Genomic DNA, 72,089 nt, shown 5'->3' with positions numbered 1-72,089 from the left:
ATTCTGTAGTCACTATTGGCTAACAACAATTTATCAGTGCACTACTTATTAATTTCCCGCAATGTACTGTTTATTGATATTGCTTTTATTGTGGTACCTCACCTCAGCCATGAAGGGAGGACATGCACCTTCATCTAGAGCTAATGGCATTGCTGCCAATGCTGCAGGGAGGCTGAAGAGCAATGTGACTAATAAAACACAACCAATAAAAATATGAAAGAAAAAAATGTCCCTACTAGTAAGAAATGCATATTCCAAGTGCTTGCACAGCGCCTGGGGCTGTTAATCATCACTCCATGGGCACCCCTAAACAACTCTAAACAACAGTTAGAAAAGGATCAGATGGCTGTTTAGGGGACTCAGTAGAGTGGTATTTGTTTGACTGGCAGGTAGCCATGCTTGTAAGGTGCACTGTGAAAAACAACAGTGGCTGAAATACGAAGGCTCATATGCTGTCTTTAGGACTCTTTTCCACTTTGTGTGAGGAGATAAAGGTGGAGCTGGACTTAAGGGCACGAGCTCATTGCAGAGAGTGGTGGGGCCTGCTGAGCAGACCTCTGTAAAGGGCAAGCTGGAAGCAGTAGTTTCAAGTAGTTTACCCAGACTGGCTTCTCCTGGGGGGAAAAAATCTTTTTTTACCACTGATTAATAGTTCTTTCCTCCCTGTTTCTTGCCCACATTTGTCATGGAGGAAGCTTGCGAACATCCTTTCCTCCTCTCCAAGTGCATATGTAAACTCTCATCTCCAGTTCATTAATCACAAGAGCTTTTGTTTTGTTTCTCCTCCTCCCCTTTCTCTTCTAAATTCATGCCCCTGCCATTCTTTTCCCTTGACCACTCCTGCCGAGGGGCCATGCTGCCTGTGGTGGTGGCCCAGGAGCTGCTGTGTGCAAGGTGCCCTCTGGGTGCCCAGGGCAGCTCACCTCCTGAAGCTGGATGCTCTACCTGTCGTGGAAGCAGAGATCTGCTGTTGAGCTGGCTTTCCAGCCTGGCTCTATGGCACTCTAATGCTGTGGAGCTGACTTGGCCAGTATCTATCATTTTGCAGGAAGTAAAAAATTTCATGTAATCATCATCAGTCATTCATTATCAGCCCCTCTCAGCCTGTGCTGGGCAAAGCCTTCTCCTCTCCTTGTTTTCCTTATGCTGATTGCTGCAGTTAGTTATTTATATATTTATTTTTGCCAACTTTGCCACACTTGGAAGGCAAAGTTGGCCAGTGATAGTAGACCATGGTTTGCCAGGACCTGGTCTTCCTTGCCTTTCATAAAAAACTGATTTACTGCTGGTGATTTGCATTTATTGAGTTGCTTGGACAGGAAACTGTGGTATTTGCTGAGTTTTAGCAAGAGGCATGAAGGCACAGTGGTACAGGTTTCAGTAGGGACTAGCGATCTGAGCACATACCTGAAAACCCTGGCGGGATTCCACAGTCCAATCTGAAGTCCCTGCCAAGAGATGTGCTATCATCCATGCCGGCCTGATCCCACCTGTGCTGTAGGCATGACTTCAGTGGCAGTGGGGAAAAAAAAAAGCTTGTTTGACTTTACCTGAACTCAAATGAACAGCAAGAAGAGAGTGTTTCAAATGCTTCTGAGGGAGAACTGAATTTTTAAAAAGATCGGTGATTTCAATTCACATAAGGACCCAGGGGCTTGGAGACTCAGCCAAACTTTTCTGAATTACAAATACTGAGGAATTAAGCTTTTCTGAGACTTTTTCCTAACGCTTCCTGGTTTGAGGAGACTTTTTGGCAGCAGTTTCTCTCTGTTATTTCACAGGTCCAAAGCCACTGGGAGCTCTCATATAGGGAGACAAAGTAATTTTTAAATACTGTGTTTACTAGGTCTGTTCCAAGTGGGAATAAATAATGTATCGTATAAAATGATAACAGAAAATATCACTACCTTTGCATTAGGATTCTCAGTGTTGTTAGTGAAGGCAAGGCTCTAGACCCTGGCCCTTAGAAACCTTTCAGTGCCCATGGCTGTCTGAAAAAGCCTCACTGGCCTCCTCAGAATTGCAGCAGCTTTGTTGCCAAAACCTGGAAGCAGTAGAGTTTCCCGGTCACATAAGTTTCTACACACACACTCCTTGCCCTGAAGTATCTAAGTTTTTCCTGATGAGTATTCGTAAATCTATCTGGTATCTATTCACAAAGCTGTTGGGCTGCAGCAGAAGTCTTGAAGTAGGTTCTTTTTTTACTAACTTGTCTTAAGAATGACAGAGAAGACAGCTCTGACCAGCTTAGAGGAAAACTAGTAGTGAGTTTATGGGCATGTACCTTTGAGATTAGAGTGCTGAGAGCATGCATACTGGGAAATGGGTCTGTATTTGCAGGCAAGAAGTGTTTACTCTCCCTCTTCCCCTCTGTAGACAGCTGGGTCAAACTATTAAAGCTATCTCTGTAGCTATTTAGTATTCTTAGAGTTGCATCTAACCTGAATGATACTCATTTGAGGCATATTGACAAGACTTGTGAGAGCCCAACATCAGGAGAACACTTAACGCTCAAGACAAGGAAGCATAAGCCTGGCTTCCCTCTTTGTCACACAGAGAAAAACAGTAATGACAATGATAATAAGAGAGGGGACACATACTTTTTTCTACAATGTGTGCTTGGCTAGGAATAATGATGGAAATCGGGATGGATGACTTCTCACAAGCCAAAAATTCAACTAAAATGAGGTAGACCCATTCCTTTTTGTATCACAGGTGAAATTGGAATGGAAAAGGTGAAGTAAATACCTTACCCTCTCTGTCCCCTGAAGAATTGTTTTTATCAAAGTGAAATAGAACCTTTTGGCCATCATAACTATCCTCATAAAAATATTCCCTTTCAAATGAAGATAAATTTACCACTTTTGTGTTATAGTTTGCTTAGTTTGCTTTTAGTGGAAATATGTAAACATAGTACTTTGGTATTGGTACAACTGTTCTTTCCTGGCTTATTCTGGAAAGGAGCTTCCTGTGTTATGAAATTAGTGCAGAGACAATAGAGGTTTCTCAATTTTAACATACATGCTGAATTTACCTGAATGTGTGCATTCAAATCTGGGATTTGTATTTTCTGTTTAAATATTCTAGTACAAACACAAGCGTTACAGTCTCAGTAGTTTGACTAATTTCTTGTTTATGTGGTGTGGGTTTTATTTGATTTAGCATTCAGTACTACAAAAGAAAATAAAAGTGAAATAATCCAGAAGCCTAAGAGGAAGGATGCTTTGAAAAACAATACTCTCCAAATTGTTTACTTTCTATGAGCTTTCACTCTTGGGATTCACTCACAAATCTCCACCAAGTAAATCGGCTGCATGTGTATCTGTGTGCACATGTGCTGTGGATATATGGTAAAATGTGCCTGGCCATAGATTTTTGTTACAAACGGGAAAGTCAATCCATTGTTCCTAAGTTTCAAATGTAAATCCATTTATGGCTTTGTAATTTTGCAATTTTGCACGCTATTAACATGAGATCAGTTTGCAGTTTTTCAGCTCACATGTCCTTAAACCTCAAAGCAAACCCCAAAGATTTATGAATCCAGGTGAATCAAAGCTTCAGGAAAAGCTCTCACAGAACAGAGATTTGCACAATTCTTATCTTCTGCCAAATTATTCAAGCGGAGAGCAGCGAAAATCTTTTACATAATATTTGGGAAGTGAGGAAAAAGGGAATAGGAATATAAGCACAACACTTGGTAATATGCCTCTTCCCATTCCTATAAGAATTTTGTTTGATAGATTCCTCTGCAGTCTCCTCCATTAGGCTAATTTAAAGAGTCACCTCCATGTTGCATGTATAACTTGCTAAGCTTTTCAAATTACTCCCTTAAGAAAGAGGTGCTCTATGCTGCAGCTTATTAAACACACTTCTTCAATATGTCTCACTGCCAGACACATACCTGAAAAAGAAATCTGAGCACATATTGGATGTTTGAGGTTTAATTTTGGGGAATTTTATGGTTTAAAAATACTGGTATTGGTTTCTTTCTTTGTCTTCCCCCCCCACCCCACCCTGCTTCTAAAGTAGTTAGTCTTTATAGATTATAAAGCCAGAAGGGACCACTACGATCATCAAATCTGACCTCCTGCTTAACACAGGCCATAGGCTTCACTGAATTAATTCCTGTCTGAACTAGAGCATATCTTTTCGAAAGTCAACTTCTCACTTCCCAGCATATGAAAAGGTCTCCCATGACACCTATAGACCTTTCGTAATGGACAGATTCTTCCCATGATACAGACAAATTGAGTTTTTCCTGGGAGGTACTGCCCCACTCTGAGCTGATAAAGGAAGATCCAGGAACTACAGGTATGCTGTGATTACTTCTTTTGCACTCTGTGGTGTTCCAGGAGCTTGTGCATCTTCTGCTTTATGAGATATACTTGGCCTAGGGGAGCTAAGTGGAAGGATGAGGGAGAAGAGGAGGTGCATAATGGTATGGCCTCCAGCACTGTTATTTATGACAGTATCCTTCCAGCAATCTGTTCCTGCATAGGGTGAAGGCATGGTTTCAATTCTGCCCTTGAAACATGGATTAAGCAATGTTGCTAATACATATTTGTCCCTGCGGCTGTCAAACATTTCACTGATACTAGACTCTGTAGACAGCTTAATAGCTAGGTCTTCTGTCAATGTTACTGCAGCAGTGTCTCCTTTGCTTTAAGATGCTGTTCAGATTTATTCAAGCAATAGGTGTAGCATGGTGCTTGGTAAATAGCTGCACCTGACTGTGTACTTGTATCATCACTGCTTGCTGACATCCCAAGTGACCAGATGAAATGGATAGACTGTGGAAACCAAGTGCTTAGAAGAATCCGGTGAGTGAAAGTTGGAAAGATCATCTGTCTAGTCCTTATTTTATGTCTCCTAACAGAGTTACATGCACAATGCATTATTATTCTAGAAGTCTCTGAACAATAGCTACCGTCCACAGGAGCTGAAAATGTGTGTATCCAGCAATATGGGACAAATGGTTTTGGTATTGCTGTTGGCATGATGCTTTCTTCGCTTTTGTTGATGTAATCTAAGTGTTGCCAGTCTTCATATAACATTATTTTACATACGACCTCATTTAATTTATCTAGACATTGGAGAAAGAAATTACCTGTGAAAAATAAGGACCAAAAAGAGTTTACGTGTTCACACATGATAACAACATTTTGCTACCCATTCAAAAGCAAAATATAATTGAAGAATGCCATTTTTAAAGTCTGTAAAATTACAGTTCACCTGTATAATGGGACATGATGATGAATATTTGGCTTCTCAATGCTATTGCCACTAACTGATGGAGGAAAAATGGCTGGTGCTATCTCTACTTCATACTTGCTTGAATTCTCAACTTTGACTTTTCAGACTATCAAGCTTTTTCATGATAGTTTTCTGCTGGAGCAGAATTTTTCTCTTCATCTTTGGTGATTAAAAAGGTATCATGAATGCCTCCAAATCTCACTCCATCAGATAAAAATATTTTCATTATTTTTACTCCTCAGCACATTATTTCCTCTCCCTAATGTTTGCAGATAACTAACTGACCATGATTGGCAGGATACCATGTGTTAAGAGATCTGAGTCTGGGGCAGATCCTGGGTTAGAGGTCTGTGTTGTCAATGAGGGCACTTCCCACCCTGGGAAGCTCTGTGCCACTGCTGTGTTTAGAGCAGCAAACAACGTGGCCAGCTGTTGAAGCCTTGGCAAGATGTAAACACACAATCTTGTAAAACCTCACCTATCTGAAAGGAAGCAAATGACTGATCTTTTGGATTTCTTTTCACTTGCCTCGAGTTCCTCTTTTCCTCCAATAGTGATCACAGGGCTGGAATAAAATACTTCTGGACCTTGTTTAATACCATTTTCTGTGCAGAACTAGACTTGCCAGAGTTTTAGAATTCAACTTCTGTGATACCCACTACAGAACTTACAGTTATTATTGTACAGTAATTTCTTTGAAGTTTCTTCAGCGCCAGTGGTCATGTGCACAATCACACCTTGAAAAACACTTACTCTGTGTGACTTTGCTGTAGCTTCAGACTTTCTTTGCTAGCCTCCAGGGACATGAAGACCTTAGCTCTGACCTATATTTCTGCTAATTCCTCTACTGAGTCCCCCTTTGCTTATTCTGCTTTGCCAATAATACCTTTATGTCCTTTCCTTGCCTTTCTACCTACCTCTATGATCTATTGGTAACTGTTCAGTCTTCTCTAAAATTTCTGTTTTGCCTTGAGACAAATGGAAGAAAAATGCACTGTGATTAAACTTACGTGTAGTATGGAGAAATAACATTTTTATTTTCTCTCTCAACTCTAAGGTAACTATCTGGGGAGTGGGAGGGGATTTTGCATGCTTGGCATTTCTGTATCTTCTAGAACATAGAGCCTGAAGTAGGAGACAGTATCAAAATGTAAGTCAAAGAATATTTTTAGATTAACTCATTTTTTTTCTTGAGAAGTGTTGAAAAGTCAGTGTTCACGTTCAATGGTAGGAAAGTGAACAGTTGTGAGCTGATGGTTGAAATAAGTAATCTGGGAAGGGCATAGTCTTGTTAATGTCAAGAAGTGAAAAATGCAACTTTTGAAACGTTGATGAAATGAAATGGTCTTATTCAGCATGGGAAACCTGGTACTTTTGGTCATATCAGACATGAATTTCTTCTTGGTCTGGACTGTCCTCCTAAATAAACAATAGGGACAATATACTAACTCACATCTCCTCACTAGGAACTGCTGTTCGCTGTCTTGTACTGCTTAATATCCAAGTTGACACTGTTTTTTAACATTTAGTAGTCTGTGCTCACTGACCTTCATATCTTTGCCAGTCCCCTTGTGCGTATGTCCTGCTTTATTAGCCAGTCAACCTCCCATTTTCTCCTCTGCTTGGGATTTGGTAGGGTTAGTTCAATGCTCAGGGAAGAAAAACAAGCCATATGATCAGCTTGACCAATCCTAAAGGCTGACTGCTGAATTACAAGTAGCAAGTACTGGGAGTACTACTCACAGCAAGCAGTTTATGAGCAATTTGCAGACTGAAATTGGTTTGCACAAAACATTTATGGGACAGCTTCAAATAGAAAACGAACTTGTAAAAACTGCAGTTTGTTCATGGACTGCATTCACGAGTATGATAAATTATGCAGTACAAACTCTTTGCCCACTGTTAACTTCACCAAGGGAGACATAAGATGCTTCTCATGCCACTGGAGAGAGCTGAGGACCCATCACCCCTACTGTACAAGAATATTGTTTAAATGAAAGAACTCATGTGAAACGAAGCAAATGATAGAATAAACATTGCAGATGCAATTGAAGATGCATGCCAACTTATATGAATTAGAAATGAATGTTAATGTTCCTTAGATCAAGAAATTACCAGCTTGTACCCAATCCCCTTTAAGTTCTTAAATCTAAAAATACAATCTTTAACTTGTCAAAAATGGAATCTGCAGCTGTACTATGTCATCCAAAATATCTAATTCTTCTTTCTTTCACTAATCCTTCCTTCTTCTCTGGACTGACCCCCATAAAAACCTAACAGGGAAGCAAGCACAGTTCAATTGATGTGACATCTTTGTGACAGTCATGGTCTGTAGCTCTTTCATTTATGCAAATCCAGTTGCTCAAGGCAGGTATTCTGATGTGTCAGCTGTATGTAACGTGAGCACTTTGTAGCTCAAATAATTTGCTCACTTTGCTCTGATAATTGTCCTGCAGTTTCTAATGTCTGTGAAGCAGGTGGATCATGAGCTGCTCTTCCAGGTGACCTGGGTGAGGAGGATCAATGCTGAATGGTATTTCTTTTAGCTGAAGAAGTTGTTAGTGTTGAGTCACTGTGTAGTCTTTTAGGTTGAATTTCATAATTATGAAATAAGTTGAGAAGGAACTTTTGATCAGCTCCTTTAAAAATAATAATTACATGTTTTCTGACCTACAAATCTCAGTAAAGTCAAAAGCATTTCCTTTCTGCCTCTGAAGACAATATTTTGTCCACAGATTGTAACTTAAACTTATTTTTATCTGAAGTACTATGTTTCAAAGGCTGGTAAGAGATTTATTGTGATGTATTAAACCATCTGTTTCCAAGGACTGTGTTTAACATTCCACCATTAACCAATGCTTGTGGTGCTGTGATTCTCAAAGTTCCTTTGCCATTTTTACTTACTCGTAGGTAAGAAAGAGTTTTACCTGACTGGAAAAGCAGATATCCTGCTCAGTTCTTGAGCAGACTATATAGGAGGTCATTGCTACTTTTTTCCACTGATATTTTCCTTTTGTGTCCAGACTGCTAATAACCAGTGGAATCAATAAAAAATAAAATGCCAAGTAGTAGCTTTTCCAAAATGCAACAATGAATGAAGAAAAGACTTCTATGAAATATGCACTTCTTAGATAGCTAGCTAGAAGGCGGGCTTTCATAGAATCATAGAATCGACCAGGTTGGAAAAGGCCTCTGAAATCATCAAGTCCAAGTCTTGATCCAACACTGCTGTGGTTACTAGACCATGGCACTAAGTGCCACATCCAATGTCATTTTAAAAACCTCTAGGGATGAAGAATCCACCACTTCCCTGGACAACGCATTCCAATGTCTGATTATTCTCTCTGTAAAAAATTTCTTCCTAATATCCAACCTAAACCTCTCCTGGCACAGGTTAAGACCATGCCCTCTTGTCTTGCTGATAGTTGCCTGGGAAAAGAGACCGATCTCCTCTGGCTACAACCTCCTGTCAGGTAGCTGTAGAGAGTGATGAGGTCTCCCCTGAGCCTCCTCTTCTCCAGGCTGAACAACCCCAACTCCCTCAGCCTCTCCTCATAGGACTTGTGCTTGAGTCCCTTCACCAGCCTTGTTACTCTTCTCTGGACCTGCTCCAGCACCTCAATATCCTTCCTGAGCTGAGGGGTCCAGAACTGGACACAGTACTCCAGGTGTGGCCTCACCAATACCGAGTACAGGGGAAGAATCACTTCCCTTGTCCTGTTGGCCACACTGTTCCTGATACAGGCCAGGATGTCATTGGCCTTCTTGGCCACCTGGGCACACTGCTGGCTCATGTTCAGCTTCCTGTCAATCCACACTCCCAGGTCCCTTTCTGCCTGGCTGCTCTCCAGTCACTCTGTGCCCAGCATGTAGCGCTGCATGGGGTTGTTGTGGCCAAAGTGCAGGACTCGGCACTTGGCCTTGTTGAACCTCATCCCATTGGAATCAGACCACCTCTCCAGCTTGTCCAGGTCCCTCTGCAGAGCCCTCCTGCCTTCCAGCAGATCAACACACACCCCCAGCTTGGTGTCATCTTCAAATTTGCTAATGGTACACTCAATCCCCTCATCTAAATCAACAATAAAGATATTAAATAGAACTGGCCCTTACACTGATCCCTGGGGGACACCACTAGTGACCAGCAGCCAACTGGATGCAGCACCGTTCACCACCACTCTCTGAGCTCGGCCCTCCAGCCAGTTCCTAACCCAGCAAAGTGCCCCTGTCCAAGCCGTGGGCTGCCAGCTTTTTCAGGATAATGCTGTGGGAGACAGTGTCAAAGCCTTTGCTGAAGTCCAGAGAGACCACATCCACAGCCTTCCCCTCATCCACCAGACAAGTCACCTGATCATAAAAGTAGATCAGTTTGGTCAGACAGGACCTACCCTTCCTAAACCCATGCTGGCTGGGTCTAATGCCTTGTCCATCCTGTAGCTATTTTAGTCTATTTCAGTGAAACATATGGGGCAAAATGGTACAGGTCTCCTGGTGACCAAAGTTTAAATGGTGTGAACTCTTCTCCCATTCACAAAGAAAATAGCAGGTGTCAGGAAGGTTTTCTTTCTTTGCAAGCATTGCACCCAAACTTAGAGAGCTTTTGGAGGTTGTTCAGTGCTGGCACGGTTTCGTTATGATTGGAAGAAAATAAAATTTGGAGAAATAATAGTGTATTTGCCAAAAAAGGCAGGTTTGGCTCTACCTAACCTATTCACAAAATTTTCATGTTCCATTAGCTAGTGTGAACTGTTGACTTCTCCAAAACTACTATAAAAACATGGATATCAGGTTTTGTTTGTTCAGGGCTTTTTTTCTTCCTCCTGTAGTCAATATTTCTACTTTTGTGTTGATTTCCTTCAGAACTAGGGTGAGAGCTAATCGTTTGTTTAATCCATTCAAACTATAGCATTAATAAAGGGACTTAGTTTGTTCCTTGCTCTTAATGTTCCTAGCTGAAGGGATCATGGTAAAAGAAGTGTCTGCTGTCACGGCAACAACGGAGTGTGTACATGTTTATTTCTCCCACTGCTCGAGTCTATCCTATACACCTAGCACAAAAAAAAACCCCAAAACCCTAAACAGCAGCTCATCACATTCTCTTCCATTCTTATGGTTCCCAAATCCTGTATTGCATATCATCTTCAACATCCTGTGGATGCTTGAGGAAATGGAAATAAAAAGGCCCTTCTATCTCATCATGCCTGGTCCTTACTCATTGCAGGCCATCACATAATATAGGATTGCTTTTGCATTCTGAGGCATTCCTTTATAAAAGAATGACTGCAAAATATAGTGTTTGGTGATGCAGAATATCCATACCTCTTCAAGGGACTGGAGGAAAAAGTAGTTTCCTTTTTCCAGGAAGTCACCCCCAGCAGTACTTGTGTAAATCTGAAATTGGGCAATGTGTACATACCTTTAGGCATCAGAAGCTGGACTGATGTGAGATGGAGCTTAGCAGACCTCGTTGTTCTATACTGATTAGTATTCACTAGGACTTAGAGCACATGCTTGCTTGTTGAGGAGCCTTGTGAAGGCAGGGACCTACATTTTTTGGTGCCCAGTTTCCTGCTTGCATGGGTGTCACACAAAGCTATGACTCAGGAGGAATCTGTTGGAGAGATAGCAGAAACTGCCCTATAGCTGGAAGAGTGTGTCATGTAGGACATATTTCAACACATTTAATAGTGCCTCCTCAACCATATGACTGGAAAAAGAAGAAGCAGGCTGGCCCTACAGAAATCAAGATCCATGGTGCTCACCTAGACAGGAAACCTCCCTCATGGTGTCTATCCTGCTTGGTGGCACTTGTATCCTCCTTCAGAAAACAACTGACTGGTGTATGGTTGTCCAAAAGTGATTGTACAAATCAACTACATTTGAGTGATTTAGCCTGTTGGACCACCTGTGCTGAAAATGTGTCATAGACTTGGCTTGAAGTAGGTAGAGGGAGAAAGGAGTAGAGTAAGAAGAAGGTGTGGATTTTCTGGTTAGTGGGAGATTTGAGGACCACACTGCCACCAGGGACTGCGAAGACCATGTACTTGACCATCTGGCAGAGGCCATACTGGCCAGAAGTGCTCTCCAGAGCACTCTTGTGGCTCCAGGGAAGGTCTCCTCTTTCACCAAACTGGCTGAGACCACAGAGGGATAGGCACCCAGTAACTTTGCACCGTGACAAGACATCATAGACATGCTTCACACAAAGTGACATAGTCTAAATACAAGGAGATGAGGCATGTAGATCTTCTCTAGACCTCCCATGATCTTCAAAGAACACTTTGGTACCTAATGGTATGTAATAAAGACAGTTTAGAAATGAGAAAGGAGGTGGAGACCTTGGGAAATTAAAGAGGACACAGCAAACCAGGCAGGGTTAGGCTGCAGTGTGCTAGAAAAGCAGCAAGAGGGATGTATACTATAGAGGAACAAAGAAGGCACCTTCTAATTTTGCCTTTTGAGGACAAGATCAGGATCAGAGAGCTTTCACCTGCATTGTCTGCTCAGGCTATGTGGGAATCCAACTACTCCGAGAGGCTGGAATCATAAAACATATTTGTATTTGCCATTGCTCCAAATGCAGAGCAGTAGAAAAAGAAGTTTAGATAAAAATATGTTTACATTCATCTACTATGTGTTAGTTTCAGCTTAATCATGTTTCCAGCTGAAACACTGGAATTTCTTGATAAGATTTGAAACAAGGTTGAAAAATATGAGTGACCCCATTGTTCAAAAATGTCTGGAGATACACACTGAGGATACAAGCAGTGTATGGTGCTGATTATACTGGGATGAACCTCAGTGAGATTCTGGGCACAATTTCTCCAGTACCACATTTCTTTTTGAAATTTATTTCACATTGTTTATATTTTGGATTTTTTTAAAATCTATGTATATTGCACACAAGACTAGAAAAACTATAGAGGGGTAGAAGTAGACTAGCTGGGCACACATAACCAAATCAGTGCACCAAAAATTAGGAAACGTTCCTAGACTCCACCTGTTATAAATCAACAAAGGATGGAAAAAAGGAAAGAATAGTCTTTCAGAAATGTCTTTTGGGAAAGGTGATTAAATAATAGACACAATTCTGATGCCTGGAAAACATGGCTGGTCATGCACAACAGTGACTTGGGAGCGTATAAGCATATATTGGCTTGCATGGTTGGGAGGATATGTGCAGTAAAAGAATAAGAAAAATATAGCACCACCTCCAAAAAATCCTCCCAAAACCCTGCTATTTAAAAGTAGTGTTAATTACATGAATTGCGAGACATTTGGTTCCTTTTTCTCATCAGACTTTTGGTTCCTTTTTCTCATCAGACTTTTTATCTTTCAATGCCCAGAAAACCCCAAGTTTCAGGGTCCTATGTGTCCCCTTGATGTAAATAAAGGAATTATTCTTCAAGACTAGTTTCTTGTTTTGCGAGAGAATATATCACATTAAAAGGGGAACTTGAAGAGGTTTCTTTTTCTCCTTAATCTGTCTTTGCTTTCATAGGAAGGCAAAAAACTAGCCAACAGTGTCCTAGGAATGAGCAAGGAATCCTAGGAGCAACTCCAAGGATTCCCATGGTATTTCCCGGCAAATATATTGCCTGTGTAGCTGAATTAGCTCTGCTTGTGCTGCTTAGGAATTAGTGTCCTCTGATACAGTTTTTGAACACAAAAATTCAGGAGACCTACAAAAATCATATATGTTTGGGGTATAACCATGACTACCAATTAAAGAAACTATAGAAAATAGTTTGTTTTCTGTATTCTTTAGTTACATACAAAACAAATATTATACAGGCAACTATTATGGAATTCTTGGAAAGTGGACTCCAAGCATACAATCAAAGCAAAATTGGAACTATTTAATGAGTAAATATCAAATGCACCTTGAGTTTTCTGATTTTAATTTTTCATTTTGAATTGAGTGTTGTTTTGCTAATCTTGCTAGAAGTGTGGAATTCAGCTGCCTGCCGAGGTGCTTAGTAAAATCAGGCATAATTGTTTTCATTAGTGCAAGTTAAGATTTCTACATTTACTAGTACTGCAGATAGCAGTGGATCAAGGTTGTGTTATACTAGTCCTAAGGTTAGTTTTGCAGTGTAAAATATTTCATTTACAGGCTCTGGTTTAAAATGTAGAATTTCTGAGTGATGGAAACCTGGATTATACAGCATTGGTATAATATCTGGTATACTGTATTTTAGGGAATGAACCAGAAGCCTTGAGTGCTGACACAACCATTGAATAGATGATCTTATATTTACAGTATGGTATCTCATTTTTAATAGAATTTATCCAGCAAAATATTCCAAAAAAGGTGCTAATATCTGCCTTTCTGAAGGTTAGTGTTTAGAGAAAATCTGTCAGTTTAGCTTTCTGCTTCAGCTGGATTCTCAGGATGTGATTTTTGCTAGGTTACTTACCTAAATTCCTTCTTTTGCTGGCCTCCTCCTTGTTTTTATAATGCATATAACTTCTTGTTTCTTGAATGATTATTATTCAAAACATATGTTATTGTAATTCTGGAGAGAGATTATACAATAGTTACTTTGGTAATCCCTTTTTACTACTTTGACAAAAATTCATAACAGTTGTGCACTTGCAAAAAATCCCTAGTTGCTCTACTGTCTTCTTTTTTTTCCAAAGCACTGTATTTAGAAGTGCTACTCCTGTATGCCCTAGCCATATCCAAATAGAGCCCACTCCAACAAAAATCCTCATAACTGGGGAAATTCCAGTTTACAGATAGTAAATCTCATCTGTGATCCAGGGAAGGGGAGATATAAAAAAAGTTTTCAGAGTTGGAAATGTGTAAAAATAGAGATAAACTAAAGAAGGGAGAGAGAAGCACACTGAATATTATGGTGAGGTCCTGAGAATTCTCTGGTAAATGAAGCAATTCTCAAAACATTTACAAAACCAAGAATTTGTCAAGTGTTATGAAGCAGCAAGCAGCCAGCATCAGACAGAAAATATCCTTAGACAAAAGTACTGATGCTAGCCAAAAATCTGTGCAGGAGTTATTCATAAGGTTATTTTTTTTTTTTTTTGTTAGTGATTTGTGTGTAGACATGCAAGTTTCTTTTTATACACTGGAGGAAATGAAGCTTTTGAGTTTGTACCCAGAATGCTCCTTCACTGAAGTATACAAACGTCTTTCCAATTTGCAACCATACAAAAAATCATTTGAGAAACTTTCTGTGCTATTGGCAATGCTACTGGGTGAAAGACTTTATGTACCTTGTGGAGATATTTTACCTATATAGGACCTTTTCCAGAATGCGTCATGGTCTGCAATTGGATCCCTGGGAAATAACATCTACTGAGGTTTTTGTAGGCAAAACTACAGATGTACCTGTTTAGCCATTTATTGAACGCTATAACACTTCATCTTGTTTTATAAAAGATTTTGGTGCTAAAGCTTGCAGATAAAAGCAGATCACTCTATGCAAAAGGACTTTCAGTGTCACACATTTAACCTATTTTTGCTGTTCTGCTGCCTACCTGACACAATACAGGAGAAGGAAAGACAATGTAACAGATGCAAGCTTTAAATTTCTGTGCAGTGAAGAATTTCAGATCCCATCTTCCATGTATATCAAAATATAGTTGATCAATAAAAGTATGTCACTTTGGAAAAATCCCACCCTTTTACTACCAGTTTCCCTCTTGCTACTTTTGTATTGAAAAACATAAGCTTGTAACACATTAAAAAAAATCCCCTGAACTGATTCATTTGGAAGAGATCCAAGCAGTACATTTTTCTTCATTGTTGAAACTTTTGTCTTCATTTTTCTCTGAAAACAAATTTTGGCATAAGCCCATGTGAGTTTCCAATGCGTCTTACTTTGGATATTTCCTCTTGAATTTTCCTTTGAAAAATTATTCCATCAGAAGTATTTCCAACCAGTTGTAATTGTGGTACTCTCCATGTTTTAGAATGCTCAGTCTCCACATTCATCTTCAGGGAAATAGATACACCTTAAAAAAAATCATTAGTGTTAGTACTAATGTTATAATACTAATGTAATACTGTGTATTATTATAGTCAATTATATTGACTATAGTAATAACATAAATTAACATAAAATATAAAGGGGGATGCACAGAGTTTGCTGTTGTAATGATGTAGTAACATATGTGTATTCTTTCCAGTTTTCAGCTGAAAAAAAAAACAGAATACAAGTTACACATGACTCTCCTAAGAGCAACACAACCCACTTCAGGACATGACATCCTTGTTTCAAGTTCTCATGGACTTGTCTTGCGTTCTCTATTATGTCTGTTTTACTATGATAGAAAATAATTCTGTTTGTCTTCGATAACAGCTTCATGAACCAATGGACAAAGCGGAGAAAAATAGTTTTGAATCTGGTGACGTTGGGTGACATGTAAGCCCTTGGGTAGATGCATCATATGGACTGTATTTAGACTCACTCAAAATGGAGAAATACAAGGTTATTTTTTAAGCAACCTGAGTAGGATTGTGAAATTGAAATAGATTGACAAGTACTTGTAATTAGAACTATAAAGCTTTACATTTTACATCTATTTAGAAAATACTTACAAGAAGATTGTATTGGCATTTTGAAATTAGCAGAACTTTGATGACTTACAAGCTATAGTATGAAAAACAAAATATGCTTTAGAATTATAGAGTAAGACTCCAGGATGTGTTCACCCAGAAGATACCAAAATATGCCTTTTAACCTTTTCAGTATAGAGCTTGTCAGTCAACTTTTGGTATAATTTTTCCTTCTCGACTATTCTTAAAAGGGGGCAAGAAAGGCTTAAGCTGCATATTCAAGTTGACAGTGATAAAACATTTATTTCTTACCTTTCATGACACTATATAATAGACAGGCAGAAGACAGATTTTATGTTTTATGGAGTTTAATTTGCTCTGAAAAATGAAACAATATAAAATTATGTCTCGACTTATTCATACAAGGCAACTCTGAAATATCCTTTGTGATTTCTGGATTTTTTTCTGAAGAAGCATATGAACCTTTTTGTATGACTCTTGGTTGAACCTCTATCAATTTTTTTTTATAAATACCTATGCTTGTAATAACCGTTTTTACTGTAGCCAAAATTGTGACTATTTAAAGTGGAAAGATAAAGTACATTGGTAATTATATAGTTAAATTATTTTCATCAGACATTGTTTGTTTAGGGAAATATTATTATTTTTTTTATTTCAGATTTCATTAAGGGAGATATAAAAAAATACATTTTCTTTAAAGCATATGCAGAATTTATATATAGTTTTGATGAAAGAACAAAGTATTTTGATTTACAAATAAGACTTTGTGAGAGTTGTGGGGCTGTTGTTTCTGTCTCCATTCTCTTTCAGGGACAGTCTTCCCAGATATTCAGTGTTTATCATCAGTGCACTGAAGCTAAAGACATATACTGTGAAATGTTTTCCAGCACATTGCCATTGCATTGTCCTAGAGGAAAGTTTGTAATGACTCTCTGGGGGGTGAAAGTTGTCTGCAAAGTGTACCAACAGAGGACAATGAGAGCAATGTCTGACTCATATATATATATATAGGCAACATAGGAGTATTTCTATATCAGCATGCTTTGAATTTTGGAAGAAAATTTTTATTATTTGAATTGCTACTAAAGGGCAAATAATTTTCCCGGAAAATGCTAATCAAAGAAACAATTTTAATGAGTTGTATTCAGGACTTAAGCACGAGGGCTGTTTCTTACCTTCAGAAAAGGTCTTTAATTACTGTTCTACTTTGTAGAATATTTTAGCTGTCCAGGTCAGGCTCTACAGTTTACAGCTTGGTTTCTTAATGTCCTGAAATTCCAACTGAACTGACTCAACATAACATGCCTACCTTCCTTATTTAGTCTGACAGTTGGGTTTAATGTATGTAACCAAACCCACAGGATTCTGGAAAAGCCTTCAGCAGGGATGGCATCTCCACACTGACTTTTTCCGCCCACATTTGTTGTATCCCCTTCAGAGAGCATCTTGTCTGGAAGCTGAAATACCATGAGTAAAGGTCTTTTTGTCCTGAAGAATGTCCTTTGGTGACTGATTCATGCTTAATGAAAACAAAAATTATCTGTCTGAGATTCCTGATTCTATGTCTTTTTGTTGATATTTCTAACGAATGTGTAATTTTAAAACAACTGTGTGCAGATTTAATTTCTCCTCTCCATTACTGGGATGTGTTGAAGGTGTGGCAGGGTCACAGCAATGCACAGGAGATCTGTTAATTTGTGTCTTATTGGTTTTCTGAGTAGCTGAAGAAAGGAAAAAAAAATCTGTAAGATTTCCAGGAAAAATGAGGTTCAAAGAAGTCTGGTTAGAATCAATGACTCAAACAGCAGTACACACTACAACAGAGCTGTGGCACAACCTACAGCTGACTGAGTCATCCCCAGAAAGATGCTTGCATGATACACATTATTTTTTTCTTTTAATGTTAGCCCTCTTTATGACATTTTGAGAATTATAAATCAGATCTGATTAATAACCTTGAATAAGCTGCCAGCTGAGACGAATCCAAAAAACAGAGCCTCAAGATTTTAATCTCAACCAGTTTGTGCAACACTATGCAATGCAGATGAAGGAATTGATCATAAAGAAACGACTGCATAGTCAGGAAGGATTTTTACCCCTATTTGTCCTTCAGCTTATTTTAGAACTGAGTTTTAGTCAGTCATTAAATTGGTCAATCTATTATGCTACTTTCTGTCCCACTTGCCTGATATTAGCAGTTCTGTCCACTTCACTTGTAGCTTGTTTTTCTTTAATCACAATTTTAACAGACTGATTTAGCTGTATGTTTGTTGAAGGTTTTTAATAGTCACATCCTTCCATATCCAAAACAGAGAAGAGTAGAAAATAATTTTAAAATTCTATTTTGGTGCGTGTGTGCATCATGGAGATGTATCTTACTTTCTTAATAAACCGATTTCTAAAATACTTAAAATAAAATCTGAAACCTCTGCATGCACTTCTGGAAAGTTCTTTTCTATGCAGACGGAAGTCATGTTGTATTTGATTTTCTTGTTTCTTTTTTGGCCTGATTGCCTTCATACACAAATGTCACGGTTGGAATTTTTTTCTGCCTAAGCAGCAGAGTTTAAAAAACTCATCCTCTTCTTGAGTGCATCCATTTTAAATGGCCAAATGCAATCCACTTGTTCTTGATTTTTCAGCACAGCTAAGCTCTGGAAACTTTCAATTCAAATGACGGGTTCTTGAGACAAAAATCAGATGACAGATCTGAACTTACTTTCATGATTGTCTCAGGAATTTTGGCTTAGTTAGCATAGCACCATTTGATGCTTCCCAGATTTCAGATGGAAATATTACAAACAACCTCATCTTAGTATCCTTAATCTATTCCCCATGAGGCTTGTCTGCTAAGGATCTTGGGTGCCTCCTTTGTCCAAAAGTTGTTCAAAAATACTAGGCAAAGCTCTGCTTTACCATGGCACTGGTGCTGGCACACCTTAAGTGTAGAATGGATGCTTTAGTAGCAAATATGTGAATCTTGTTGCTTTATATCTCCTCTTTTATCAACAGAAAGTGAAGGGATCAATTTAAAGGATCAGATTCTTCAATATTCCACTGGAGAGACCAATCCCAAGAAACTAGAGCTGGAAAACAAATGAATTACATTATTTGTTTATTAACACTCCCAAAATCCAGCCCAGAATGGGACTCTACTATAAGGCAAAAGTAAATTAATGCATTTTGAATTCTGAACACAAATTAATAATTAAAATTTTGCACAGATTCTGTATTCTCTTAAACTGACATTCAAAGGAAAAAAAATAAGTATCAAAGCACATGAACCCTGGAAAAGAAATTTAACTGAGAACTATGGTGATTTAGGAAAGCATTGATATCCCTCAGCTGAACAGAGCATCTCCCTTTCTGTAGCTTTTGCCATCATGCACATGCTCTGAAGATGTAAAGCTGGGTTGTCTTTTGCTTCTGTGTCATTTTAAATACGGTTGGTGGTATCATTTTCTGCCATTCTTTTGTTTGTTGCACTGCAATAGTGAACATAATAATACTGATTGAACAAGAAATGACTGTAAAGTTTCTAGTTTTGTGAGTATACATTTATAAATGATCTAGCAGAATTAAACCTTCAGAAATCATCTCTTTATAGAGAAAATTCTAAAAATATTTCTATGGATATCTACTCTGAGAGAAAAATTAATGTGAAAAAAACCTCATTCTGTGCAAACTTGGCCCCTCCTGATGGTTTTTTTCATCCTTCCTATGTGAAATTTCCCTTGGAATGAAAACAGAAAAATGCAGTAGAGAAAATTATGTAGCTCTGAACCTTGGTGTAATTTACATTAGCACTTACAATAGACAGAGTGAAACTGCTAAGAATGGACCTATTTGCTGTATTTTGTTTGGACATTCCTGTTGGAGAAACATTTTTTAAATGAGAATTTTATTCCCAGTGATGCTTATTTTCAATTATTTTAAAACAATGCATTAAAAAGCTTTGTAATTGAGAAAATACTAACTTGACTGAATATTCACTTTTGATTACTGACCACTGCTGAGAAGCCAAGTTTCCTCCATTTGCCATAAGTAGATGAAAACATGACACCTGGGACTTTGGCTATTTGACCCAACAAATAACTCGTATTCATTCCGAGATAAAATGTTCCCTTTAGTCCTCATCTAATTACTAAATAGATTCAGTAGCCTAAAATCTTCAATCAAAACCTAACCCTAAGCCTTCATATAATTTTTCCTTCAATTCATATCCTGCCCAAACAGGACCTATTTGTTAGCAAGAGATCTCTGGTTTAATTTGTTATACTAATGTGAATAAAAGTAGGGTATAGACCCCGTCCTACTCTAATCGAATATCTGCTGTTCCCCAAGTGCATTTGTGGTTGCCTGTTAATATTTATAAGCAGCATATCAGTACTTTGGTTACTACTGCATCTGCAGCTGTATCAGCTATACAGTGTCTTGCCACAGATGAGAAAAATTACTGTCCTTCAGTATTTCTTTTCATTTAATTAGAGATTTTGTGGGAACTTCTGTTGATTTAAGATGTGAATTTAGGACATCAATATATGATAACCAACTTAAGCGTGTTCATGATCTTATCAATTTCTCTTATAGTATAGACAGAATGAGTTGTCTCAAGTTTCTAAATTTACTTGTCCATTCTTGGTGGGTAGTTGTAATATAAGTTGCATGGACAATTAATACGTGAGATATCTCGAAATTTAGTAGAAGAGGTTTGGATAATTCCCATGGTACTGTGGTGTACATGTCACCACTGTAGCAAAAAATGCACCACCATTTCTCTTTATTAGCAAAAACTATTATGCATAATATAGCTGCTATCCCGTTTTCCATTCTTTTCTATATTACGGGAAAATGCTGTCTATGTGAAACTACCACACAAGTACAGTTCTATTTTTTTCCTCTCTCTTTGTTTCTTGCATAGGATCAAGAACCTTGTATTAAAATAAGGATAATAAAAATAGGGAGAAGTCCAACTGGAAGATTGTATTTTAATTCAACAATCCATAAGGAAAGTAAATCTCTTAGGAGAAAGAAGCCTTTAATTTTAAAGGTAAAATTCTAACAGAAGATTTAAAGTCAGAAATAATAGATTTTTATATTAAAGCTAAGCTGAGAAATGATTGAAAGCTAGGGTGCTTAAAGCTTAAAGCATTTTTGACCTCTCTGTGCAATCTATCTTCACCTCCACAAGTTTGTGATACATGAATATCTAAGATATCTTAACTATTATGTCTAAGCAAAAATAATGGGAAAAAACTGTCTAGAACCCCAGCTACCAAAGTCCAGTGCTCTTCATCGTCATGTATCAGTCTGGAATACAGCATGGAGACAGTTTTAGTGAATCCTGCTGGGTGAACTTCGTACGGCCACTGAGCAAGGAAAGATAAGTATGATACTGTTCCTTGATCCATCAACAGCCTTTGACACCACCAGTCTCTCGGGTGCAGCTGATTCACTTACAGGACCTGGCTGGGCTGGATATACAGCTCTGGCTCTGCCTGTTACTAGTGGACAAATAATAAAGACCCTCCCTTGTGAGCTATGTAGTTTTCAATCCTCTATCTTTTGCAACATCTTTGTGGGATCCATCATGAAGAGCACACATGCACAGCTATCTGTCTGCTTTTGCAGAGGCAGTCAGTATTATTGCCCAGATGTTCCAGTGCCTGTGAGAAATAATTACATGGTTGAAAAGAAGTAGGATCCAGCTTTTTGTCGATAAGACAATGTGTGGTTGTCAGGGAAAGGCAATACTTCAAGAACTCAACTTTTGTTGAGGGATCTTCCTCATGGATTGTCAGCATGATGCACAGACCCAAGCTTCAGCTGGGAATGTCATCAGTCATAAGTACACACGGTGGCAATGTTGAGGAAGGTCTTCTTTTGGGGCTAACAAGAGGTGTATGCTCATTTGCCTTGAGTGATGGACTAATTTCAGTGATCAGCTTGTAAGCTGTTTCCACCTTACAGCACTTTAGTTCATTTTGTCTTATGCTACCTATGAACAGCACATGGAAACTCAATTAATATGTTGTGATCTATCTTGTTGAAAAAGGAGGCCAAAGTGAAAATGTCGCACAAGTGTTACACACACATTTTTGACTTCTCTTTTGGGACTTCGTTCTTCCAAACCAACCTGGCATTTGCAGCACTTGAAAGATAGTCCTGTGCTCACTGTGGTGAGGATTCTGCAGACGATAGACCTTAAAAGCATGTGTCTTGGAGACGGACATGGCTTTTTCTCCATAGAAAATCTTCATTGCCAAGCGCCATGCAAATCTGTCTTAGCCTGGCCTTACAGACCTAAAGAATGAAGTAAGATTTTTGGGATAGTTTTTCCATCACAGAAGTAGCAGCCAAAAAAATTTTACAATTGTCACAAGCAAGAAATGGCATGAACAAATCAAGCATTTCTTGAAAAAAGGAATACTTTTCTTCAGACCTAAATATTAATTTGAATCTTGATTCTCTGAAGGTAATAATATGCTATAAAATCCAAGATGTGAATCATTAAAAACCACAATTAAAAATGATGCAGACCTCAAAAAGGAGAGATATAACAATAGTAATTTTGAATAATAGTTTTAAAATGACAAAAATCAATGAATACTAATATGCGTAGTAAAAAAACCTCAACTGAATTAGCTGACAAAAAGTGAACAAACGGCATCACGCCATAGCTGCAGAAAAGCTTTTGTATAAAGTAAACCAGCAAGAATACAAATGAGAAAGTGCTGGCACATGTTCTTTGTAAAGAATAAGATGAAGTACCCCAAACTGTGTCAATTATTAAAACTAAAGGCTCAAACTTTGACATATGATCTAGAAATCATAAATAACACTTTCAGAAAGCACTGTCAGACAGTCTAATCTCCTAAGTTGCTTTAAACAGGAGATAAAGTTTGTAAACAAAGGTACTATATTGAAACTTTCACCAGATCAAAGTGTAACCTTAGACTTAGTAAGAAATAATAAATGCTGTTGAAGTGTAACAGTGGGAAAAGATACATGCTTAGATGAGCTGCCAGTAAACATTCAGTGAGAAATCATAGATACAAAACTGAACTGTTGTTGGAAGTGTTTAACTGAACATTTGAATCAAAAAGGCAGTTATTACACAACTTGACAATCCCAATGAACTGCTTTTCCATTTATATGCATAACTGAATATTGGTCTTAGACGTTGGACTACATTTATTTACAAGTGCTGAAATACATTCCTGCATGTAAAGCATACATACAGGCACTCAAATATCTAGAAAGCCTCAAGTGAAGGTTTAAAGGGGAGTAGAGGCTTGCTGAGACACTTCTCCATCTTATCACAAATGATTTCCACATAGGTCAGTCTGGTTTATTTCCATTGTGCTTCACTGAGGGTGATTCAGGGTGTTTTGCGTTTGTATATTAAGCAAGAGTTTCAATAATACAGATTTGTCCATTCAACTGACTGGGAAACTTTTCAGACTCATTAAAATTAAAATACTTGGTAACTGTTGTTAGAAAAAAAAAAAAAAAAGAAAAGAAAATGAAATAAACAAAAAAGAACCCCCTGCCCCAAACCCTCACACTCTTCACTTTAAAAAGACCTTCATAAAAATTGGATTAAAAATATTGTGTAATATCCTGACCAGGTCTGTTCATACTAGCAATTTAAACTCGCCCTTTTTAAAATGACACTAGGGAGCTAGACAAGGCTGTCCATTATCCTCTTTTCTTTTTGCAATTGTAATGGAACATTTAGCCTGATTTTTCAGCAACTAGGAATTGCTTCAAGGAATGAAAATTGGAAACTCCATAAATTTCAGTTTGTTGTATGCAGATGACATATTGATTTGCTGCTGTAATCTTGTTCATAATCTGCCTATAATCCTGCAAACAATGGATTGGTTTTACATTGGCTTCTTTGCAGCTACAGTGATAAAACCTGTTTTCTTAAAATGAATGTGCAGTTTCAGAACCTACCTGACCAAAATATGATCCGATGAGACTAGATTAAGCTAGATATCTAGAGAAAATCATATGTGAATCTAGGAGCCACATATAACTAATAACCTCACTTCCCTGAGTAAAGTTTGAATTGCTCTATGTATGTCCTTAATTTTCTTTAAACTTCCTTTGGAACTATAAAACCAATGAGTATGATAAATCTTGTCCTTTTGTTTCTCTGTTTCAGGATCTTTCTCTCTTACTACTGTATTTTTTCCTTACTATTTTAACCTTTTCCCTTGCTCTGTACAAATGAAATATTTGAAGTCTGTTTCTTAAGTATTGCAATCACTCTTAGAAAAAGATGGGTCAACTTCAAAATACTTAAATATATTTTATGATAAAATTTTGGTTTATTATGCTTTGGATGGCTGTAGCTGCAGAACTGAGATACTAATGCTTTAGTAAGTGTTACACACAGAAAGAAATTATAATGACAAAACCCACATGCTGAAATTACTGGTAGTTACCTGAGGACAAAAACCCTAGCTGTGGAGATCACTGGAAAAAATTAATGCATTCTTCTTTATTTACTCCTTGAGAAACTTTCAGAGTAAATTCTCACATCTCTGTCTAATTATTTGAAAGAGCTTGAAAGACTGGAACAGATACCCAAAATTTGGTGATGCTCTTCAAAGTCCAAATATCACATATGTCAAGGTGTTCAGCAATTAGACCAGTCTTGTCCATTGTTTGGCTGTCAAACAAAATTAAACATGAAATTTTCAGCTGTATATCATAAAAGCAGACTACATAATGTTACATTAGAGAGGGATTGTTGCACAGATATATTGGCAAAATATTTCTTTTCTAGCATTTAATTCTCAAATTAGATTGTTTTAGCAAAAACTGAGTTAAAAATGGAGATTTAATTTTTAGCATAGGTTTGCTCTGTTTGGAATAAGACTCAATAGTGACTCATTCCAAATATATATTGATTTTATTTAATATATTACACAGGTTATAATTAACTCTTCAAAGAATAGCTTCACTTCAGACAAATTTGTCATTTAGCTGTCATAAAATATACATACCATAAAACACTAGTGTGTGACGGAATATCCTAAATTAGCTATTTGAAAGGAGAGTGACAAAATGGAAAATTGACACAAATGGCTTCTGCTCCTAGGTTTTTAATTTAATATCAGCTGCACTACCTACCTGCTTTTTACTAATTGCATTCACACATGAAAATAGTACTACCTTCCTCTGAATATATCACACAGAAAGTGAACAAGTAAAGTTTTCTATCAGAGAAACTAAAATCATTAACACATAAAAAGATCTGGAAAACTATAATGTTTGTTTTCAGCTTTCACGATTTCCATAATATAGGTGATTACTTCCAGACACAAGGCACTCCTTATTTCAGTCTTCTGTGCTTTATTCAATTTATCTGGTTGTGTAAATCTACTGAAGACTAGATTGTAGATTATAATAGGTAATAAGGATGTAAAATTAACCAAAGTCAGGATCAGGTAGTGCATATTCAACAGGATACTGAGGGCAGATAAAGCCAGAATGATGATATTTTTTTTTAGTTAAACATCAATGTATATTCTCAACAGATAAGCAGGGGGACTATTCACACTTCATACAACTTTTTCTTGAAATAAAAAGTATGATCAAGGACAATTGGAGTACCATTATTGTACTAGTGATACCTTAATGCGTCAATAAGCTATGGAAAATGGGGTGACTTCCTTTGGCAGTTATAGGGAGATACATACATTTTAATTGTATCTGTTCTAAAGAAAATCTGAGCCACATCTAAACTTTCTGCAGTTGGGCTTTTAATAAGCTTGAGGATGGCTGTTTTTTGCTAAATTCTTCAGTCATCTAGGGAGGTAAAGGTGATAGCAGCTGAACTATGAGGTGATCTTTATGAAATGGGTTGATATTATTTCCTCAGTACTTCATAGTCAAATGGGAATATAATTTGAGCCACCTCTCACCAGTAAAGGCTAAAGAATGGAAATATGCATTCTGATATTTTTGCCTTGTCTGTGTATCTCTTGCATAGATAGCAGCTTCAAGGCTGTTACTATATCCCTTCCACGAACAGATGTATTCTTACATGTGTACAAATGCAAAGAGAAAAAAAATTTTCTAGCTAAGTATTTTATATGTCAGGATTTTTTCTTAGTAGAATTAGGTGCAATTTTCAGATTAAAAGTGCAGGTTGACTAGTTATGATTAGCTTTTCTTCTTAGTGGGGGAAGCCACAAACATGAATTCTGGTGAACTTATTACTTTGTGTTGCTAAATTTTATTGGTCATTGCTATTTTGAACAAGCTGGAAGTACTGGGGTTTTTTTCTTTCCCCCTTGCAAGAGGGAACAGTAGTTGATTTGAGATGTTAGATATACATAGTTTCTTTAGTAAATGCTGAGCCCACGTATACTGAGAGTGCTAGCAGATGTAAATTAACATTTTTTACCACTACGGAGGTTTAGATGTTTAATGTTAAATGGAGGTTTAGACCTGTTTAATGCAAAACCGCTATTAAAACCAATAACAACTGTATAAGATTTCACCAAGTGTGACATCTAGGCTATGTCCAAGTAGATGATGCAATAGTTAAACGGACACTTGCGATTTATTATGTGTACAAAACTTAGGGAGAACTCTCAGCAAAATGTTCATTGGTCAGTCACGTTACCTCAATCTGTTTTGTTCATTATGCCTGTTCCCGCCTCGATGGGTTAAATTAACTTGCTATATTATCATGACCATGCTGTTGTTTGGAATTAAGTTCCGTGAGCTCTTTTCAACAGTTGAAATAATTTCACAGGCTCCATTATCAAAATTTTCCTCTGCAAGAGTAGTGTTTTATGTGTCTCCTGAGTGTCCTATAAACTCCCAGTATTAATAGTGTGTTAGTGGTGATATTGATGCGTGATAGCATGGATACTGCATATGCTGTTACAATGCTTTAAGACTGCAAACCATTTTTAGTGGTGTTCTTTGCAAGGCTAAGTCCTGATAGCATAATATACCACTGCTAATTATATTGATCTAATTAATCTAATTAAATTGCAGCTAGATATGTTGTACATGTCATTTGTCTGTATTAACATTATGTAAACCTATTCTGCTTGTCTGTGCATTTTATGTACAATACCGTTTAGCATTTGACCAGGAGAGTGAATGTATACCTCCTGCATCTCATACTGGTGAGAAAGAGATGTGGTCACAGGGTGGTTTATGTGATGCGGAAAGCCTGACTCTTTTCTGAATCTAGTTTTGTTCGAAGAGACAAAGGATTTTCTGTTCCTGGAGCTTAGAAAATGTCTTCTCTGCTTCCTCATTTGTTTCTATCACCTTTGACAAAAACACGCCTTCATTTTTCAGAATTTCTATGCACATCACTTTCAACATGTAACTAACAGACCAAAGGGTCCAGAGTCACTTTTGCTGGAGCAAGTGAAACACAACTGCAGTGCTTCAGTATTTCTCTCTTATGTGGAAGAGAATGAGTAAAGGGAAAATTCACTTCTATGGGAGCAGGTAGCTCCTTTCTGCTGCACCCCACAGCTGTTAGTTCTGCCTTTCACCAGCTGCTCCAGAGGAGATACCTTAGCAGAGGCCAGCAGTTGATTAAACAGCAAATCTTTGACTTTGTTGGCCATGGCCTCTTCTTATGTAGCAAAGGCTCTTTTCATAGTTGTACGTATTCATTTCGGGTCTAGCAATGAAGGGTAATGTAAGCAGATGGTATCTCTACCCTCCTCCTAACATAGGACACACATTTGAATGTCATCCAAACTCACCCTTCTCCTGGGTTTTCTTTTATCATCAATTAAATCAAAGCAAATATTCCTTCGGCATAAGCTGCCATTACAGACTTTGCATAGTTTCTGCTTCTTGTTTTTAATTCAGAGACACTCCGTCATTTTCTGTGATCCCTCTCTGGCATTAGGAAGACTCATTTGGTTCAGTTGATATTCTGAGATCGCTGTGTCACTCTGCAGAGTCATGGCAGACTGCACCACGTTAGAGGAAGAATGTGACTATTTTCTTCCACGTCAGCTTCCTGCAGCAATTAGTGCTGTCCCAGCTTAGTCAGCCAAATCAGTTGGATGATAAAAATATGCAACACTGGGCAAGTTAGGAGCCCAAAGCATAGTTGAACATTGTGTTCAACTGTCTTGACAATAGATTTAGTTTTGTTAAGATTAGAATAAGTAAGATAGAGATATTTTATCTATCCTTAATTATTATGTAGGATTTTAAAAAAAATCTTCAGTGGATGTTTTAGGCCAGGTTTTGCTGCTGCTTATGTGGAGAAGTGAATGATCCTTCTTTCTGCAGCTGACCACTGCCTTGTTGCTGATGAAATTGCTCTCACATTTCTAATGTCTGGAAAGTAGAGTAACACAGGAAAAGAGAATAAGAAAGATGTTTTTAAAATCTCATTTTTTTTTGTGCAGTGTAAGAGGAGGTGGTTTCTGCAGCTTACTCTTGCTAATGGCATAATTTAAAGTACAAAATTTTAGAACAATTTTTAATTCTGGCTAATATAGCTGACTAGCTATGGTTATAGTTTTCCAGCTGAAAGAGTTTCCAATTTCCAAAGAAATTAATTCAGAAACACACCTGGACTTTCAGTAGTAATCTAGCAAGATTCTAGAAAGATGCCTTGTTTACTGTGATTGGACAATAAAGAGGTAGTATGAGTTCTCCTTTTCCTTTTGTGTTATCTCCATTTCACTAGTTTGCATAGGCCAGGACTTCACAATCAGAAAATTTAAAATTGGAGGTCTCCCACAGGTGCCTTTCCCCCTCTGCTCTAAGGTCTTTTAGACCATCTAGAAACCATATGAACAGCAAAGGCAGCTTTTATCTGTGTGTAGTGTGTACATATTGAATATGTGATGAGGGACCGGAGTTTGCAGTTTAAGGCTTTTGCTCAGGCTGACACATGGCAGGGAGATCAAAAATAGTGTAAAAGAGGAAGACATGAAAGATGAAGAGCTCTGTAGATGACATGTTGAAGTCAATAGAAATACCTTCAATAGTGTCAGTAGACTGGGAGTTAGGTCATCTCAGAGAGAGGCCTGGCATTAATTTTTCTGAGGGAGTGAAATCCTGGGGGTCTGCAAAAGAGAAAAACAACAACAAGCCTGAAGGGACTTTGGAGAAGAGCCAGCAGAAGCTGCTGTCATCTCTATCCTGCTGTCCTTTCTTGAACTTGGCACAATCAGCTGATCTGCATGAATGTGATGTTTTTATGGCACTGGTTATAATTGGTACTGATAGCAGCATGACTGAATGAGACAGCACATTGTATGAAAACAGGTTGAAAGGAGGATGAGATTCAGTTATAAGATCTTAAACCTCATTTAATCAGAGCATTTTTTTGGCTAATCAGAATATTTTCTGTGAATCTCGGAAATTGCAGACTCTGATCACAAACCAGAGAATATGAGAGGGTCTCATTCATAAGTGCTTTATCTTCTCAGGAACAAGTCGATAAGCCTTTATTGTTTAATTTTTCTTTCTTGGAACTGGGCAGCTGACATTTTTTCAAAGTCCCTTAATTTGTAGGGGACTTTGTGGGAGTCACAAAACCCCATTAACCGTATTTTTCATCTGGCTTTAGGAGGAATATATTTTAAAATGGTAAAAGAAAGACTTTGAACAGCTTCTGATAATTCACAGTTTAAGCATGGCTATAAAAAGAAAATGAAAAGGCAATTAAAAATGGAATATTTCTTTCTTCCATCTCCCCCCACCCCCAACTGTAATTTGTCACTATTTCTTGTAGGCAGGCAGAAAGATGAGGCTACAGAAGACCATTTAGCACTGCAAAGCTGGCTGCTATAAAGCACCATAACTTGGCATTAGAGTGGGGGACTAATTTTTTTAAATCCTCCTGAAAAAGTTCTGAACAGTTTGAGTTTTTTTATTTTTTCTTGAAAATCAGGAAAGAAATGAAAAGAAATTTGTTAATATCTCAGCAACACTAGCTAGTGTCAGTAAGGGTAATAAGAAGCCATGTTTCTTCAGATTTGGTTCTTGACTATCAGTACCCAAAAATACCCTTGTGACTTGTGAAAAACCCACATAAACGCATATCCCAGAAAATCAACAGAAACAGGCTTTAAACACTTGCATTGTCCATATTTGTGTGTGCAAACTGATATTTATGTTTCTACAAACTCATTAGTAAATAGATGTCAGGAGTTTCTCTGGTCACTGGTCTGCAGAAGGCAGGTTTGTCCAGGTGGGTTTCTCTGCTTACTCCTGAGCCTCTAGAGATAGAATCACCTCTCCCAGGTAGAATATTCTTTGTACTGATCATACCTCTCTTTGCAGAAATTACAGCTGTGCTAAAGGTGGAGGGGTAGAGGGGCTGTGCTGCGCCCAGCTGAAGGAGGACCTACATCTATAGCCCCTGTCTGGGCAGAATGGCAGCCACCAGGTCAAGACAGCCAGAAGGCCCCAGGTTTCCTTGACTGGATTTTCCAGCAGTACTGTGAGATTTGTGTGGATATTTTGAGTGAAATAAATGTTTGCATGCTGTCAAGCCAACGTAGAATAGTATCATTATTTTAAAGGGTGCTGAAAGACATTGACACTCTCTCTTGTGTGTATATATGTAAAGTTGTACTTATTTATCATGTGTTTATGAAACAACCACCACTATATCACCCAAGCTCAAGTTTTGAGAAAAGTTCAGAAGTCCATATTTCACGTGGGCCATATGTTAAGCTGAAGGCATATAATTTACAAACCTTTTAAGCGATTGTGTTACCAACAATTCACATTTCTGCTCTCAAGATAAAGTCCCAACCCATTCCATCTGATCAGCATCTTGTTCTTCAAGCAGGTGTCATGGTTTCTGAATTTCATCCAGATGGCAGCTGATGTGGAAACAGAGACTGAGTGAATAAAATCAAATGCTGTGAGAAGAGCCAGCGAGCCTTTGCTCCTCATGTTACTGCTAGTGACAATAGCCATTGTTTGTGATCTGTGAATTTATTAGATCTAAATGGTTAGGATTATTTCATCAAATTGTAACATTCAGAAAAAGTCATTGAAAATACCCCCCTAAATATATTGCATAGATCATCAGTATTTGCAGTTCATATCTTCTGGTAGTATGTATATATCCATGTATCCTTTCATGTCCACGGCCAGTTCAACATTCTTCCAGATATACCTTCCAGTTGTTGAAAACCAACTGCAAAGCCAGTAGACACAATAGAGTGTGCAATGAAAGTTCCAGTATTTGTGTGTTCAAAAAACTATTGGCCTGGTGAGCTGTCTTAGGGAGCCTGTAACTGCTAATTGGACCTGTGAGGGTCAGCAATTACTTCTGAGCAATTCAGGCCCCCTGACAGAGACACCCTTATCCCTAAGTCAGCTATGCAGTAGCCAGGCAGGAGCCCTAGGAGCACAGGACAGAGGGGAGTGTGCTCTCCCTGGGGAGATCTGTAGTCCTTTCCTATCCACCTGTGTGTGGGACAGGACTCTGCCAACTGATGCCCAGTGCTGTCTCTTAAGTAATTATGAAGTCAAGCCATATGCAGCTCCATATTTCTAGTGTTAGATTTGATCTTCCCATCAGTTGTCTGGGGCTTCTGTGTCTAAATGCTGCACATACTGCATCACCCAGAGCTGAATAGTCTAGGAAGGGAGTCATCAGGAGTTACTTTGCTCTCTCAGTCTCCAATTCTACCACCTTGGAGTTTACCTCCAGAAAAAGCCATACCTTTTGGTTGCCTCTCAAGGAGGCTCTTATTATGACACCAGAGCAGAGCCATTCACAATTTGTAGAATAACCTGCTGCCATGTCAGATTAGGTTACATGCCATCAAATTATTTAAATTTTCACAGTTGCATTTGTTCTACAGACATGTGCACTCTCTCTCTTGAGACTAGAAATTCTGCACTTTTGCAAGTTCTTTCAGGTAATTTATTTTTAAATTTTTTTAGTGGCAAAATCAGTTCTCAGAGCTCTTCTTAAGACGACAAAAAAGAAGTGATGTTTTGCATACATTTTATGGTTTTTCTGTCCAATGACTCTAGTGTCAAAATTGCTACAACCTTCTAAGAGAAATGCTAAATCATAATGTGGTAAGAAAGGCACCCTCGACAGGTCTGCGAATGACAGGTCTATAATTTCAGCATTATTTGAATACAATGTAGAAGTGCCTTATATGTTTAAGCAGCTTCATTTTACATCTGCTTTTTAGAACAGTTGATTCATACTTGTCTGCACAGGCTTTCAATAGTTCTTCTTTTCTTTCTTAGTGTCTTTGTCTACCCTTTTCTTTTTTGCTTTATTTTTCTTTTTTATTCCCTTGAATTTTTTTTCCATAATATTTATTTTATTAGTGATAAGATGAGAGGGTCAGGCTGAGCATGTGTTAGACTGAGATGCAGTGTAATGAGTCGACTTTACCTCTGTGCTCATTACAGCCATAGAGCAGAATGACTGGAATTACATGTGGATCTTTTGCTGCTTACTTTCATGCATATGTTAACACGCATTGCTTTATTTGTGGCTCCAAAATTGCCGTTATTATTTCTGAGAACTGAGGTTTATTTGATATCTATTTTAATATTACTAAATTGTTTTTGCCATTGTTGCTGAAGTCTGTATGGATTGGTTGGACTCCTTAAAAAAACTTCCACTGATTCCTGAAGAGAATTTTTCATCAGGAGATGGGAGCTTCAAATCCCAATAAACCAAAAAACTTATAGTGGTGGTGTCCTTTTTTTTTTTTATTATTATTTCTTTCCTGTGGTGTTTCTGCACCATTGAACTGACAACTGCTTTAAAAAGAGTTCACAAATGCTGGGCTAACACGGCTCTTCTCCCATCACATGGCTGCACACTGGTGGCTCTCTTGCAGCTGCCTGTGGTGTATCCTGTTACTGTGGTGTATCCTGTGATGGGGAAACCATGAACTGTCATGCACTCACATCGCCAACCAAGCTGTGCCCTCTACCTTTGGAGTAACCCCTAGAAGAAGGCAAGCTGTGCCTGTCAGTAGAATGATGACACCACTGGAAGTGAAGTCTTTTTGTTTCATTCAAAAAGACCCAGTGACAGTTCTTCGAATGAAAAGTTTTCGGAGGATCCAAAAAGTTCTCATATCAATCTTCTTAAAAATTTAGTTTTCATTTCAAAGCTTCCTTTTTTGATATTTTTCACTGTAACTGTCCAGACTGTATAATTTCTCTCCTTTGAGCTGTTCTGCCTGTATTGGTGCCTTATTTTCACATTCTTAGCAGGAATTAGTACAATGCTTGAAATTTTGGTTGCATGTTTGTATCACCTTTCTTCTCCCTGTAGTGTTTGCTGTTATGGAGGGTACCATAGCACTGGGAAATCCTCCTGGGAAGAATGCACATGAACTTATGAATGTATCACAAAGTGTGAAATTTTTGTGAAATTGAATAAGTCAGTGTGCAGACCAGATATTGCAGAATGGGCAGTGTCAAAGCTTTGAGATCAGCCTAAGTAGTGACTGCTGGCTTTCTGTGAAACAAAGAGCTCTTTGGATAGCATCATAGCATGTAAGGCTTACAGTTGGGTAGATGGAAGGGAATAGGTAATAACCATAAAACAGTATTATGAAAATATAAACCATAATTAGTGATAATGTGTTACTCAATTAAATACATTAAAATATGGATGCAGAGTTTTGACGCATCAATGCTTTTGTCCAAGAGCATATGTGTGTTTATATACTGATCTAACATTGATGTGTAGCTGACACATTAAATATGCATCAAAGGATGAATACTCTGCCCTAATGTTAAATAGGTTTCTCTAGTGCTGTCTGGTTGTACAGATATATGGAAGAAGATAGTCCCTGCCCCCCAAATTTCCCATCTTAAAAGTAAAGCATAGATAGCTTAACTGTAGATGTTCTTCAGGTAGCCCAAGGTTGTAAGTGGAGTGGGCCAGGGTAAGTCATACCCATGGGTGCTCTGCTCTTCCTGCTGAAGGACCTGTTTTCCAGTGAGATGTCTCTGCTGCTTATTAATCTGGCAAACAGAGTCTTGCAATTAAAATTCAGATTCCTTGTTCTGATTTCAGCATCAGCAGCTTGGGTGGTTTTGTGGAAGGAATACTCCTCTTCCTTTTTCTGCTGTCTTCTGCAACAGAAATTCTGTTGCTCTCCTTCTTTCCAGTGAAGGAAGAAACCTAGTTTCCTGACCTCCAAACTTCAGATGTGTTATTAAATAATTAGAGTCCTCTTAGTAGTTAGATGATTGCAAGGGGATCAGATTATGGTTAGTACCAGGAAGAGAGAAGTACTGAAACATCTCTAAGTTACATGTTTACCCTAATAAGTGCCAATGCCATCACATTCCCTACTGATGTTGGGGACCTGTTGTGGCCAGTGTGCACCACTAGCATATTAGTGTGGAAGTCCAGCCTTGGTGACCCTGTATTGTTGACATTCCTATCACACACTCAGGAAAGGGTCTTAACAAAAAATAACTTAATTTTCATGGCTTTCTCTCATGTGTTGTGTTATTCCTATTGCTTGGGAAAAAAAAAAAATCATGTGTGCCAGTAAGAATTTGCCATTTTTAATTTAAAGGTTTGTTTAGTTCAGGAGCAGAACAAGCTTTGCCTAACTCTTGGATCCACCAAACTTCTGGTATTTTTTTTATTTATTCTGAGGTAAGCTTTACCCCAACAGCAGAAGTATTGATCCCGAAACTGTGCTTTCTGAATTCAGACTGAGGACAGCCATGTTCCATGCTGCTGCTCTTGCCTAAAAAATGGACCAGCCATGGTGGTTTCCTTTCATACTATTTTTCCCTTTGTTTCCTTCCCCCATCACCAGCATCTCCTGCCTTAAACATTGTGGTTGATATTTTCTCTGCCTGGTCTCAGGGCTACAGTAATATTAAAAAAGAAAAGTCTAAGTAAAATGAACTGTTCCTTATTAAGGTAGAGTATAAGGGGAGAGAAAAAATGATGCCTTTTCCTTGGAATTTTATCATAAGCACACATAAGGCAAAATGGCAGTGTCCATAAATGTCAGAGAGAATTTTATTGACAGGAAGAGTTAAACATAAAGATATTCAGGTACAATTGTCCTGCAGTGTCTGAGCCCAGGATTATTTTAGACACATGGGTTGTCAGCCATATCTATAGGATCATGAACTGGTCTCTCCATGACTTAATTTAAACTTTGAATAGATGGGATGCACTCCATGTAAAGAGAGCTTCTAGATGTCTTCCTTTTTGAATACTTGGTATTTAAATCGGATGCTTTTGAAATCAAAAGAAAGATTTCCATCAAGTTAAATGGGTTCAAAAGTGGGTCTTAACGTGAGATTACATTTTTCATTAAGGACATTTCGTAGCATCATTCAACTCAATGTTTTTTTCCATTGACTTCATTAGATGCAAAATTGGCCCCTTAAAGCATATGTCTTGATAGGGCATTTTGTCTTCCGTGACTGTAGTAAAAAAAGGGGGGGGGGGAAGAATCATAACATTCGTATCCTTGCTGTTCCTTATTTTTGTGACATGTTGCCTCTGATATTTCTGCATTTTCAATCATAAGGGCTCTATTCTCACCGGGCTCTTGTCCCATGTTAATCTGATATTCATATAATTTTGCTAGAAAAGAGACTGTGAATGATCTCTCCCTTCTAATTTATTCAAGACTAAAGTTCTGCTACTGGCAAACTTACCTCCATGGTTCCCCTCTCTGTACAGTATAACCAGATGTTTTGCAGTTTGGGTCCCTCTGCACATCATTGAACAGACACTACAAGTACTTCTTTCTGTAGATTTCTGCAAGAGCCCTCACAATGGAATACATGAGAAATATGTGAAAACAGGTCATAAACCAGGCTAAAATGAAATTTAAAAATACAGAAAGCATTTCTTAAAAAGCAGAAGAAATATTACAAGTTTTTTTGTAGAGCAGACCGGACTGTCATCTGGGCACTACGTGCATAATGGTGTGGTTTCAAAGCCTTGTAAATAGTGATATATTCATTTAAACCAACTTTTAAATAAAGACATAAAATTATGGGAATAATGTGGAATCAGCTTTGAATCAGTAGTACTTGTATAGCACCTATCACTAGCACATTTGTGTGCCTCTCAGAATTGAAGGCATATTCCCAGCACCACTGTCATGAAGAGAAATGACTTCTAAAAAAGAAAAGAGGTATAAAATCTATGAAGATTGAAAATGCAAAACTTTGCATTTGATTTCAGGGCTTAGGTAGGCCATGCTTAAATATTTAAAATCTTCTGAAGTTTTGGACTTGTTGTTCCATCTAGTGTCTCATATGCATTTGTAGTAGAGGTGGAGTCCATTTAGGTCCTGCTGTGACTGGGCCAGTCTTTCTTGCCATGGAGTTTTTCAAAGCTTATTTCCATTCAGAGTGAAGAAAAAATTGGTTTGTAGGAATGATTATTGGTGTTTTTGACAGAGGGACTTCAGGATTTTCAGAGGTCCTCTGGTTTCTCCTAGATAAATGAGAGCTGTGAGGGGAGAGACAGCCCATTTGAAGTCAGTCAAGGGCAATAGTAGACTATGATTCTTCCTCCTAATAAAAAACCAACCAACCAACCAAATAAATAAAACATTGGGCCTTTAGTACTTGTGAATACAGACTGAATTTTTCTCAAAGTTTGAGAGCGTTTCAGTGGGAAGCTCTGAATTGGATCCATCTCTGCTTAAAATGAGGAACAGGAACTGACCATCAATTTCTATGCATCCTCTCAGTATAGAATTAATGACTCGATTAAAATGAGACATCCCCAAGAAATTCTCTAGTAATTGAACTACTTCATAAATTAAGACAAGCAAACACACTTGTATAAACACTGAAATTGCTGACCCAGTTATTTGAAATAAAGTTTTGCCCATTATAGCCTTCAATCTCAACTGGGTGATGACAGAAATTTCTAAATATCGCAGAAGACAGTTTTTGAAGCACTGGGTGAGTATTTTCAGATGATGATGTGACACAGAGGGGTACTTTGTTCTCTGGTACCCTAACCAGGTTTGAATGGCCTGCATCAATCCTTACATTTAATGACAGAAAACTCAGCTTAACCTTGCTGTAAAGTAAGTATTTATACACATCAATGAGAGAAATAAAACACCTTATTGATTTTACATCTGGTTTCACTGTGGTAATTAAAATGTACCTTTGCAGCTTGCAGAATAGTAGTCTGTTTGTATTAGATCAAAGGAAAGCTCTTCCACAGACCTTATTTTGTATTCCTGTTGTCCCTGGAAAATTAGTAAATAAATGCAGAAGGGTGAGTCCAGTCTTCATAACCTATCGACATTTAACTCTAGCAAAAAGATACCTTCCGGACAAAGGAGCCAGTGGTTTCCGATGGTGTATTATAATAATTTCTTGGTCAAATTCACTGTTGAATACCCCAAAGTTCAATGTTCAGCATAGTTAATGGCTTTGCCTGGATATGCTTTTTCAGGAGTTTTCTGAGGAAACCTTCTGAGGAAACTGTTCACAGGAGGGTCATCACTACAGCAAATCTCTTCAGAAAAGTAAAGCCCTTGAGAAGGGCACTATAGACCTTCCAGTCCTACTGAATGTGGTGTTAGATCATTCCTTTTTGCTGTATGCTACTACTTGGCTACTTTGGGCAGGATCTATTGGCTTTCTGGATGAATGCAATGCATCTCATCTGGAACCTGGTGCATTTGCAATTATTGCTGTTGGTGGATCTGAACTGTGGTGTGGATCTGACATGTTGGGGGCACTGGTAAGTGCAGCCACTCAAACACCTGGCTGGACTGCATGTGTGTGTGTAAAGTCAAGCTTTTGGCAGCACAAATAATTTTGAAAAACACATCTGTTTCCTATGACTTTTTTTTTTTAAACTTTTCTCAGGTTCTCTAGACCTGAACGGCCACATAGTGCGTGTAATTTTCATACATGGGATTGCTATTATTCTCTCATCTGTATCTCCAGTGGTATGTTGTGATCAGACAAGTCTTCTTACGTAGTTCATGTACAGGTCAGGCCATGGTTTATCCTATGTCACACCAAGGTTTGTTATGTACTTCAGCAGTCTCACAATTTTAACACAGATTTAACTGACTCCAAAGAAATAACTGCATTAAATCAACCCTAACAGAAGATTTCCAATTTGATTCTCAAGACCCAAAAATTTTGGAAAACTTGAGGTTTGTAGGAAGTAGATTTCTATCACTACCCTTCCATTTCTTCCCACTCTCAATACAGGTGGGTAGTGAGCTACTAGTGAGTTTAACCAGTGATTAATTTAGCTCCTTCTGTACATTTTATCTTTCTTATGTCTGATTAGTTCAAGGCTTGGGATTTGAAATAAAGCCAAGATTTTAAATCTGGAGCCCTCTTAATTACTTCCCCTCACTTTTTTTTATCGTGTGGTAAAAATCCGGTTATATATATGTCTACATAGTAGCTTACTGTGGAGGTACTTAAGCTAGGTCTAAAATGGTAGCAGAAGAAGTCTAGCCATAGCAGCATAAGACAATTTATATAAACATATACTTACTACACAAAAGCATAAGCAATTCAGAACATGCCATATATATATGTATATATACGTGTGTGTGTATAAATATATATATTTATATAAGGACTGTATGATATGTGTATATATACATACACATCTAAAAATCTTGCTAGTACAATTTAGCAAGTAACACATTTCAAAAGGAGAGAAGAAACAGAAACACAATTGTGATTAATCGTGCTCATTATCAACTCAGGCTTATGACCTGTGTAAATTTTAGGGTATTTTTTTGAAGTATGTGTGTGGTGCTAGATGGGAGGAGGGGTACATATGTGTGAAATGAGAGATGAAAAATACACTTTTTTCTCTGCCAATAAATGACCCCTTCCACCCCCTCAGTTTTCAGCCTTCCCTCAAGAAGTTAGGTAGATGTCTAAAGCTGGTTAAAGCCTTATTATTTAGTTAAGTCTAGGTGGTTTCCATTAGCCTTACAGTACATGCCACTGAGCAGACATACAGTAACTGAATTGTTTCAACTTATCCAAATAACATTGAAATAGACTTAATTGTTGAACTGCAGGAAAGACCATGTGTCTCCAGAGACTATTAGTGTCATTTAAAAGGCTAAATGTATCATAAAACCTGTCTTTAACAGAATAAAATTGTACAGACCAACACAATTCTAGCTAATGTTTTCCACATTTCTTGTAAAAAAAGTCATTGGCTGTAAGGGAAAGTTCATAACATTTCTAGGAGTTATTTCAGTGTAGCACTTCCTAACTAGTTTTAACCTAGTGTCCTTTTTAGTACTGAGTAGCAATTTACTTTGAAAGTACTCACACTGAAATCTACGGGATCTACTTACAGAATATATTTCTATTTATCATGAGTAAAGAGAGGCTTTTGCACAGCAGAAGATTCAAAATGCCTCTGATTTCAATAGATAAGCATTTTTCTCTTGGATTTCCTCAGCATTTAAATCCAACTCTGATTAAAGAAGAATATGGACATATTTGAGAGGAAAAGTAAAACTGAAGGACTCCTTGCTGATACAAGTTGTCAGTAAGATTTCCCCAGTCATCAGCATTTTGGTATTTTGTGATTTTTATTCTAGGATTTATCTCCTTGTTTTTATTCCAATGTTACGTATTATCATTTGTTGGCTGTATTAAAAAAATTCTATGGGTAAACAAAATGGTAAAGGTAGCTGAAATAAAACATAATAGGAAAGCAGAAAAGAGCATGGGGGAGGTAGAGTGAGAGGCCAAAGAAGAGTAACTGAAAAAATAGAAAATTGCTTTTTGCTATCAAAGAGAGAAAAGATTATTTATTTGTTCCAAAGAAGTTTAAAATATTAAGGGGAAAAAGTCTAGAAGAAGGACAAATAGTGAATCATCCCTCAATGGAAGGAGCAAACCTTTCTGTTTATCTGCCTCATCTTTTCACTGGAGTTTTACATCAACTAACAGGGAAGTTGTTTCAAATAACTTTTGCTAACATTATTCTTATTTTACAAGTTTAGCCACTTTGTTATTTTACAAGTTTTGTTTCCATGGAAATGAATGATGTAATCTACTCTTTCCATCACAATCACTTTTTAACCTGAATAGATTTTTTTTTCCCACAGTTAGTCCTCTCCAATCTAGAGGACAAAGATATTGTCTCATTTTTTTCTGGAAAATCTCAGCATCATGATGTAATTACCTATGTAGGAACACTAGTGCCTTTCCTGAAAAAGTTAAGAATTTCTTGCAACGGCAGTTACTGTCAAGCTTTTCCCATTAGAGTTATGTGTGAATGGAAACAACTGTAATTTCTTCATTGCTTGCTATTAAAATGAACTTGAATCATGTAACTCTTTTGAAAAGGAGACATTATGATGACAAAAAATATTGGTTAAGTCTAGCCAGGGCTTGATTTATTTGGTTTTAGTCTTGCGATAAGGAGAGGGTATGTGCTAATGAAGCAGTTCCCGTTTACGGGGAAATTCATCCAGTAACAAGTCATAGTGCCACTAATTCTTCTTCATTCCCATTTTGGGAATTTACGTAGTGTCTGGTCTCCTGCTGCTGCCCCTCAGATTGGCCCTGAATTCACCTGTAATGAAGGAAATCCCTAGCTGCACAAACCTAGAGCATCTTTACCTTGAGCTAAAAAACCTCTTAGTATTTCCAGGTTATCAATGGGACACTATTGCACAAATCAGCCAACAGATGTTTTATTCAGATATTGTGCAAACAAATGCAATGGGGAAAACACCCCACACCTCTGGTGCAGCAAAGGTAATAGAATGACATCACTAATTCGAAATTTTAAAGAAGGACAATTTCACCAGTATGGGGCTAGACACAAACTGGAAGGTCTAATATGTGTCCATGAAGAATTTATACTGATCTGTAAACTTGTTCAATCTCTGCTTTGTCAATTTGCCTTCCAGGCCTGAACTGAATGTATTTTTTGCACTATCCACAAACTTTTCAAAAAACAGATTTTAGGAACATGATTTTTTAAAACTGAACTGACTTTAAGGCAGTCACCTATAAAGAAGAGATGTGAATCTCTTGGAGGATAATGGATGAAGTCCCGAGGTAGTGCGACATTGAACTATGTTGAAATGATGATACAACAAATGACAAAATACTGTTAATAAATGTATTTATTATATATATATATATATGGATTATTGAGTATATATGAAAGTCTGAATGCATTTCAATTCTGTGAGTGAAGTAAAGCTCATAGAGTACATTACACATTATTTTTGTCATTTAGCAGCTGAAAAAGAAGTTTATACAATCTACCCAAGCTCATATGGGAAGAAACAGTAAAGCAAAGAATAGAAACAATCTACTTAGACTCTCATTACTACATTCTTCATAGATGACCTGAATTAGGACTTATTTTAGTATAGTCATGACAAATGTAATGGGCAAAACTAATGAAATTTAAATTAAAAAAGGAGTGACTTAAGTGTCCTCTGACCTTTCATGTCTAAATGGAGTCTCATTCTAATATAAAGTGATAATTGTCCAATGTTAGTCTTGTCACTTCATTCCTGATGGGAGTGAAAAGATGCAGCTAAACCTACTAATTTCTAAATTCTGCAAAATTAGAGTAGATAAGGTACAGTAGGTATTGGTAAGAAGTAAGTAAACAAGTACTGGTAGTAGGAGCTAAAAAGATAATGTTATCAGGCTGTAAAACAACTCTCCCACCATGCCCATTATGCAGTCTTCACTTGTGTGAGAGGTCCTGTTTAACCTGATGAGACCACTCCCCAAAACTTACAGGACTGGGCCCTACCAAGGTTAAATACTTTTGCATTCTTCATTGGGTGTACAAGAATTACTTGAGAATTACTGCAAGAAAATCAAATAACAGATTTCTACATTTTCAGCACATGTCTTGAGCTGATTAGCACAGGACCTAATTTGCTCTAATCAGCCCAAGGTGGATAGAATGTGAAACAGATGCCCTTACTGTTCAAGAACAGGTAATTCTATTTATTTGTGGTGAATAATGACATTTTCCTACTGATGGGTATTCACCTTGCACCTTAAATTGCATCAGGTCAGTGCTGAGAGTAACTGGTGTAGCAACTCTGAATTTCCCTGTACTACCTATTAGGTAACGTTCCTGTCACTGCCAATTTAAACCGGACCCATATATGAAAAACAAAACTCGGGTTCCTGGTAAATATAACAATTTTTAATATCCCCAGCTGGAGAGAAAGTTTCCGCCAGTATAGCAGAAGAAAGTATGCAAGGATCTGTAAAACAGGGTCAAAAAGAGAATTTCTGAAAGGAGAAAACCTTTCCTTCCTCTATGCTTAGAATTATTAAGAGGACACATTCCACAAACACAACCTGTGACCAAAGAGGCTTGTTGAACCAATGTACGATAAAAATCAAATCACTTCAAGGTTGAAAATGTGTCTGAAAAGAAATTATTAGGAGCTAAGATCTGACTTGGTTGATCTATATAGGTAACTCATTCTTTAATTCTGAAGTGCCTTAAACTAGCAAAAAATGGTGACTTCAGTGTAAGGGTCATCAACTAAGGTAAAATTTGAGTCAAGCATTTAAAATTTAGCCATCTGAGAATACCAGCTAGTGCTTCAAACCAGATCCCTTCCATAATGATCTACAAATACACAAAGTAAAAGCACTCAAGTCCTGAGAAGGGGTATCTCCTCTTCTCCCTTTCTCTTCTGAAGGCTGGAAGCCAGGCTGATGTAAGCATTATCACCCACCTCATGCCCAAACACACGCATACACGTGCTGTTGTACATCTTTTGTGAACCTCAAGTCTTAAACTCTGTTCCAGCACTTTTTTGGACTTCTGACTGTTCGCAGTCTGCCGGGCTCTTTTGTTGGGAAGGAGGTAAGGATGTTGGGATAATGACATCACAGCCAGAATTAGAGAAGCAGCCCTGATGAGAACTTCAAAGAAAGAGAACTACTTACCTGTAAAGGACAGACATGAATCTGTGAGCCTTGAGTCCAGCACCAGCAAGAGCTTAAGATCACTGGCTTAAAGGCACAGTCATACGGGCACAGCCTTGAGCTGCTGGAAATCAGGTAAGACTCCACATTTTCTTCAGAGAAGAAGGTCGTGTGTTTACTTTTGCTTGAGCAAAGCTGAGCAGTTTAAATGTAGGGAAAATGTTTACTTTCTCCCTGACATATTTGCAAGAGGAAAAATGAAGTGACTTTTCTCCTCTCAGAGAAATAGTGCAATGAATTCTTATTATCAAAGATGATCTTTTAACTCAGGGGGAAAATGCCATATTATTTTTTTGTTAAAGAGAAGTACTGGTACTTGGGGCACAGCAATGCTAGCTGGTGCATGCCCTCCTCAGAGGGTTTCCAGTAATGTTTTTGCAAAAGTCTTTTCTCAAGATTGAGCTGCAATTAGCATGGGCTTCAGTCAGTTCTGTGGAGATGTCACTCCACGTAATGTTACGGGCTTCATGCTGCAACATGAAGATGTCACTTTAGATAGCACTGTGGCCTTGAAGTGGCAATGCAGAGATGTCACTTCCCTATTATCAACTGCTGCAGGAGAATATGTCCTTTATGATGGAGCTGGCCTCATACTTTGTGAATACCCTCTTGATGTCCCTCTCAATGGGCTTGACAGCACTGTAACAGCATGACAAGTTAAAACATGTCCTTGAGAACTCATGTTAACTAATGCAATGATGACCGTGACCACACGGTGTGTCTAGGCAAGAACAGAGTGTTTTCTCAATCACAGAAAAACCTTACTGTAGTGAGAACTAACTCACAAGTTTTTGCAGGACACAACTTACCTCTGTCTGCAATGACCACAAGCCTATGGTCATCATTGTGTCAGGTAACATGGCTTCTCAAGGTCAGGTTCCACAGTGCTGTAAATTCTGAAGGAAGATAAAGGACCAACAGGAATTTATTTTCTTTCTAGATGCCTCTTTGGCTCAGTTAACCTTTAACAGTGGTCTCTTCTTAATTGGCTAAAACAATAAAGAAAAATGCCACAAAGCTAAGAGCATAAATCATAAGTTTCAGGCCAGTTTAAATAGTTGAGATTGGTTTTCCCTTCAATACTCTAAACAAAATAAATGTCTGTTGATAAAAATGCCATACAACTTACCATTTCAGGTATTCCAGTATTTCTTGTGGTTGGACTAAGATTTCTAATGAAAAAAATTGCCCAACTTGATTTCCCCAATTAAATGCCATATGTGATTCCACAAGTACAAATGATGCTTGGTAGTGCCCCCTTTTGTAATTGCTTTAAATTAAAAAGCAATTAGAAGCTCACTAATTTCAGACTAGACCCACTGGGTCAGGACTGAGATCACCAATAGAGCAGTCAGAAAGCATGCATTACACATCCCTCCTTCCACTAAGGCCAAGTTTATATTGGAGGTAGGTCAGTAATTCCTACCACTGTCAGTGGCAGCTTTTTAAGATGGTCCAAGGACACACACAGTGTTCATTCATCCTTTGACAGGTGCCGGTACCGGGAATAAATTTCCTTTCTGTCATTTTGCTACTTGTGAGTAATGGGAATCTTGGACATTCATAAGGTGGTGAGTACCGCAAGTCCCTGCAGCAGCGAGTGTTTGAGGACCAGAGGTCTTAGAGTTTCGCTGCCACTGCTGTACCGAGGCAGATGGGAGGGCTGCAGCTGCCCTGCTGTGCTTCTACACATGCCTTCATCACCCCCCACCCGACATCCCCCTCACCCTACCTGGCTTCCTGCTACTGATACACGTCTTCTGTCTGTGTTGCTGATTACAGAGAGTTTATTTAACTGGAGAAGAGAGGAATGATGATGAGATTACTGAGCACTGCTGATTGCCTGCCCTAGCTGAAGGGCACTGTGAATGACCTGGGTCACTTGGTCCATGGGCTGAGGTGGCTCTGTCTCCCCGATTCAACTCCTGCCAAGGCTCTCCTCAGTAAGCACCACCACTAACCCTGGATGTGAACTTTCTTCATAGAAAAGGCTCTTCTGGGCTTTTCCCAGATTACAATTTTTCTTGGCAAGGCTTCCATTTTTTTCAGAGAAGCTGGGAAAACTTTTCTTGAAATGATCCTCCTCCGCCTTCTGACTGAAGAGTATGACTGATGCCTTTTCTTCCCCAGCGCAATAGTACATCTGTGGAGTAGAGAGACTAGGTAACCAGCTGTCATGTCAGGTTTCCTAAACATACTTGCATGTCATTTCTCACTTGTTGGTCTGTATCAAAGCAGAGAGCCTCTGCTGCTAGCTCCACTGCACATTAGGGCTAGAAAATAATTTCATTAGGGCTGAAAAAAGTGGTTTATTTAAGTCAAAATCAGTCTATTCCTGCATCTGTTATTTCTGCTTCTCCCTTAGACAGGCTGATAACACTTTTCCTTCTCTTCTCTCTTGCCTTCTTTTCTACATCAAAGATACTAAGTACTGTGTTCTTTAATTTAACAGCTTCTGCAGCACAAGAGAGACTAGCTTCATTTTATGAATAGTGAATCCTTGTATGATGTCATCTTCACATAATTTCTATTTTGCTGCTCTGAAATAGATTTTATTTCAGCAAATGTGCAGAGCACTATTACAGTGACACTGTACTGACTAAAGAAAGTGGCATTACAAGTATAGTAATTCTGTTTTAAAGCACACTATTGAGGTGTACTAATTACTCTGTTCTTCCAGCTGTCTAATAGACAGCTCTTCTGTTCCTTATTTCTCCAGTAGAGAATGGTTTTACCTGAGGTCACTACCATACCAACTGCCAAATATAGACATTACAGCCAAACCAGAGGCTATGACACCTATGAATAATTGTCGTACTTGAAGTCAGGATGCATATTGTAGTATAGACATAGTTAGAAAGGAATTAATGTTTGCTTGCCTTGAACCCAACTAGAAGCATACTAAAATAGTCAACAACACACACATATATATACATTTTACACTCACAGCATAGCAAAACAATGTGTAAGTATTGTGTTTAAGTATGTGAAAATGTGTCCAGCCAAGAGTAAAAAAACTTGTGTAGTTGCAAGTGGAAAAGGTGGGAAAACATATAAACAGCAACTCAGTAACAGAATTTTCAAGATAAAGAACAAAGAGCAAGATACAGAACAAAGAACAAGATAAGCACAAGGGATGGAAAACAGGCAGGATATCCTACTGACTGCACGAGTATTGGGATGGCTGGCAAAGCCAAAACAAAAATAAGCAGCACTGGGAGCTGATGGGATCCCTTTTTGGGAGAGAAGCAAGCTGCAGAAAGCATCAGGCATCCAGAGGAAATTTACCTATAAAAGGGCTCTCAAACCTGAAGACCTTGACTTCCTCAACTATTAGCCACTGCATACTGGAGCCACTGGTGCATCACCTCCTTGGTATTGTATACTCACAGCTAATTCAGTTTGTAGTAGACTAATGATTTTGTGTGCGTAAAGCCATGTGCTGGTAATTAGTAAGAACAAAACATTGGCACATCTGTCATTAATGAATGTCAGTCTACTAAAATTTTATTTTAAAAGTTGGTTCATCAGTTTTCTAAATACTCCCATCACAGCAATTTCTAATTCTTTGACTGATACTGATAGATGTAGATATATATTTACATACACATACAAACACATACTCTGTTGCAATAATTTTACAAAAAAAAAAAATTATCATGGTTAACATGTTGAACAGCATGGTCATTTTGTAGTTCATGTCAGAAGAGGGCATAACTCTGTCCTTCCTTGTGACAGAGTTAGAGGCTGCTCACTGCCAGCATCTGAGTCTGAAGCAGAATGTGTAGATCTGAACCCTTCATTGCTGACCAATAAAATACACTGACTTGTAGAGGTACCTCGTTCAAACGGCGTTAAAACCCTCAAGGGAAATATGCCATTGCTGCAGAGATGAGTGATGAAGCAGTTGGGTTCTGTTTATGTGAAGTTTTGATTTTTTTTTTAATAACTTTTTTTACCTGTTGAAAGTATGTAGGAATGTGTGCAAAATGGCTACAGACCATAACATATCTAGAAGCCTCTGAACTATTTGTTTAAATTTTAAGTGCTGCATCTTGCACCGCAGTTTCAGATATTAAACCCTGATGTATGTTTTGATTCCTTACAAATTATGCAATTTCTTTTCCCGTCCCTTTCCTGCTGCTTGTTCTTTCACACTACTATTATCAGCAAGTTTCTTTACTGCATACCAGGAGTAATCCTGATTTCATCTGCAAAATTCGGGCTAGTCACAAGTTACCTCATCATTAAGAAAAGCATTCTCTACATTCATTAATAGAAGAATAGTAGCAAGAGTTCATGTAACCTTGACTATCATTTTGCTTCTCCTCTTTCTTATTTTATACCATCCTTTTAAACTGTTAGTCGAGATTCTCACCTGATATAAAGTGATGTCACCCCATTGAAATCTTGACTAACACCAGGCTCAGAAACCTTCCACCTTCAGATATCCATGGACAAGTCTAGATTTGTAGCTAAATGACTTTCAGTGTTTAACGTGAAAATATATGAGATCCAAATGAAAACATTAAAATCCTCAAATAACAGGAGTTTGTCCTTCATCCCTCATTTGAACAGTGTTAGTATATAATGTCGAAGTTTTAGTCATGTTGTACTAAATAACTACCAGCTCTATTGTTTGAAGATATATAAAAGTACTACAATTTTCATGCCAGTCATTTTTTAATTATTGTTATTACTTTTTACTTTAAGTTTCAAGAGGTCACCTTGATGCAGAATCCATGATTTGAAAACTGCAAGTCTCTGTGAGGTTGGAACTGATCCACAGGAACAACAGTAATTCATGCAACAAAACATGTTAAATGCTGTGAAATGTTCCAGTCTTTGAGCTGCTTTGGTCCTGCTGTGTAAACGAACCTTTGAGCTGTCCAGAATGCTTGCAAAGGCCAGAAATAACTGAGGCAAGAAAGTGTGAGAGGGGGACAATTGTCATGACACTTTTTCTTTCAAATCTCTACAAAGAGGCTACTATGCTATTCCTCATGGGCATGATTTGCCCATGGCTGTGTGCACAAGTTATGAGTTGGACTTGTGACCATAACATGCAAAACTGCTAGGTTCAGGTCAGCATTAGAAATATTACTGAAACAAAATTACTCTCTGGTCTAGAGTTAATCACTTACACCTAGTCTGGAAAATCTGACACATTTAGGAATATTCTTTGGCATGAAGGCAGGCTCCCATGGTCTCAGTGACTGCTAGCGAACTGCCTACTAGTGAACCTGCATGTGAACTATGGCACAAGGTCCTTGGAGAGCAAACAATACTACCTGGGAGAGGCCACAATGCTATCAAGAATTGTTCCAACAGTTCATCAGCATAGACATCTGAACCCTTTACTACTCGAGACTATCATCAACCATGCTTGAACCAGCAGCTACCAACACAGCCTTTATGATTTCTCTCCTTCAGGGAGAGAAATTTTAAAATCATTTTGACATGGCAACCTTCTGTGACGTTAAAACCAGTGGTACAGCTATATGCAACGAGAGTTTCCAAGTGCTTAAAAGAAACATTTTCAATGACTCAGTAATATTACCTGGCTATGGTAGGTCCTGCTGTGTATAAGTTTTACACTGCCTACTTACCATAGTTCCTACATGTGCTATAGTGGTTTAATTAAGTGACATCACAGACACTGAAGATTTTTTTTCTATTCTCTCAGACTTACGAGGAGAATAAACATTATCAAATGGATGCTGTTTTTGAAAGAACTTTTGTAATGTGTTTACACATTATAAATGGTGCTGTGTAACTTATGCTGAAGTAACTGAAACAAGGCAGCAAACTTTATGAAATTCAAAAAGTAACATTTGTGGTTACGCTTAAATCCTTTAAAAAAGAAAGACAGATCCCTATGTACATAAAATAATTCTACAACTTCTATACCTCAAGGGCTTTTATACTTCATGCTTGATATATATATATAGTCAAGAAATAACTGAGATTAAGCAGAGGCTGTGCTTGTTCAATGAGTATCACTAAATATTTTCCTGACCTCTGGATTGTAGTTCCGCTGTTGAGATGATCAATTGTTTGCGTTTATTTTCTTCCTAGCAATATCAACTCCTAAGTAAAGAAGTGGAATTTTATGGGATAAAAGTTATCTCAGATATGTTTTACATATCCTTTACCTTTTTCACTTGTGTTTTGTTTATTCACAATATAAAACTGATTAGTGATAGGCTGAATGGAATGTAAAATTCACTTTGAATTCAAATGAATATGAATTCAGCATAGATTTTTATGTATATTCTGCATTTCCCAAGATTGGAAAAGAAAATATACATATATATAAAAAAATGATGTCACTATTGAGGTACTATCATAAGGCTTGAATTATACTAAGGAAGGCAGTTTATAAACATGAAACAGAGTGACAGACTTTCTCCTTAAGGGTTACAAACTACACATTAGAGAAGATACAACTGTTTGCTACAAGAAATAGACAGGGCAAGTGTTTCATATCTATTGGTTTGATGTTGTAATTCTTATTCAGAAAAACTTCCACTGAAATGAAAAATTCAGAGGAAGCATTGTCTGATGAAGGTGTGTGAGATCAAGTGATTTTTTTTTTTATTATTCGAATATCACCAGGAAGCAAAGGCAACTGGCTTTATCTCACCAGGGAGTAAGATTCTGTTATCAGAAAATGTCTAATTTTAACTCCTTGACTAACAGTATTTTGATGTCTTTTGATATGATGTGTTAACTGCATCTGGAATTCTTGGCTTAAGCTCCAAAGAAAGTTTTTCCTATTGTTGTCACTGCCATTCTTCCACCAAAATTGAATTTAATTTTTCACTTATTTTATCAATTAGATGTGTTTGTGATATAATTTCCTTTGTAATTAATAAAGCATGAGAATTTTTAATAGAATCATGGAATTCTTCATGTTGGAAAGGACCTTTAAGACCATTTAGTCCAACTGTTAAACCAGCTTTGCTGTGTTCATCACTAAACCACATTCCCAAGTGCCAGATCTACACATCTTTTGCATACTTCCAGGGATGATAATGCCATCAGTTCCCTGGGCAGCCTGTTCCAGTGTCTGACAACTCTTTCAGTGAAGAAATTTTTCCTAATTTCCAACGTAAACCTTCCCTGGTGTAACTTGAAACCACTTCCTCTTCTCCTATCATTTACTAGTTGGGAGAAGAGACTGATCCCTACCCCTCTGCAATGTCCTTCCACGTCGTTGTAGAGAGCAGTAAGGTCTCCCATGAGCCTCCTTTTCTCCAGGCTAAACAACCCTATAAGACTTGTGTTCCAGACCCTTCACCAGTTTTGTTGCCCTTCTCTGGACACACTCCAGAACCTCAATGTCCTTTTTGTAGCAAGGGGCCCAAAGCTGAACACAGGATTCCAGGTGAAACCTCAACAATGCCAAGACCAGGGGGACGATCACTGTCCTAGTCCTGCTGGCCACACTATTTCTGATACAGGCCAGGATGCCACTGGTTGTCAACCAGCACCCTCAAGTCCCTTTCTGCTGAGCAGCTTTCCAGCCACTCTGCTCCCAACCTGTAGCGCTGCATGGGGTTGTTGTGACCCAAGTGCAGGACCTGGCGCTTCACCTTATTGAACCTCATGCAGTTGTTCTCGTTCCACTGATCCAGTCTGTCAAGATCCCTCTGTAGGGCCTTCCTCTCCTCCAGCAGATCAACACTCCTGCCACCCAACTTGGTGTCATCTGTAAACTTACTGAGAGTGCACCAAACTCTCCAAAGGGGAACTTTTCATCACATATTTTTCAACTTTCTGAGAAAGGGACAATTTTGATTACATGTAAAATAAGGCACTGACAAAACCTGACTCCCCTGAAAAATTTGAAATTATTTGTAACTAGTAATTCTCATCTCTTTGGTTAATATGATTTCATTTTTTGTATGAGGAGGTTTCACTGTATTTGCTGTGAATTCTTGGATACTTGCAAATGTCTCTCTGGTAGAACTCCTATGATCTTAATCAGAATTCACAATTCATTCCTCATGTCCAGTTTCTCTCTTTACTGAGCTTAATTTTTTATGTAAGAAAAGTTAGAAAAAGACACAAAATTTTCTGAGTTACAATCTGTTGTAGACTAATAAATTATTATATATTGTTAGATTATGCTTTATTGCCCTTACCAAAAGGATTTTAAAAGTATAGGAATATAGTGTATCCTTGTCTTACCAATATAGAAATTAATAAATTACTATAAGCCCAGGTTTAAACTCTTTACTATATTAAAGAAACTTCCAATTTTAGCTTGCGGTACAAATTATTAAAGAATTATTTTAACGTAGTTTTAGATTTTTCCATATTTGTGACATTATCGCTCATTTTGTATTTAATTACGTTTTTTTAAGGCCTAATTGTTTTAACCAAATTACCTGAAAAGCTTAGTTTTTATTACAAAATGTGTTACTTCTAAACCCCATGACAGTGAAAAAGCTTAATGACACGAAACATAAAACATTAGATCCCACACAATAGAAAAAGTAACACAGTGTCTATTGCTTTTGAATTAATCTGATTTTAAGTCAGTGTCTTGGTTTGTGAACATGTATGTTTGGCAATACTGGATCCCCAATCTGTTGTGGAGCAGCTCTGTTATTGTTTAGTTTTTAAAATCAGATTTTCCAATTTGATAAGTATTTTTCTTTCATTTTGCTATGTGAAAGAACCACACCCACAAAAGAATTTTACCACATGGGCAAAACAGTGAAGCTGTATGCAATACTGACAAAAATTATGAAACAGTTGATATCAAACAATGTTTTTCTTTTTTATTTTTCAGTTTTTAGTAACTGCATATATAAATGTGGGGGTTTATTTTAATAAGATACTAGGTAAACATGTTGGACAGGATTGTATCATTCTTTATTGTTTTAACTGGCTGCACTTACCAAAGATCTGCACATGAACATAGCAAATTTTATACAATTGGCAGGAAAGCAACTCTAGACACTGGAGATGGAAGAATGCTTTGCGTCCCCTGGCCAGTGTAGTCCTTTGGTAACGGAATACTGCAGGAAATATCGCTTTCAGGGAATATTTCAGAGAATACTGCTGGGAAAGCTTGCACTTGCTGAATTGGACTTGAGAAAGTATTACACTTGCAAAATTTGGCTTTTGACATTAGAATGTGCACTTGTGATTTAATGACACAGAGGGCTGATACATTTGAATTTTTTCATGATACATTATGAAGGATCAAAATCTACTCCTTGTAGTCAGTAAGAGTTCGCATTTTTTCCTGTATCATTTTAACCCACAAATGGATGATGAGTTTTAGCCTGTTGGATTTACCTGCTGACTTCATGGATTAGCTGCCAGATGACTGTCGCCTTGTCTTGCAAAGCTGTTGTGTGCCTGCTTTGGTTTTGAGTTTCGTCAATACTGATAATAGTTCCATGATGATAAGTTTTGATCAGCAATTTTCATGTTCAATTTTTGTCCTAATAGATGTGGCTTTGGAATCATTGTTTGAAATCTGATGGGCTGGATGCTGCCACAAAACTGCTTTCTGCTTACCTGGTGAATTTAGTAAATTTTTCCAAAGACTTTTAACTTTCTTCATTAAAAGAAAACCATCAACTTCCCACATAAAAACTTTGCCAGTACAGTTACCTACAGATAACTCTCAGACTAGAGACTAGTAAAGGCTGAAGGTAGAGATAATAGCTGAAAGTTTCACTTGTATCTTTTCTGTCTTGTGTAGTCCTGTTTTAAGTGCCTTCTGCTGACACTCTTGGAAAAACTTACCACTGGCATTTCATGTAAGGATCAATCATCCTTTTTTGGAAATGAATTTTGAAGTCTTGCTCTTTTGAAGATAGCAAAAGAAAAAAATTAAATTAACATTGGAGGTGAAAGTTTGCCAATTCTAATCATAGCTAGAAAGATTTTTTTAGGATTTCCTATTTCGCTCATATTTTCTTTCTTTTGGCCAGTGTTAAAATATCCTTCATAATGAAGAACTTGTCTTGCAGATTTTCATTCTTGTCTCTTTGACTTACTCTGTGAACCTCTTTCCTCATAGATTATTTACTGATTATTTGAATATAAGGGAGAGATGGTGTTTAATTATGCAATTTTGAGAGGACTCAGTAGATAAGAAGTCCCAGACCCTGGCAGAAGGATTAAGAAGGCAGGGGAAGAATGGTGGTGAGACAAGCAGATATCTGTTTTTGCAGTGGTCCCTGTTTTATTTCTCTCACCAGAGCATTGCCACCCCCAACTGATTCAACTCTCAGAAAGTTTGATTTTCTGCTGAATAAGATCCAAACACTTTGGATTGTATTGGTTAGATTTTTAATTTCCTTACTTGGACAAAAACATACAATGTTTAGGGATTATGTTTTTCTGTTTTCAATTGCAACCTATATACTTCATTGCCTAAGTGCTACTTTAGCATCAATTGCAAGAATATAAATAAAAAACACCACTCTGTATTTGTTCATCTAAGACCTTGAAAAGCAGTAAATCAAAATCCTTTCTTGGTCTACCTTCAGTTCTCATGACAGCACCAATACATTTGGACTGCTGCAACTTATTTAGATGATGTTTGTCAAGATGGTGGCTTTAAAACACATAGCAGCTTTTTTACAGCAAAGCTGATTACTATTTTATGTGTCTAACCCCGTGGCAAAGTGGACCTTAAACATCCCCCCTTTCCAAGCAAGTTTACTGCACAATTCATGACAGGGACAGTCTCTGTGTTCCTGGGAACAGCTTAGATGCGCAGAAGAAGAGAGATCTTGTCTCTACTAGCCCTTCTCCAACACAGTGAACTCCAGTTTCTACCTGCTCTTGAGGGGTCAGTGAGAAAGAGAGACCAGGACATGCAAAATAACATTTCCCATCCTAGGAAATTAAGCAGCACTCTCTATTTCCTCACAGAGGAAAATAATCTAATCAACACTGTAGTTTCACAACTGTAATTACGTTACCTTGCCTAAAAGCCTGATTTTGCCACTCTGGGAAGATTGAATAGCATGGAAATAGCTGTCCCAGATGAGGACACCAAAGAGTTTAGGAAATGAGACTTTTGGTACACATACACCTCGTTTTAGGGGAAGTCAAAGTGAAAAAAGCAGATTTTGGATTTTGTCAAAAGAGATCAAACCCAATACATGGAGCTTCCTTTATGCACGATGGAGAAAACTCAGGCTACATTACTATGTCTAAGAGTTAAATGGTGATTACCCTTCAGTCCTTGGAAGTATTTCATTCTAATTCTGTCTTTTCCAGGTAGTCCCCCACTTTTTAGGGCATGACTTTGATTGCAAGTTAGATCTTTGAAAATAAGTCAATGAATTTCATCTCTTAGACACGTAATTAATCTTCATATAGCTCTGATAGTAATGCAAACACACTGAAGGATGTTTTCCATTGAAAACACAGGAAAAGAACCTGTAATAAATCTGAGAGTGATAGCTTTATCATGACTGACAGAGCTGCTGGAGGCCTCTTCTTTATGAGTATAATTTGGAAGTATATAAAGGAAAGATTGATTTCCACAGACCATTCTCTTTTCCTTAGTATTTATTCTTAGACTCTACAACTCACTATAGTTTTTATTTTACAAAAAGACCTATGTGACTTGATTAAAACAATGATTCCCATATTGCATTTCTACGAGTCAGTACAGGCCAATGTAAACACAATTTGATTTTGTACTTCCCAAGCCCCATGACCAAGTGCTGTGCATGATTTATCAGGGAGTTGCAGCTCTCTTCCTTGTCAAGATTTGTTCTTCTGCATCCTTTGGAAACAACAGTTTAACCTTTTGAACAGAGCCAGTACCTACTAGCTGGCGAAGATGAAGTGCTTTGAGAAAGAGGCTATGGGAGTAATGAGATGTGACTGTGAGATGAGCCTTGCTTGACAATGTACAACAAACCTCACATCTCATGCTAAGAAGTGGCTGTCATTTTGATCTGCGTGAAGTTTAGTGCTCCGTGGATTTGAGCCACCATGTGTGTGTTGAGTCAGACCTTTCTTTTACAGTAAAAGATTTCTGCCAGTGTCCACAGGGCTTCTCAGCAGGTGCAAAAGCAAGCTCCTTGAGAACCCTCAAAGGGTACTTGGTGTTTAACATTAACACTTATACTGATAGGGAAATTGAAAACTAACATTTTAAATAACTTGCTTGGTGTGTTCTTGCCCTAATCTGAGTCCCTTGCACCATGCTGCCCCTAGGCACTTTTTCTTTTTTACAAATCAGATCTCCTTGAAAGTGTACAATTACCTGTTTTCTTAAATATCCTTCCCTTATGAACTGTGATGATTCTTTCTTATTTATTTATTTTGTGGGATGACTAGGTCATAATTCCGTATGGGACAGAGAAAGTGAGTGTTAATGGCAGTTTACCAAATACAGCAAATGAAAAATGTGTGGCAATGAGAGGCCCTATAGAACAAAGGACATTTTTCTACTTGCTTGTGGTGCTTTATTCTTGTCCAAATCCACAATAAGACTTTTTCTTTGCTGCTTCTTTTATTTAGAATTTAAAAAAAAATGAGAACACAACTTGACCACAGCAGATATACATCTTCATTTGAGTTCATCACTTTTCAATGCTGTGTCAAAAAATGTGTGAGAGACAGAAAGAGATTCAGCCTAGCTAAGTAAAGATACTGAACTGCCAATAATTGTCTTCTGTAATATTTGGCACATTGAAAGTATTAATGAAATAAGGAGTTTGTTTTTTTTTTAAAGTGTGATGCAGTTCAGTGCCAGCTGGCTGACCAAGAACCTGAGGTAGGCTATATCTGTCACTCTCAGAATAGAAAGAACAGATCTTTTATTTTATTTTGTTAAAACCCTGTATGCTTGGCTGTACCAGACCAGGCAGATTGCTTGAAGTGACTGGCTGCCAATGTAATTCATGTTGGTAAATAAATATAAAATGTTGGGATCTTTCAAAGATGGGATCGGAGGCAATGACTGATGCCAAGCAGGGTGCAGTCATTTCCTGAGAAACAAAACTGCTCTATCAGCTCACCTTAAGCTTGATTTGCACAAACTCCATTTGTTCTGTCTCTTCATAAGCAAAGCTGTTAAACTGAAAAATCTCCTATGTCTGTTGTGTAATGTCAGGCTCACCTGGCTCCTTCTCATCCAGTCTAAATAAAGGGCTATCCTTTATCCTGTCCTGTAAGGCTTGCTTTTTGTCTTCCTGTCAACCAGCTTGCTGATGATTGTTAGTGTATATGCTGGTTTTGCCTGGGATAGAGTTAATTTTCTTCACAGTAGCTATTATGAGTCTATATTTTGGATTTCTGCTGGAAGCAGTGTTGATAATCACAGGATGCTTTCATTACTGCTGAGCAGTGCTTACACAGCAGTAAGGCCTTTTCTGCTCCTCACCCCATCCCACCTGTGAGTGGGCTGGGGATGCACAAGAAGCTGGGAGGGGACAGCCAGGACCCAAACTGACTCATCATACCATATGGCATCATGCTCAGTATATGAAGCTGGGGAAAGAAGAAGGAAGTGGAGACGTTTGAAATGGTGGCATTTGCCTTCCCAAGTCACTGCAACACATGATGGAGCCTGGCTTTCGTGGGGATGGCTGAACATCTGTCTGCCCATGTGAAGTGGTGAATGAATTCCTTGATTTGCTTTGCTTTTGCCTGTGGCTTTTGTTTTACCTATTAAATTGTGTTTATCTCAATTCATGAGCTCTCTCACTTTCACCCTCCGAATTCTCTTCCCATCGCACTGGAGGGAGAGACAGAATGGGTGAGTGGTTCTATGTGCCAGCTGGGGTTAAACCATGAGAGTATAGTGAAAAGAAGTGGAGTAAGGACATAGGTGATAAAGGAATGCTGATGTAAAATAGTGAGACACAGATAATACATATTGACTTTGGAAGAAACCAGCTGAGACTCTGGTGCAACAATTTCCAATTTGTACAATTTTTCCAGAGGAAGGATAGTTATGGTACAGATGAGGCAACATCTCCCAGGCCTGAGGAAGGCAGTCTTACTTCAGAAGTGGGTATCACCTGACAAAAACAAGTATAGAAAAACCTGCTGCAACCTCAGCCCTGGCCAAAAGTCTAAGAAAGGATATAGTAAAGTCCTATCTGTTGTTGATAGTAATAAATTAGTCCCCTATTGCACTGTTCTTCATTGACATAGGAAACTCAAATTGACTTTTCCTGCATCACGGGGATGATTGAAGGTAAATTGAGAGTCACTGTTAAGAGAAACCTGTACTAAATATGGTCAGGAGAGAGAAAAAAAACCCACTTCTTTTGCAGAACAATTCAGAAAGGGGAAGATCCTTTGTAGAAAGGAATAAACTCAACTAAAAGCAAACCACTATGCAGTTCAATAAAAGGTTGCCCTCTCCAGTCAAACAGATACAATTTGCCACTCTGTGTATAAAGAGGATCTTTTTCAATTTAGCTATTTCCATTAATGTATGAACCACTGATCAATATTAGACATCGCTTAGCTTCCCAGGTCATGAGAAACAACTCACTGGCAAGCATTGTATTTCTAGGAGACAAAGTCAGTAGAGTAAATATATGATCATGCAAACAAATTGAGTACTTTCCATGGAAGTTGAGGGCCAAATTAATAATTCTCCTTTGTTGTGTCAAAGGTATTAAATTTCAGGACTATTCCAAAGGCTATGAATTTCTGGACAGCCATATCAGCGTGGTTCTCAAATACATTGAGAGACCTCTGGAGAGGGAAACAGACCTTCGGTTGAGCTTCACCTGCCCTCCTAGCCTTGCCAGGGTCTAACAAATTTCACATGTAAGGAGGATCTGGGTAAGCAGACTACAGAAGCACAGTTAGAAAACTACATGATAAAATCATAATTTGTAATTTTTGATTGCTTTTTTTTAAAGCAGCTTTCTGAGGTCTCAACATCTCCATCATATCCAGCACTGAACATATCTGTAATTGGACACTGTTCTTATTCTGCAGCCTATAGCAATAAAAGCAAGTAATATATTAGCTGTTATACAGATGGAGGGCTGGGAGATTAAATATCTTGTCCAGGGTCAAAAAGGAAATGTGTGACAGGTCTGGGACTTGTGAACCTGGAAATGTCGAGTTGAAAGCCTCAGCTGTGGCTGTATATTTACTCTTGAGTGTTGGCTGACTGCACATTTAACAAAACATTCCAAAAGACACCAATATGTTATTGCTCCTATTGGAAAATGACTGGACAACCATGCTTCTTTTGACAAGTAGCCAAATCTTGCCTGGGCAAACTATTCAGTTTTGATAAATTGCACAACGTAATTTGAAAAATAAATTGCTTTGTCTTCTGAGTATGCTTACATAGATTCTTCAGAGAGGAAACAATGTCTCCTACTTGTAAATATTGAAGAATAATATTTTTTACATTTCACTTAGGAACAATTAAACAGACAAGAAATAACCACGATTGCAAAGACTCAGCTACTAACTCAGTTCAATACCCTCAGAAGAGTTTTGGTCAACAGTGAGTTCAGGCAGTTAAAAAAGATGGATTAAGTATAGCAGGGATTTTGCCTTATTTGAACTACAGAGCTTCTCTTTTAGTAGAAGAAATGCTTTGGGAATCAATGACCTAGGTTATGGCTCCATTAGCAGTTTGGCCCAATTTTAATTAGCTGATCATGTGTGCACTATCTTTTACTAATAAAGGGTGTAATGATTTTAGATGTAGGTTGTTATAAAGCCCCCAAATTTTACGTGTGCGCTGTCCAAGATTAAGCCTTCTGGTCTCTTCTGGGTCATCTCCACTTCTAGTCGAATCCTGAAAGGGTGTCTGGGTTTGAATGCAGCAGAGATGCTGAGCGAGGAGTCTTTCTGACTGGTGCTGTGCTGCAGTGGCTTTCAACAGCAGGATACCCAAATTCTCCCTGTAATTAACCATTAACACTGAGAGTCCATTAGAAAGGCATGTGATGACCCTAGGCCACAGATTTCTGGCTTCACCATGGCCCTGGAAATATCAGGTTAGCCATGAAATAATTTCAGTTTACACCATGTGACTAAAATTGAGGCAAACCTTTAAATACTATGAGTAGCGGGGTAGGAGGTCAGAGGAGATAGAGTAGATGATGCTTTTTCAGAGTGTGATTTATCCTTTCTCATGTAGCAAAAGGAAAGGGAACAAATAAAAAAAAATGGAGCAAATATTAATCAGAACACTCAAAATTACTAACTTCTTGTTCATCATTTCATAGTTGCTCTCTTCAGTGGTGTGATTGTCTCTTGAGCAACAAACGAGGGATTTTATAATTTGATATCAAAGGGGATTCATATCTTAATTAGGTTATTTTACTGTTTAACAGAGGAAAAATACAGAGGTTCCTATAGGAAAAAGGAAACCCAAAACCCTCTGGAAAGGCACATTGGGGCAAATCTAAGTTGCATATTTAATATTATGGCTCCCCATTAAGTCTGTGTTTTGAAACTAAAAAGAGTGCATATATGTGTGTGTTTTTGTGAAATAAGAAGGTGCTTAGCAACATCACAGAAACAGAACAACTCAGGTTGGAAGGAAGCTCAAAGGATTGTCTGGTCCAAACTTTCATGGGAAAGGGTGTCTAGAGGAGATCATCTTGTACCCTGTCCAACTGCATCTTGAAAACCTCCTTTCATAGGAACTCTATCACATCCCTGGGAAAAATGCTTTATCAAGAATGCAATCAAATGCATTTTTAAATCCTTGTTTATCGGTAATGCATCAGGGGAAGAAAAGTGAAATGCCTAGTGAGGTATTCTGGATCTGATTAACCATAATGATCCCCACACTAAGGAACAGAGAAGATTTAGTGCAGTATGTTATCAGTGCCAGAGGATCTTACCTTCCTCAAAGGACCTTCTTGTATCCTCTCTCCACTCTTTAGTTACTGTTTGTGCTTATTTTACAGGATTTTCTGCCTCTGAGAAAGACAGTGGCCTACTTGTTCCCCTTATAATCGGGTTGCACATAGCACTTAACTAGGTTGTTTACCAAGGCCTATGGAATTGCTTCTCATAGAAGAAAACCAAATTCAGAATTAATGCTGTTGGGACTGGCAGGTCTACCTAGATCCTTGTCAGGTTAATCTGCTCCTAAAATTTCAGAATGGGTGTGGGAAGTCCCTTTGAGTGTCTAATGATAATGTGGTTTTCCTCTTTCATTAACTTTTGTGTACAAACAGCCATCATGTTCGCTGGATACTAAGCACTTTACTGCCCATCTACATCCACGTCAATGCTACTTAAGGCTAATCACATACTAACTACATCTCTCAGTGACAAAGCTGCATCCCCACTCTGTCTGTATTGATCTCCCATCAGTCATTTGTAAGTGACCGTGCTAGACATGGCCCTTGGGCATTTTTCCAATACAAAAGCCACTTAACATTAAAATTGCAGGATCTCTTTTGGCTGTTTCACAAGCCTTTATCAAAAGCATATAAAAAACTACCTTTAATCATAACTACTCTATGAATTTTTTTCACCTTTGACCATTGACCCCTTTAAGATAATGAGAACATTTGTGCATCAGACTGCCCTTCTTCAAGTTTTATTCATTGCCTGAGAGGGCTACTAGAAGCAGTGGAAAAAATAACGGAAAGAAAATCCTTTTGCAGCAGTGTTTGTGTCATTTTAACAATAGCAACACTAAAAAGAGAGATTGGGTCATTATTTCAGACATGTCTATACCCTTTGGGTCATATGCCCATCACTTTGCTTCATTCAGATGAGCAGATAGTAGGGTTGCCACCCTGTTCCTAGTCCTCTGCCATATACCCTTGCACTTCTTGGCATGGAGACTGTGTTTGTTTTGCATGTCTGTGTGAAAAGCCAAACTAGTACAAATTCTTTTACTCTATCACTGCCACATATAAACACTGAATATATAATTTCAGACACTCTGTGGTTGTTGGATCTTGTTCAGGAGGTTAGATGAGAATTTTAATTGCATAATTCTGCCATCCTTTCTTTTCTGCACTGTTTCAAGTTTTCTCTAATTTGAGGATACATCTACAGCTTCAGAAAAAGTTTAACAATTGTCTTTTTTTAAAGTGCAGTACTCATCTAGCTAAATCAGCTTGCAACATAGTTTGGCTGTGTTCAAGTAGTAACTATTTTAACAATTGCTCTAGTCTTGTGCAAGGCTGTTCACACTGTGGAAATCATTAAAAAATAGTTGTGGTGAAAAGCCTCAATGTTTGCATACAAGCCTGTAAGGTCTCCCCCTCACTAGAGCTACAACTTGCTTTATTTGTTGGACTTTAAAACTTGAAACACTTCACAGACAAGTCTGACTTTATTCCCATAAGAGGATTCATCAGTGCATTTGAAGGGCCATATGTTGAGTTGACACTATCAACTACAGGCAATATGCCAACGAAGTACTCAGGCAGGCAGCTCTTCCTGAGTTCCATACTATCTATTTTTTGACTATCTATTTTGATTTGTGTCTCATAAAATGCATCAATTACATATATAAGGAGAATTTCTCCATGGGATGTTAATGGAGTAGTGTACAGTAAAAGGTCAAAAGCACTGTGACTGATCCTCTTAGAATAACATCCAGGAAAAGCTTTCCCTAAAAAAGACAAAGTATTTATTGTAATGATGCGAAATATGAGTGTCGCTTTGGAGTCTATTTGTCTAAATCAATGGTTTTCAGCATTCTTCACTCAACGTGGTACCTCTTAGGACTAAGATCAACCTATCTGCTCCAAATTTCACACGTTTTCTACACATGACACATTTGGTTATATGAAAATAGGCCTGATAAGATGCTGGAATAGTATAAAGGAAGCAAGATTAAAATGAATTAATCTAATGTGATATATTCAGCTGCTTGTTGCATCACTTTGTGTCTGGCAGTATCATTGCTACACAATGGCAATGTTGTATTTGTAAATATAATCATGAGGGAACTCTCTACTAGTGACCAAATACACAGAAAAAGTGAGGCATCCTCATCACCCCTGGAAAACACTGACTGGTAGAAATAGATGTGTGACTGGAATCAGTTTTTCTGTTCCCTTAGCATCCTTAGAGAAACCTGGACAGAAAAATTATTAAGGTTGTAGTCAAATTGTAGATTGTTCACCTGGCGATGAAAGTAACTGTGTGATGGAGCATTAACAGCCCCAGATCACACTCCCCAGGATGTTGGACTGAAGTGTGCCAATTGAACTGAATCCTGTGCCAAACTTAGATCTTTTATACAGTAACTTTGAAATTTCAAGGTGGACAATCAGAAAATATTTTTTTAAGTCATTGTTATTGCAATATATACATTGTACTAATTCAACTTACATATAATTATAATTTTTCCAGTCTTTAATTAAGCATATAAATAATAAAATTAGAATTGTACCTCAATTGTCATAACTTCTCTCTATATTCTCCATGAATGCTTCCAGGTACAAAGGATTTTGTTTAACTGGCAAGTCCAGAGCATGTGTAATTATTTAATACTAACCTGTTTAGTTTCCTTCATTTTTAAAGCATTATAGGTATTTTCCAGTAATAAAAATTAATTTCATAATATAAAATACTATTAGTACTGAAAACATAGCAGAGAGAGGGAAATCCAGACCAGGAAGATGCCACTGAAAACAAAAGAACAAAACCACTTACACAATATATATGTACATATGCACAGAATGGAACAGTGCTCATAGCAAGAGACCGAAGACTGAAGTCCTTGAAGGCCCTTTAATGCAACCAATAGCTTTAGCAAGGCTAGTTACCCCTGCAACTTTTCCATGCCATGGCTTAATTTTTCTAATGAGACAGGATAACTTTACAACCTTCTTCAATGTCCATGTCTGTTTGAACATTAATCTGATTAAACTTTATTAGTGTTACATTTGGTGGCTTTTTGTAACATGGGCATTTGACTCCCAAAGCCAAGACTGACTCCAGAAACTGACTTAATTCATGCTATCAAACTGCTGAGAACTTTTAGACATCACTGCTATGAGCTTGAATTGATCCAGAGCCTGAGGGTAGCCAATTCCATTTCCCATTAAAAAAAAAAAAATTATTAACAAGATTTCCTAAGCTTTTTTTATAAAGGGGAGAAAGTATGTGACCCTTACATGGGTTATAAGCTAATTCATGTTTTACAACAAGCCCAACCATCGTCTCTGTGATCTGTCTGTGGGATATCTAAAAAATTCAGGATAAAAAAACAAGATAAAAGACAAGAACCCCTCTTGCAAAGACTGGCTCTAAACAAAATTCATCAGATTATACAGATTTTGAGGGTTCCCTTGGAACTTATATTTGTTCCAGAGAGGGGAAAAACGGGCTTCTGGGGGATTGCAATCTGAACTCACAAACTTTTAAACAGAAGCACACAAAGATCCTTTAGCTTTTGTGTGAGAGACAGTGCAGAAAAAGCAACTTATACTAAAGGTGTCATGGAGAATTTCCGGGAGAGACAAATGCCAAGAGATGATGAATGGAGAGATATAAACAACATTAATGAAGAGGAATCAGAATGTTGCAAGAAAAAATGTAAAGCTTTTGATACGCAAAGAAATGGGAGAAACTGAGACAGAGATGCAGAAGAGAAAATAGAATTTCCTCATTAAATTGAGATACACAATTTTTGACTTTCCTCATTTGATGTTGCACATTCAGAGGGGCAGATGCTCTAAGTGATGCCAGAGCACAGTAAATTCTTCTGTTCCTCTTCCTTTAAGATGCTGAGGAAGATCTATCAGCATCTGCTGCAGGAGAGAAAGCTCTTCTCAACAAAGAAAATGACTGTCAGGGAGGATGATTATGGGAATGAAACCTACCTGGGTATGGCTAAGTGTCCAGGCTGCTAACCCTAACTCTAACCCTAACCCTAACCCTAACCCTAATCCTAACCCTAACCCTAACCCTAACCCTAACCCTAACCGTATCAGTTCAGTTACCTCAACATTCACTGAAATGAACAGCTACACACCCAAGAGCATACCCTGCCTCAATGTTTGACTCATTTGAAGAATAAAAAAAAGTGCCATTTATTGCAAGTAAACTTCAAAATTTATTGCTCAATCGATGTATTTCATTGGTGTCTTACTAGGCAACTTACAACATTTATAAAATAATTAGATAGTGTTTTAATATCCCATTTTAGATCCCTCATTTGAAACATAAATAATTTTCTTGTCTTCTTTATTCCATGGACTTATTTTAAACAGATAAAGTTTGCATTGCAGTTGTTGCATCCATGGAATCTTAATGCCTAACCTCAAAAATCTAAATGCTAAATAAAGTCTTTCCCTCCAGAGTTCTAACTATATCCATTTCTCTGTTTTATTTCTTTTTCTTTTTCATTCTTCAACAAAAGAATAAGTAAATCCTCATTACCCAGAATCAGTTGAAGCTTTTCTATATAAAGAATATATTGTGGTTTTTTGTAAGTCTGTGTGTTTGCAGAACTGCATTGCATTAGCATTTCTGAATATAGGCTTTTTAATGTACTAATCTTAGGTAGCTAAAATCAACATTCAAATGGTAATTATTTAGGAAGTAAATTGATCAATTTGTCCTAAGCTCCATGAAGATGAACTGAGGTCAATCCACTTTACCTATTAAGATTTTGAAGATATCTGGTTGGATTACTTTCGCAGTAAGCGCCTGTTTTCCACTGAGGTTTAAGGAAAGGAAAAAAAAAAACAACAATGAAAATAAAGAAGAACTGAGCTTTAATGTTAGACCTTAGGAAAAACAAACTTTTCATGTAAGTGCAATTTTCCTGGTCCCAGCAAGCTGTCCATGTAAATAACCTCTGTGTTATTAGCTTTTAGTACTATAGTTCTCCCTGTGGTGAAAGTAAAATGGTTGCTAACTAAACAGAGTAGAGCTGTCTTAGTACTACAACCCGATATATATTTTCTGAAGTATTTTTAAGACTTGGGAATGTGTGGATGAGCAACTACAATACATATGGAAGAGAGACTGAAAGAACTTAGAGGCAAGCTATTCAAACAACCCTGGCATTTCAAAACTGAGCACAGTGAATTTTTTAAACTCAAATAAAACTCTACAAAATAATAATCGATGAGTCTTAGAATTAACACATTATATGTTACTGTAGAAGCACATATTTCCTGATAGTAAATCACTAGACCACATGAATTCAAATTCCATAAAATCAAAGCTCTTCTTTCATTTTAAAAATGGCACATTTTGTAGAAAGAGAGACAGGTAGACACAATGTGTTTGACTACTGACTCTTTCTAGCTCTTAAGCTTGAAATACCCTCAGTACAGAAACATTTTTGCCACTCTCTCACCCCTTTTCTAGAGGCATTTTCCAGGTGGCTAAAGATTCCTTAAGTCTTAAGCATTTATTCTGAGAGTATAAGTGTGGTAACTTAGTATGAATTTTCCTAATGTTTTTCTTATGTAAAATACTTCATAAATAAGAAAATGAGTAAGACCAGTATCTCATTTCATACAGTGTTTTCCACTCATGACTGTCCTCATGGTTTGAACTGATGGCATGAAGATTAATTTCTTGGCATTCCCAAATTGTCTGCCTCGGAGTGGATTTCAATTTCAAGGCTGTGGAAGCCAAAGAAGACTGGTGGTCACTGCAGAACCTTTTTGAGACTGGGTAAGTTTTACTATTTAGGAAACCAGTTATCTATGCAGTCACTGAAAGAGTTGTGTCCTAGCAATTTCTGGTTTCATATTTTTTAAGGTAAGAATGAAAACCAATGATGTTAAAGGCTCTCATTTTATGGCAGTGACATTCCGTTGTCTCGTCAAATGTGTTGTCTTGGCATAGCTGCAGCTTGAAAAGTTGTGCAAGCTGAAAGAGGTGAGAAGCTATACACAAACAAACAGCTTCAGACACTGTCTGGGTCTTCAAAAATCAACATTTTTGTGGGTTTCCATGTAAGATTTCTTGTCTGTTTGCCACCTGCAGGAAAATACATTCAACACAGGACCAGAGTCCTGATAACAGGTATGTAGTTTCCAGCTCCTTTGGGAAAGAAACACAGGTGCATGAGCATGGTAAGAGCTGGAGCGTAATATAGTCTCTGGGCACTGAGGGGGCTTCGATGTGAAATACTCCCTCCCTTCAGTGAATATACGGTCCTCGTGCTTTATGGAAATTCAAAAAATCTTTTGAGATGTGTAGTTTATAATCATAAGGCCAGATGTATTTATAACATCCTTTCAGAGATCAATAAGGGGAGTTAATTATTTTGTTTTGGAAACGCACATTTTTCATTAAGAGTGCATATTTTTTCCTGTGAGGCACTAACAGTGTATTTTTTTCTATGTTATATTTAAAAAAATACTAAAAAAAGATAAGACAATTTTCCCACAAGAAAACAGGGAGCAGGGATTCTGAGTTTTAGTGTAAATTTTAGGGTTTATTTGAGTCTACTTTTACAGTGTAATCTTAGTATTTGACTGTTTTTCATTTTTTTCCTTTCCATGAGCTCAAGATGTATGCTCAAGTTTTAAAGCAACTGTCCATCTGAAGAAAGACAAGTAGAAGGGAAAATTTTGCACTGTTATAGGGATCCATCATAATGACAACATTCCCATGGCAATTTATAGCTGTGACTTCTGGCCTTCTTCAGATGTTTTATAAGACATTAGGATATGTGGCGTATAGAGACAGGAGGAACAGATGTTCTTGTGACCTCTCTGGACTACACACATTCTGGATGCTTGTGACTGTGGGGGACTAATTTAAAAGACTGATACAATCTTCCCTAAATCTATGTCCCAAACCTACTTTTCAGTATTTTTATGAATCAAAACATGCCATATTCCTTGCACAGGTTCACTGCCTTGAAGGTTGAATTTTCCTTAATAATAGTGAGCTCCAGCCTGGTAGGGATGGATAAATTCCAGATAACCTTTGACTGAACAATAAAAGGCTTCGGTGAGTAGAGCAGTACGTTAAATATTTCTGTGTGAATGTACAGCTGATTAATCATTGGAGTAGTGGTTGGATATTGTCTTTAGTCAGTTCAGTTGTTGATCTGAATGCCAGCATTATGATATGGGAATCCCCATCCTATGCAGTGAGGGCCTCAAGGAAAGCAACAGAACTAATGGCAAAATTAGTTTTGCATCTTTGATTTGCAAAACAGGGGTTTTCACACTGAGGCCACTCAAAGCTTCTGAAGGAAACAAAAAATTTGCTACTCCAGTTATGAGAAACTATGGTATAGAAAGGAGGGAAAATGGAGAAAAGACAGAGATCCAAGAAGTGCATGTGTGTGCATGTGTGCAGGGAAGTGAACTTGGAGAAGATATGTTTTGGAAAAGGTTACTGAATCTCTGAATTCATCTTCCTGCCAGGACAGTATACTTTCTAATATAATTCCATGTGGAGGGAGAGCCAGAATAGAGAATAGAAGGACGAGAACAACTGTGTCATTACTAGTTACCATCCATAAAATAACATAAATTTAATATTAAAATTTAGAAAATACGGCTTAAGGAAATGGAATACTTGAAGTTTAAATGAGCTGAGTTCCCTTTTCTGTGTTCTGCAGATGTGGCTTTTGAATGGCAAGCATGTATTTGGACATGACAGGACTTTCAGTGAAAAAATTCTCGGTTATGAACAGCTGGGATCCTTCAGATTGTGAAGATAGACCTGAATTACCTCATGCATATTTTTCATAGAGTCATAGAGTCACAGAACGGTTTGGTTTGGAATGAACCTTAAAGATCTCTAGTTCCAAACCCCTGCCATGAGCAGGGACACCTTGCACTAGACCAGGTTTTTCAAAGCCCCATCCAGCTTGGACATTTCCAGGGATGGAGCACCCACAACTTCTCTGGGTAACCTGTTCCAGTGTCTCAGCACTTTTACAGTAAAGAATTTCTTCCTAATATCTAAGCTAAACCTACCCTCTTTCAGTTTAAAGTCATTACACCATTATTCTATTACTACATGCCCTTGTGAAAACTTCCTCCCCAACTTGTCCTATGAGTATGAGAAAAGATTATTTTAAATGGGAAATGTGATTATCATTTACAAAGAGGATTAGGCACAGCTCCTATTGCAACAGAGAGAAAAATTCACACAGTAATTTGAAAATTGTATAAACAAGCAATACTTGGAGCAATTCTTTGGTGAGAGGACTATCCATTACGAGAAGATGGCATGTAAAATGGTACTGACCAGAAAACTGCTCAGAAAGAGACAGTAGCATCTTTTCAGTTCATAAACTCTTATCTTCTGTAAAAAACTATTTATAAGTTATAGGAGTCACTTTGGATTCTGTCTTTCTCTGTTTCTTGTCTAATTTATGCTACTAAGTTTGGGAAAAGATATTTTTCAGTCTCTGGGAACGATAAGGGCAATCAAGTGATACACGGGCAAATGCAGAAAACATTGCATGTGGGCGGGTGAGGATGGAGTTCAGTCTCTTTTGGAAACATCTCCTCTGTATTCTAATTGGGAGACTTTGATATCTATGAGCTGAACTAAGTTCTTTCTTACATTGGTAGTCTTTTTAGGCTACGAATACCTCTGGTGAAAATTTTACTTCTATAGTGATATACTAAATATGAGCAAGAGAAACAATTTTCCTGAATTTTCAGATGTGTTTATAAAGGACCATTTGTTTTATATGTGTGTGCAAACTATTAATAACAGGATACAAGGTTTTGTCTTGTTGCTGAAACTTTGGCAACTGATTGCACACCCTGGAAAGCTCTCTATTCAGTTTGCAGGAACACTGAAAGGTACTACAATATATAGTTTCCAAATTTTCCCAGGAAAAATAAAATGACTGTTTGTCCACATCATTAAATTACCTTGCAGTCTGGTACATTGGCAGACTTTGCTCCAGAGAGATTCAGGACAAAAACTGCATGGGTTTTTCTAGGTCAGATTTGAAGTAGGCTGGCACAGCTGTGTTAGGCAACTTTTTCTGTGTCTTCCTAAACTCTGGGAGCCAATCCTGAGATGTTCTCAGCAGTTTGAGTCCTACAAAAGTCAAATCTATGACTATCCTCTTTTCAGGAATATTATATTCCCTTGCAAAACTGTATGTTTAAAAACTGTGAAATATGCACTATTAATTTTGCACTTATATTACTTTCTTTGCTATCTTCTATTCTTATTGGCATTCCATGGCTTTGTTAATAACATAGTCTCACCGCTGCCTCTTTGCTTCATTTTCTTAAAGTGAAGGAAAGATATTTTATAATGCGAGAGCACTAGAGCTCAGCAGAATTCTATGAAGGAATTTTTTTAATGGGAGATATATAATACAAGGCAAGTCCTTCCTTTAATAATATTGATATTCCTCTTGTGCAGCCCCAAACCCATTTGTATAATGGCAGTTTTGTATTACCTTGTTTGCTGTTTTTATTATCCACAGAATACAGATTAAATACTTGTGTTGTGGTAAGACTTGACAACCATAGCCAAGACTGGGAAAATGGGGAGCAGAAAGTCTCTCTACTTTAAAGAGCTTTGCCTAAACAAAGGGTAAAATAGGGAAGGTGCTCAGAGAGTAAAAAAGTTACACAACAGAAGTAGGTCTAGATTTCATGGTTCCTGATGTTAAGAATCGTTGATTACTTAAATCATAAATATCAGTCATAATGAATGAATAGATTTAGCTTCAGCACTATTTGTAAAATAAAGCCCTGCAAGAATGAAAAGTACTTTAAAAAAGAATTTAAAACTGATTTCTTCTATGAATCTTATATAATTGAGATTTCAACAAGTTTTATTCTTATGTAAAAGAGGAGGAAGAAAGACAAAGACATTAATTAATCCCCCCCAAAGCATAACAATTGTCCTTAATCCTAGTTTGGTTCCAGTGGGAAGTGACAATTTTTTGTTTTAAAGTGGAAACTTTTGAAGGACAGCCATGAAAATGTATGTCCATGTATGAAACCACTATTTGAAGCAGAAGTCACGCTTACCAGTCCATGCCATGTTGGCTGCCACCAGAAACAGGGTGCCAAGGAAAGTCTGTGCTGTGTAACAAACCCAGGGCACAGCCGCTTGCCCAGGTCTGGTGGGGCACACCTGGCCCCACGCTGCATGGTAGCACATGAAAGTATGGAATCTGTTAGAGCTACCAGAGTCTTCCTCTCAGGTACCACTCCAGCCTCTAGTCCTTCCTAGAGCAAAAGGCCAGCTCTGCTCTCTTGTGCAGACAGACCCATCTTGATTCACTTTCCTGAAGAGGGCTTTGACTTCAAAGTGATCCAGGTGGGTTGAAAAACAACCTCAGCAGGGAGCACCTTGTGTATGGCCACCTTGCTTTGTTTTCAAAAGCTTCCTTACACCATGTTTTCTGTGTTAAACGGTTTTGACCTCACTAAACGACTGGTTCTTCTCAAGTATGGATAGGAGGCTGAACAACTCTCACTTTGGCCTCTTGCAGAGATGCAGTATTGCATGAACCAACCTCTTAATGGTAATAAAGCATGTAAGAAAAGCTGACAAACAGTCCTGAACCCCCAGACACAACATAATGAGTACATATGCAAGCAGACATTAGGTATGCATACAATGAATCACTTCCTTGCATGTCCTCCTTGACTGCGGGTACTGAGGGCTTGCTTGATTCTTTTTCAAGCATGAAAAATATTTATGCAGTAATTTTGAGTGCCTGCTCTTCATTAATACTGTGGCACAGAATAGAAAAGGAAGGGACAAATCTAATATACCTTCTCTTCAAACCACCCCTCTGCATTTATTTGAAATGCTTTCATACATATTTTTGTGTGCTCATTTGTTTATGTGCATGCTCATGTGTGTGTAGCAATCCTGTAAAATGACAGATTTTTCTTTAAAAAACTCACCTGTAGGCTTGTGCTTAATTTTTCATGTTCCTATATTACTGTGAATTTTTTTCTTACAAAACCTCATAGCTTATAAATTATAATAAGATTAAACCAGATATTGCTAATGTATTTTAAACAGTTGTTAAATTACCAAAGTTGGTTGATCCCTTCCTTGAAATTTGCTGAACCCAACTTAAAATGACTCCTAGGTTATTATTTATATCTTTTAAATCTTTTATAGCTGTACATGGGTGCTTTTATGAAACCTGGAGTAACGTATTCTAAGAACAAAAGCATATTTATGTAAGTAGCACTGGGAGCTGAGTTGGCAGGTGTTTGCCGCAAAGTCTTAACCCCTAAGTATTAGTATAGGCATCAAGCACATCCTCAAAATGTTGTGAGAGTTTCTTTTTCTACAGAGAAACTGTTCAGGCTGAAAATGTATTAAACTGGAAAGAATGGCAGTGCTTGTGCTATCATCAAGTTTGTGGACTACAGAGACAAATGAGGATTTAGGAATAACAGTTGCAACAAATACCGTAAACAGAAAATAAAGATAGTTGTGGTGACCAGGGCTTCTCAGGGCAACTACAATCTTATATAACTCATGAGAGAGTCAGGCAGAATTGTTCTTGGGAAGAAAGGAGCCTCAGATATGTAAAGGAGCAGGCAAGGCCATAGTCTCTCCTCTTGCACAAACCAGACAGGAAAACTGTCCAGTTGGAGGAGACCCAGGGCTGTTCCACATGAAGAGGAGTAGCAGAGGGAGTAAAGCCTGTAAAAGAAAAGGGCTTTGTCTAGAGCAAGGGTCAGTCAGCTTGAATTAAGGTAGTGAAATCTGGCACAGAGAACTGCGAAAATTTCCCTGGCTTCTGCTAAAGCCAGTGATTTCCATGGACCTGCTGGAGAAGGCCAGCAAGGAATGAGAGTTACTGAGAATAGAGTAAGATGCGGCTGGAAACTTCCTTTCAGTTTTTAGTCATGAAATGTGTTGATCCCTTAATTTCTTCTACATGGGTGGCACACACCATCCATGGTTCAACATGCTCATGTAAGCTAGCCAGAAAGTTCTTTCAATAAAAATACTTTCACTGAAGCACATAATTTCATTAAAAACACTTTTGGGGGGCAGAAAGTATAACCAATTCAAGAAGATTTTGTCAAGAAAAGTTTCCCGGCTCCAAAACTTCATTTTAGAGCAGTCAATGCCCCCAAGAGCCCCGTGGTGTAGTGGTCATAGACTACACCCAGGAAGTGAGAGACCTTAATTAAACCACTGCTCTGACTGAATGAAATCATGGTATAATCACCGTGTCTGACTCAGAGGACAGACTCAGGCTTCAATACTCTGTTCTGGAGGGACACGGTTCCTGAGAAGGTGCTGTGAGAGACTATGGGCTGAGTCAGCACAGCCACTTCTTGGCTGAATGCTCCAGTTGAGGAACATGGAGACGGTAAGAGGTCTTTTTATTTTATTATTGTGTTGTGGTTGGGTTTTTTGGTGGTTTGTCTGGGGTTCTTTTTTTGTTTGTTTTGGTTTGTTGCATTTT

The 72,089-nt window shown here is 37.8% G+C and overlaps 3 long non-coding RNA genes across 3 annotated transcripts; 1 reads left to right on the top strand and 2 right to left on the bottom strand.

The window, feature by feature from the left end:
• Positions 1-28,011: 28,011 nt before the first annotated feature.
• Positions 28,012-30,596, bottom strand: LOC120324349. Its single transcript, XR_005565603.1, has 3 exons — positions 30,520-30,596; positions 28,792-28,878; positions 28,012-28,141 (listed from the first exon to the last, which is right to left on the bottom strand). It is a non-coding gene; the product is annotated as an uncharacterized LOC120324349 (long non-coding RNA).
• A 5,590-nt stretch (positions 30,597-36,186) lies between these two features.
• On the bottom strand, positions 36,187-42,585 carry LOC120324348. Its single transcript, XR_005565602.1, has 3 exons — positions 42,511-42,585; positions 36,936-37,020; positions 36,187-36,263 (listed from the first exon to the last, which is right to left on the bottom strand). It is a non-coding gene; the product is annotated as an uncharacterized LOC120324348 (long non-coding RNA).
• Positions 42,586-44,551: 1,966 nt separating this feature from the next.
• On the top strand, positions 44,552-47,787 carry LOC120324364. Its single transcript, XR_005565629.1, has 3 exons — positions 44,552-44,706; positions 44,813-44,926; positions 47,477-47,787. It is a non-coding gene; the product is annotated as an uncharacterized LOC120324364 (long non-coding RNA).
• Positions 47,788-72,089: the final 24,302 nt, after the last annotated feature.

Source organism: Pipra filicauda, unplaced genomic scaffold, assembly GCF_003945595.2.
Source record: "Pipra filicauda isolate LSUMZ 115617 unplaced genomic scaffold, ASM394559v2 scaffold4_size7858003_pilon, whole genome shotgun sequence".
Lineage (NCBI taxonomy): Eukaryota > Metazoa > Chordata > Aves > Passeriformes > Pipridae > Pipra > Pipra filicauda.
The sequence above is the reverse complement of the archived record's forward strand: the minus strand, read 5'-3'. Positions and strand labels throughout refer to the sequence as shown.